Here is a 72,089-nt window from a genome sequence, read left to right on the forward strand (position 1 = left end):
CAAAATTGAATAGTTTGTTTAATGAGTACTACACTTCACAGTCGGTTTCATGCTCTCTGGAAATAGGATTAGGGACGGCTTCATCTACTACAACGTTTTATTTATAGAGAGATGAAAATCTTATTGTATTCTGTGCAAAGACCTGTTTAATTATTGGATAATGCGAATTTTTCTTTTTACCTCTGGAAGCAGACTCAGCCGGGCTTCCTTGTCTTACAGTTGCTCATTTTTCTTTTCGATTGTATATACATCTAGAGACTGCAGAAGTCTAACTACAATAGGCTCCAATATTTCAACGATATGATGGTGTGCACTGTCTCATTCCTTTAGATTAGACACGAGAAGGAATGTAACTCAGTACCACTTCTTACCATAAGACCTGATACTGAACTGGATTGCCGATAGAAACCGCATACCTCATTAGTCATGGTACCGCTGGTCTCGTGTGCTGCCATCATAGTGCTTGCAGATGAAAGCTAGATTATTCACAGGATCTCTGGCATACGCTATGTTCCGTGCACCATTCCGATACTTTGATACGTGGACAGAGCAAGTCACAACAATGATCATCATGTATATCATGAAAACACAGCCTGGAACTCCAGACAAGGGATATACACAGGATAAGAGTTGAGGCTATTTGTTCTCAAAAATGTGTAGTGAAAGTGATGTCTCGAAACCTGTTTCTATTTGAATAGCTCCTATCCGTTTCGAATATCTTTAAAACAGTGTCTCATCTCGTCTCGTGCTAAACTCTCCAGGCGACGTCACATCCGATGTGTGGACAATGGTCGTAGTACACACTCCGATCTTTACCGAAAGCATTTGTGAATGGGTATAGAATCCGATGTATGTAATGCACTAAATACATCGTTGGTTATGTAAAGAAGGCGTTGATGTTCTGATTGTCGGTGCGTAACTCTTTCGAGTTTTAGTTGTTCGTTTTACTTGTCTGCATTCTGTGCAACATGGCACGAACTTAGCAGAAGAATAGTCTGCGGTTTCAAGATGGTGCAATTTTCTCATGATCAAATCCATGCTGCTGATTGCTGCTCCATTATTTGTTAGTGTATATTTCAACTGTTGTGGCTCACTAATGTCAAGTAAACATAATTTCGCATAAGTAAATGTGATTTTCTATGCTCCTCACGCTTACTAATGCTCTATACATTGCACAATTGTCACATTATCTGGATGACTTCTTCCTGTCATTGTAATTTCAGTAGAGAAAAGCGTGTTCCTATTGTTGTGTACGCTGTCCGAGAATTAAGACATTTCAAGTAGGAATACTTGACATATGGAGGAACGTGCACAGCATACTACAAGAGTACCAAGGAGTGACAAAATGGGTCATGGGGCATCGGGTCATTTGGGTCGCTTTAATCACAACTTTTGTTCGGGTCATCCGGGTTTGAATCACGCTTATCAGACGTCCTGTGACCTGGGCAGATCAACGACCCAGACAGACCGGGTGGCTCTGACAGCTCAGGAGACTTAGGCAGATCTAGTAACAGGGACAGACTTGGAGACTCAAACTGAGTCAGTGATTCTGTCCCTGTTACAAGGACAGATCAGGAAACCTAGACATACCCGAAGGCCCGAATGAACCTAGTAACCCTGAAGCACCTGAAATATCATCTCTGCGGCATACTGTAGAATTTTATAGTTGATTAATGATGTTCACTACTCCAGCTCGAGTACTCATTTGTTTAATTCTCGATGTGATATTTCTTAATCAATATACCATGTTTTGAATATTTCGTGTTTTAACAAATATAGTTTCATATTTATTCGTTTTCCTATACGTAGTTTTTGAACACAACTTAAACAAAAACAATTAATAGTACAGCTCAGCCGTATATTTTATATTCCAACATTATAATCAACAAGATTTTACTGGTCGATTAATCTTTGATGTTCTTTCATAAGAGAAATATGAAGCTTAGCTTTTCTGTGATTGACACATATTTGTAGTCTGATAAATCTTGCAGTTATCTTTCAGTTCAGTGTCTGGCAAACGCAGACGAAAAGAAGCGAGAAAGGAAATGCAATGAGAGAGGAGAGAATCATGTTTGTTGGAATAGCATTACTAGTCTAACACACACTCCCCCATGTGTATGATGTTTCATCTCCGGATTGTATCGGGTCACTCCGGGTCATGAGTCTGTTGGGTCACCTGGTCTGGTAGGTCATGGATCTGGCTGCCTCTGAAGTAGTTATATATATATATATATATATATATATATATATATATATATATATATATATATATATATATATATGTGTGTGTGTGTGTGTGTGTGTGTGTGTGTGTGTAGTTTTGAGTGTAATTTTTGGCCACCACACTTTTTCAATAAAAACACATTTTCTCAATTGCTCAATCAAACTTCGCTCATCTTGTAATTCTCAGAATTCACCCATCACGTAATTCTCACGCCCATCTTAGTACTCTCACAAATTACCCATCCCGTAATTCTCAGAAATCAGATTACAAAAAAATCACATAAATCGGACTGTAAATAATTAAGTAATGCGCTTTTAAAAATCAAAGTAAAAAGCAGCAAAACCGCCAGCTGATCTGGGGTACATCCGCTTTATTTGTTATTTTCGCCGGCGGTTTCTCGATGTACCCAGGATATTTCTGAGATCTGAGGCTTTTCTTTCTACAGCTTCTACTGCTGCATGTGTTGTTTCTGTGTCTCAATTTGCTCTTTCTGCTGCTCCTGTTTCTCAATTTGTTCTTTCTGCTGCTTCCCGACAAGCGCTAGTCCTCGTTCACATCAACTCACTCTGACGTGCTGACTTGTAGAGGAAAGGATCAAAATCCTTCGTTGACTGGCAGTGGATTCGAACCGTCGACGATGAAGCCGATAACGATTTACAGCTGGCCAGTCGGCAAGCGAGCGAGTTCGACTCAAGGAAATCGGGTGAAAATCCGTCCTTATACATGGACAAACACTTTTACAAGTAAGGACATCTATAATGTGTGACATCGTTTTAATTCACCGCTTTGCTCATAGATTTCTTCACTTGTTCTTGAATAAGAAACAGTCTTGTGCTTACTTAAGTTGTGATCGATAGTAATTAGTATAAGGCCAGGCACTGTTACCTTGGAAACAAAACTTCTCAAACAGTGTTGCCAACTTTCATTTTTTATTCATACCATTCTTTTTTTTTATTTTTTTAAAGATATTGCTTTAAAAGTATGAGGAATATGTTCGGACCATCAGGGGGGATATATTCCTTTTAAATTCCGTTTTTTCAAAAGGTAAGTATACACTTTCAGTCAAGTGGGAAGAACATCATCCTTTTATTGTAGGATCATGGTTTATACCTCGTTTGTTTCAAAATAGAGCTACTTTTAAAATAGTATGATTTACATTTCACTAACATGTCCATGAAGCAGATTTTTTTCTGAATATATATATATATATATATATATATATATATATATATATATATATATATTAAATTTTGATCCCTCTGGATCCCCAAGTTTTAACGCAGATGCCTGAAAATCAACTGAAAAATACTAAGGCGTATACCAAATATGTGTACCAAATTTCAAGCTTCTATCTTGAATAGTTAGGGCGAGAAAAATATTTATCAATAATCCCCACAATGCTCCAGATTACCGCAAAAGACCCTGATTTCAGGTAAAAAAAAATTCCTGAGAGATCCATATTTAACCTAGGATCATAGTTAGTCCACAATTCTCTTCAAAATAGTACTGCCTTTCGAACGGTGCCATCCACATATCTCCATTATGTATCTGAGGAGGGAAAATCGTTAAGAAAATGATTATTTGGGTTAAAATATCTCTTTTTAAAAACTTTTTGCTCCTCTGGACCCTCTCTTTGTCAACGCTCAGATATTAAAAATCTGGTAAATACAATTCGGTGGACTGAATATTTGTGAAAAATTTCAATCTTCTAGATGCAGAAGTAAGTTTGCCATAAAATAATAAAAAAAATAGGACTAACCAATTTTTTTTTAAAGAGCTCAGATAAAATTTTCCTGAGATATCCATATTCATTCTAGGATAATGGCTCCATATTTTGCACAAAGGAAACCTGTATCCTTCAATCCCTGTTGCACGTTCCATCCACATGAGGGAAAGTTATTCAAGTGTGAAGCTGATGTTGGAGAAAATTAAATATGAGGAACATCAATGCGACGTATGTCGGGATTTCAAAATTGTTGGTTTTCTTCTTGGGTTGCAAGGTGGTTATACTAAATATTCCTGCTTTCTATGTCTGTGGGACAATCGGGCAAGTAACCAAGATTATGATCAAACCGTGTGGCCTAAAAGAACGGAGCTTATTCCAGGAACACATAATGTGATAAATGAAGCATTAGTGCCCAGAGAGAAGATTCTCTTGCCAACATTACATATTAAGCTGGGATTGGCAAAACAATTTGTGAAAGCTCTGGATCGCAATTCGCCTGCCCTACAATGTATCAGACAAATGTTTCCAGCTTTATCAGGGGCTAAAGTTCTGGCTGGCATTTTCACAAGGCCTCAGATAAGTGTCTTGCTTAATAGTGCTACACTTAAACAAAAAAAAAAAAAAAAAAAAGAAAAGAAAAAAAATTAAAGAGTTGGAAAGAGATGCTTGGGAGGCCTTTCATAAGTTGTTGACAGGGTTTCTTCTGCATAACCGAAGTGAAGCGTTTGATCACCACGTCAAGACACTCATTGATCAATATCGAGCATTGGCATGTAGAATGTATTTTTTTTTTAATTACATATACTTCATTCGGATTTCTTTAGGGAGAATTTAGGAGATGTTAGCAAAGAGCACAAGGAACGCTTTACTCCGATCTCAAGTACTTGTTGCATATTTTTAATAAGAAATGTTATATTCACATATTTTGGTATTTATGTATTGTTATGTAGATTTTTGTTACCCAGAAAGTTGATGTCCAAAATGTGTGTGTTATGTTTGTAGTTCAATGTTCCTATTAGATACAATTGTATAATATGTTACTGTTTAAATAAAATCAGATATGCTTATATCAACACAAATTTTGACATTACGGGAAAATAACCGCCATACTCGTGTTCAGTTGGTGCAAATCATTTAGAAACGGACGAAAAACCAACATAAGCACGACCTTGATCAAAATTTGTATACCAGTGTTATCTTTATTTTTGTTTAGTCGACTAATGATTTCCAAAAAGCTACATTTACCTGTAAACATCTTTAAAACAAAAATACATAAATGTCCACAGATTACCTCGTTAAAATGCTAAACTCGATCACTACTATATTCTTCATTATTATAGTAGTAGGGACCGACGTTGGCGCGAATGACTCATCCTCACTCTCTTTTATGACCGGGGTCAAAGTTCAATGACCTTGGCGCAGGGTCAATGACCTAGGGGTACATAGGACCACCCCCTCTAGATTTTGGCAGGGCTACCATGGCCCACCCCCTAAATTTTGGCAGGAATACATAGGACCACCCCCTTAAATTTTGGAAATGACCAAATCTAAAAATTTGGTGTGGTAGCGTAGGACCATAGTATGTACCTCTATCAGTATTGGGTGTCCATGTCGTTCCCTTTCTTGGGTAAAAAATTGCCAAAAATTCAAATTTCGGGGGTTTTTGACCTAATTTATCCCCTTTGATGAGGTATTATTACCCTATATAGTTATATGGGCGTATACAGGGGTTCATTACCTTTCATAACATATGGGTATATTAATGCACCCCTTGAAAAATTTGGGAGGGGTACCTTGGCCCACCCCTTAAATTTTGGAAATTGACCAATTTAAACATTGGGTATTATAGTACAGGACCCTAATATGTATTATGATAAATTTGGGTGGTCCACCTCGTTTCCTTCTAGGGGTACAAAATTGCCAAAATATAAACGTAAGCAATACGTTATACCACGTGTTTGGTTTTTGGTCGATTTTATCCCCTTTGATGAGGTGTTATTATCCTATATAGTTATATGGGCGTATACAGGGGTTCATTACCTTTCATAACATATGGGTATATTAATGCACCCCTTGAAAAATTTGGGAGGGGTACCTTGGCCCACCCCTTAAATTTTGGAAATTGACCAATTTAAACATGGGGTATTATAGTACAGGACCCTAATATGTATCATGATAAATTTGGGCGGTCCACCTCGTTTCCTTCTAGGGGTACAAAATTGCCAAAATATAAACGTAAGCAAAACGTTATACCACGTGTTTGGGTTTTGGTCGATTTTATCCCCTTTGATGAGGTGTTATTATCCTATATAGTTATATGGTCATGTATAGGGGTCCATTACCTTTCATAAGATATGGGTACATGTGTGCACTCCTTTAAAAATTTGTGAGGAGTACCTTGGCCCACCCCTTAAATTTTAGAAATTGCTCATTTTATATATTTGGTATTATAGTACTGGACCCTAACATGTATTATGATAAATTTGGGTAGTTCACCTCGTTCTTTTTAGGGGTACGAAATTGCCAAATTTTAGTACAACCACGTGTTTGTTTTGGCTCAATTTATTCCCCTTGGATGAGGTCCTATTACCTTATATGATTATATGGTTATGTATATTGGTTCATTCCCTATTATAAGACATGGGTATATTGATGCACCCTTTAAAAATTTGGGAGGGGTACCTTGGCCCACCTCTTTATTTTGGAAATTGCCCAATTTAAACATTTGGTATAATAGTATAAGACCCTAATATATATTACTATAAATTTGGGTGGTCCATCTCGTTCCCTTTCATGGGTACGAAATTGCCAAATTTTAGTACAACCACGTGTTTCGTTTTTGACCTAATTTATTCCCTTGGATGATGTCCTATTACCTAATATGATTATATGGTCTTGTATAGGGTCCATTTTCTATCATAAGACATAGGTACATTGATGCACCCCGGGATGGGTACCATAGCCAATCCCTTAAATTTTGGAAATTTTTCAATTTAAGCATTCGCTATCATAGTACATGACCTCAATATGTATCATGATAAATTTGGGTGGTCCACCTTGTTCCCTTTCATGACTAAAAAAATGCCAAACTATAAACATAAGCAATATGTTGTATCACGTGTTTGGTTTTTGGCCCAATTTATCCCGTTTGATGCGGTCTTATTACCGTATATGTTTATATGGTCATATATATAGGTTCATTTCATATCATAAGACCTGAGTACATTAATGCACCCTTTAAAATTTGGGAGGGGTATCTTGACTCATCCACTCAGTTTTAGAAATTGTTTAATATAAGCATTTGGTATCTTCGTACAGGTCTTCAATATGTACCACTACAAATTTGGATGGTCCACATCGTTCCCTTTCATGGGTAAAGAACTACCAAAAATCAAATTTCGGAGGTTATTGACTCCTATTTAGCACGTTATATGATTTATTACCTCTACATGTTTATGTTCTCTTTTAAATTTGGGAATTATAAAATAACATAATTTGGTAAACGTTTTCTAGGACCCATTGGTGTTTCTCTTATGGCCAAATATTCAAAATTTAAAGGTTATTAACCGGCTTTATTATTAAATGAGTACAGGATTTATTACTTTTTCATAAGACACAGGTGTATTTGTGTACCAATCTTAAATTTTGGGAGGGGTACATTTCTTATTGTCATATCAATAATTGGTAATTGTTCTTTGGGTAAATCATTGTGAAATATTAGTATGATCACGTGATCAGTTATTGACCTATGATGGGATTAGGAGTCCAGGACATTGGTACATTTAAACTTTGTAGGATAATTTGAGAATACGTCATTGGTATTGATTATTACAGCCAAATATAAACGTAAGCAATACGATGTACCACGTGATTGACCTTGATGAGGTAGTGTACAGGGATACATAGCTAACCTTATTGAATCTTATGACTTATAGTCTTAAGGGAATACATGCTACAACACTGGCAAAGTTATTGTTGATGTAATTTGATTGGTTGATCACTATCTTTCGTGCAATCTGATTGGCTGATCACTATCTTTCGTGCAATCTGATTGGTTGCTGATTTTCAAATCTTTGCTGCATTCAGTTTTAAGTTTTGTTTAACATTTAAAAATCTTGGTTTCGTTCAACATTTTGGACTCACTGATAAATATGATCAAAACCGTTTATTTGTTAATCGAATAGTTAAAAACCGGATAAAGTTTGACGGTTAACCGTGAAACGTAAAATTTTTTTAGTTTGAAAATTTTTTGTTTGACAGTTTTTGTTTGAAAACTCTTGTTTCAAATTTGTGTTTGAATTTTTTTGTTTCAGAATTTTGTTTGAAATTTGTTTCAAAATTTTTTGTTTGAAAATTTTTTGTTTGAAATTTTTTGTTGCAAAATTTTGTTTGATTTTTTTTTGTTTAAAATTTTTTGTTCGAAATTTTTGTTTTGAAATTTTTCGTTTCCAATTTTTTTTGTTTAAAATTTTTTTGTTTCGAATTTTTTTCGTTTCAAAATTTTGTTTGAATTTTTCGTTTCCAAATTTTTTCGTTTCAAAAATTTTATTTCAAAGTTTGGTTTGACATTTTTAAAAGTTTGTGCACTCATTAGTAAAGAACCTGAACTGTTTAGAACAAAAACCTCTGGCAACATTGTGGTGCTATAGTACACGTCAGAACATGGGGTTGTACTTGAAATGAAAAAACACAATTCATTAAAATGGATCATTTTATTACACTCCACATACATCCATACCCGATATATGATCTGGATATTGTCGATACAATGTATTTTGAACTTCTTGCACTAGTTTGTCTTTAGCATATAATTTTAATTCCAATTGAAGTCTTTTAAGGTCTATTGCAATATCAATTGGTGGAAACTCAATGTCCATTTGATCACAAATAAACTGTTTATCAATACAGGTATGCACCCACGAACGATGTTGACAACCATCACAATATCTAGATACATGTTGTACAATATGCATAACACATTTTTCAAAATAGTACATTTTCAGGAATATACTTGTTTTGTTGCACACTTCCATTGCATGTTTAACACACTGAAATACGCTGATGAATTTGTTCCATTCTGTTTCCGTTAGATACACCATGTTGCGAGGGACATGGAATGTACTCTTTTTAAGTAACAGCAGCATCTCCTCTTCGAGGACTGTACGCATCACCACTTCATGATTTGAGCCTAATGATTTGACTATGGTCACATTTAGCTCATCATGAAAATAATCGTTCATTTGGTCGGTTCGTGAACATAATATTTGCCATTCTTCACAGGTCAGTTGTACACCAAATTGTTCTGCTTTTCCCAATCGAATCACTGGTTCAAATGTTCTAGCACTGATACCAATCATCACATGTTTTGTTTGAAATATATTTATTGGATAATAGCTTGCGAAGATGAACTCTTTATCGTTAGAAGTACACATCTTTCCTCCTGAAAAGCACTTGCTCAAATGATTTTACGGTATTGGTTGATTTATAGAACTACGGCTGACGTCATTGGAAAGAAATGTGCTGACGATTGAATTCATGGTTTCATCACAGTCGCTGACGTCATGCTGACCAACCAAATTCATACAACTATGTCTGACGTCAAAGGAATGTGCTGACATTTGAATTCATGGTTTCATCACAGTTACTGACGTCATGCTGACCAACCAAATGCATACAACTGTCTGACGTCAAAGGAATGTGCTGACGTTTGAATTCATTATTTCATCACAATTGCTGACGAATCCGGCTGTGTACTAAATTCAAAATGATGACTTCGACCCAAGAGTCTTTTATAACATAAAGATACAGATCCAGTATTTAAGAAACGCAGCACTTCTTCTTGTTTTGATGCTTCCATGGGTAAATATCTTGCTGGTAAATTTATATTCTTATCATTTTCAAGCTTCACTACGATTCTTAATCCAAACTTTGTAGGGATCATTTGGCTAGCTAAGATTCTATAAGGTACATTCTGTTGTAAATCAGTAATCTTGGTAAATGATTTCATCACATCACGTGTGTTTAGAAACTGCAGACAAGTAGCCATGATGATGTTATCATGAATACTAACTCGAACGATACTTATATATGATGCAAAACTGATGACGTTGCAACATCATGTTCTGACGTGTACTATTGCACCACAATGTTGCCAGAGGTTTTTGTTCTAAACAGTTCAGGTTCTTTACTAATGAGTGCACAAACTTTTAAAAATGTCAAAACAAACTTTGAAACAAAATTTTTGAAACGAAAAATTTTGGAAACGAAAAATTCAAACAAAATTTTGAAACGAAAAAAAATACGAAACAAAAAAATTTTAAACAAAAAAAAATTTGGAAACGAAAAATTTCAAAACAAAAATTTCGAACAAAAAATTTTAAACAAAAAAATTTCAAACAAAATTTTGCAACAAAAAATTTCAAACAAAAAATTTTCAAACAAAAAATTTTGAAACAAATTTCAAACAAAATTCTGAAACAAAAAAATTCAAACACAAATTTGAAACAAGAGTTTTCAAACAAAAACTTTCAAACAAAAAATTTTCAAACTAAAAAAATTTTACGTTTCACGGTTAACCGTCAAACTTTATCCGGTTTTTAACTATTCGATTAACAAATAAACGGTTTTGATCATATTTATCAGTGAGTCCAAAATGTTGAACGAAACCAAGATTTTTAAATGTTAAACAAAACTTAAAACTGAATGCAGCAAAGATTTGAAAATCAGCAACCAATCAGATTGCACGAAAGATAGTGATCAGCAAATCAGATTGCACGAAAGATAGTGATCAACCAATCAAATTACATCAACAATAACTTTGCCAGTGTTGTAGCATGTATTCCCTTAAGACTATAAGTCATAAGATTCAATAAGGTTAGCTATGTATCCCTGTACACTACCTCATCAAGGTCAATCACGTGGTACATCGTATTGCTTACGTTTATATTTGGCTGTAATAATCAATACCAATGACGTATTCTCAAATTATCCTACAAAGTTTAAATGTACCAATGTCCTGGACTCCTAATCCCATCATAGGTCAATAACTGATCACGTGATCATACTAATATTTCACAATGATTTACCCAAAGAACAATTACCAATTATTGATATGACAATAAGAAATGTACCCCTCCCAAAATTTAAGATTGGTACACAAATACACCTGTGTCTTATGAAAAAGTAATAAATCCTGTACTCATTTAATAATAAAGCCGGTTAATAACCTTTAAATTTTGAATATTTGGCCATAAGAGAAACACCAATGGGTCCTAGAAAACGTTTACCAAATTATGTTATTTTATAATTCCCAAATTTAAAAGAGAACATAAACATGTAGAGGTAATAAATCATATAACGTGCTAAATAGGAGTCAATAACCTCCGAAATTTGATTTTTGGTAGTTCTTTACCCATGAAAGGGAACGATGTGGACCATCCAAATTTGTAGTGGTACATATTGAAGACCTGTACGAAGATACCAAATGCTTATATTAAACAATTTCTAAAACTGAGTGGATGAGTCAAGATACCCCTCCCAAATTTTAAAGGGTGCATCAATGTACTCATGTCTTATGATATGAAATGAACCTATATATATGACCATATAAACATATACGGTAATAAGACCGCATCAAACGGGATAAATTGGGCCAAAAACCAAACACGTGATACAACATATTGCTTATGTTTATATTTTGGCATTTTTTTAGTCATGAAAGGGAACAAGGTGGACCACCCAAATTTATCATGATACATATTGAGGTCATGTACTATGATAGCGAATGCTTAAATTGAAAAAAATCCAAAATTTAAGGGATTGGCTATGGTACCCATCCCGGGGTGCATCAATGTACCTATGTCTTATGATAGAAAATGGACCCTATACAAGACCATATAATCATATTAGGTAATAGGACATCATCCAAGGGAATAAATTAGGTCAAAAACGAAACACGTGGTTGTACTAAAATTTGGCAATTTCGTACCCCTAAAAAGAACGAGGTGAACTACCCAAATTTATCATAATACATGTTAGGGTCCAGTACTATAATACCAAATATATAAAATGAGCAATTTCTAAAATTTAAGGGGTGGGCCAAGGTACTCCTCACAAATTTTTAAAGGAGTGCACACATGTACCCATATCTTATGAAAGGTAATGAACCCCTGTATACGCCCATATAACTATATAGGATAATAACACCTCATCAAAGGGGATAAAATCGACCAAAAACCAAACACGTGGTATAACGTATTGCTTACGTTTATATTTTGGCAATTTTGTACCCCTAGAAGGAAACGAGGTGGACCACCCAAATTTATCATAATACATATTAGGGTCCTGTACTATAATACTCAATGTTTAAATTGGTCAATTTCCAAAATTTAAGGGGTGGGCCAAGGTACCCCTCCCAAATTTTTCAAGGGGTGCATTAATATACCCATATGTTATGAAAGGTAATGAACCCCTGTATACTCCCATATAACTATATAGGGTAATAATACCTCATCAAAGGGGATAAATTAGGTCAAAAACCCCCGAAATTTGAATTTTTGGCAATTTTTTACCCATGAAAGGGAACGACATGGACACCCAATACTGATAGAGGTACATACTATGGTCCTACGCTACCACACCAAATTTTTAGATTTGGCAATTTCCAAAATTTAAGGGGGTGGTCCTATGTACTCCTGCCAAAATTTAGGGGGTGGGCCATGGTACCCCTGCCAAAATCTAGAGGGGGTGGTCCTATGTACCCCTAGGTCATTGACCCTGGGCCAAGGTCATTGAACTTTGACCCCGGTCATAAAAGAGAGTGAGGATGAGTCATTCGCGCCAACGTCGGTCCCTACTACTATTATGACGTAGATATTTTATAAGAGCTTTTGGTGGACTACCTTTGAATTAATCAAACACATTCTTTCTATTTCCTTCTTTGCAATAACAAATACAATGCGGTCCTATATTTTTAGAGGAATGAAAATTAACAATTCCACATTCTCTAACTTTAGACTCTTTAGATAATTCATAAATCTTAAATACACCTCTAAAGTTTATAATCTTTAAATCTCTATGTCGAAATTGGTTAACGGTTTAAGTTTTCTTTAATTTCTACCTCTACCTGGCTTTTTTTTCCCATCGCTAAGTTATTTATTCTTTGTTCTTCTAGTTCTTTTGTTCCTCTTCAGAATATTTACAGCTTTAGCGATTGTTACAACGGCTCTAACAGCGGAACTTAAAGCATCTATTAACGTTAGAATTGTAGGAATAGTAAATATAAATACTCCATAATGAACTTATCGTTAATTAGTATAGGAAAATTAATTCGAAGTGCGGAGAAATAGTATAACAAGCTGAAAATTGATGGATGTGTTCTTTGGATACCCCTGATTAACATACTCAAAATCCCAAAAAATCTCACCTGGGCAACATGCCGCCATCTTGGAAAATGGCTGTCATTGAATTTTTTTTTTTACTTAGGTTCCTTTTGAAGGCCATAACATCGGACACAAGAGAGATATTGATGTGCGGTTTGCGCGAGGTTATCGCAGACACTCCAGACTATTCACTGAAAACAACATTTAAACCTTTAATTGGAAATCTATGTAAACAAAGTATATAACAATTACAACTGCGAAAATTTTTCGATACATATTTTCAATACAACTCGATTTTCGCTCTTTTCCGTCCGTTTTATCACAAAAGGAATGAAGCAAATGTTGTAGAGCACATAAAAATACACAAGAATATATCTAGTTTTGTCCATAAACTCAAGTCTGAATGGTTTAATACAGCGCGCAGTAAACGCGACACCATGTGTAGTGCGGTATTTTTTCTCCGGTTGTTATGTGCCTTTTTCATTTATATGAAAAGCAATCAAAATATTTGCACTTGAAAGTACAAAACTATATCTTCACAAATTATAAGTTCGTTAGTTTCTTACGTACGAGAAAACGAAGTATGTGAGTATATTTATTTTCCCAAATAGGGAAAAGAAAATTTGATAAGCTAGGTTCTTTAATAGTGCATACCTGGCAACGCGTAAATTTGGCAACAGCGTTAACACATGTTAGCGTTGTTGTATCTACAACGATTCGAAGTTTTTGTTTGTAACTCTGTCTTTATATGCAGTTTCGACAGCGTTAAAAAAAAAAAAAAACTTGACTAGTGAACAGTGTTTGGTGGGATCAATGGTTTTGGCTTGAAAATGAGTACCAAACTGTGCTAATTTTCGTGTTGAATAGGGCTTACAATGGATATGATGGAGAGTGTTGTATGTGTGATATGCAAGGACCCGATATCCGAAAATGAGGCTGTGATCCCCAACTACCCCTATGTCATTCTCTTCTGTAGTAAATGTAGAGCTAGTTCTAGTAAATAGTCACGTAGTTGAATGATCAATCCTTGTTTAGACCCCGCCCAATACTTCCCATCCTTTATAACTTCGGTATTATATGTGGGACACTTTAAGTGGATTATTCTATACATATAATCTAAGCTAATTCTACAGTAATTTACAGACTAGATGACACTTTGCACCGACAAAATATCAGAAGAAGGAAAAGGTTTGACATACTCGACAATATCAGCCAAGTAACTTCTTCAAGTTATTAAATATTTCAAATCTACATGTAAAATGAAACATTAAAATACCAGACTTTGTATTCAGCGTTATCAACTAAAAATGATACAGTATCACAAATATCTAAATTTCGGAGTGCTCTACAACAGTAATGAAACAACTGAGATGAACAAGGCGGTGACTATCCAAATTAATTTACCGTTGGATACTATGGCAATGATGTGTTGCATTATCGATAAATAAGAACAAAGTTACAAGAAATAGAAAATTTATTTTTCATGCAGGTTTCATTTCGAAAAAGTGCTAAGATATGTATCTTACCTAATCACGATCATAATGCAAATTGCAACAATTTGATGCCCCAAACTCTTTTCCAGAGATACAATTGTGCAGTCATCCCTTGTCAGTCTGAAAGCTCAGATAACGCGCTAACAGATAGTGTAATTGGGGATGTTAGAAGTGACAAGTTACGCCCAGGATTTTGTAAACATTGAATTTGGTAGAGTACAGGATCTGACCTGGATTGCATATAAATAAAATCAAACATATACAAAAGAAACAGATTGTGATGTCGAAGGGGTTCAAAAGGGTGAGAAGAGAGTAACTTTCAGGACTGGTTAATCTACTTGCACTTACTTTTAAATCTCGGCGTTTCCTTCTAGATGATTCTCTCAGTGGATTGTTGTCCGTCCATCCTTCTCTCTGGTCAGCTGGTCGTCCAAGTCGTTGTGAGTTAAGGGTTTACGGAATCCGGGCAGGAAAATTAATGTTGCGAATACAGTAAATCTAATCAAAGCCGAAATTGCTCTTTAACGGATTATTCATCGCAACTGATAGCTGCAACGTTAGCTAAGGCAAAGTGCACTCTAAATTAGAGCAAGGTAAACTTCACGTAAATTCGGAATCGTGGTTCGTACTCCTACATGTTGACTCGTTTCCCATACGATCCGGACTAACTTTTCCAATAGTCTCTCGATCATTTTGTTTAGCGTCCCTTCAGGGTTCATATCCTGGATCATTGACTGTTTCTTCTGTCTCGACTAAAAGTGCATACTCATAAATTAACCAAAGGTGAGGTGATGATAGGAATGCGGACGGGGAAGCAATCTGTTGTTTTTATTAATTAAGAAATTACAAGTGTAAGAAAGAAATGACAGACAGCAAGAAAGCTTTCTAGTAGGAAAAGCAAATGAACTTAGAAAAAAAGTCGAAAAGTGATTCAACATTGAATGAGCGATTATGCTTTTCACTGTATTAAATTTTAAATGAAATGTTTCATTATGTGTTCAAGTAGACATATCTTCACATGCCCCCCCCCCCCCCCTGAAATGGAAGTCCCCAATGAAAACATTTCGGAGACAAAAAAAAATCACTTTTTAGTTTTTCTGCTTAAAAAAAAAACATGAGCATCTTTGTAGTTCTATTCAATCTTCATAACAAAAGTCACAGCAGCAATAATCTGTAAAGAAATCATATGGTGAGAAATGATGAATAAAGCATAAATGTTCACAACACTAACGCAGTTGATAGTAGAACAGCCAAGGACGTAAACACTGCAACGTCGATATTGTAAACACAGGATCACTAAGCACAAGATGTAGGTCTGGAAATCACAGGTACAATGTCCTTACACATCACATAACTGGAAAGTTCATTCAGTACAAGTAGTTCATAGGAGTAGGGTAGATAGGTTTAACATAGTAACATCACAAAAATTAGGGATACAGTAAATGACTGCCTAAAACACGTAAGATATGAGAGTAGCGAAAATAATTAGATAAAATGATGGAATGAATAAAAATCGACGAAAATCAGGGGGGAAGCAAACTAACTAACTAGCCCTATGGCCTATGGAACCCTGAGGTTTAATGCCGCGTTCACAAAAGCTCTCCACTGACTTCTATCCTTAGTCAACTGGATCCAGTTTCTACTTTGTATTCCAATTTCTGCAAGATCCATCTTAATATTGTCCTTCCATCTATATTGTCCGACCTAGGCCTTCCTAATGGTCGTTTTCCGATTGGTCTTCCAGCCAAGACTTTGAAAGCGTTTCTACTTTCTTCCATTCTAGCTACATGACCTGCCCACCTAGCCTCCCAGACTTGACGACCCTAACAATGTTGAGTAAACCATATAAATTATGTAGTTCCTCGTTATGAAGATTCCACCATTCCCCATTCCCGTTCCTCTTGGGTACGAATATTCTTCTCAGGATCTTGTTCTCAGATACTTTCAGTCTATGTTCTTCCCTCAAAGTGACCATGTTTCGCAGCCATACAGAACAACAGGCATGATTATTGTTTTGTATATTTTAAGCTTCAAATTCCTCGACAGAATTCGCGACGACAAGAGATTTTGAACTGAATTGTAACACGAATTCCCTGCTTTTGGTCGACATTTAATTTCTCAGTGAATATGATTTTCCTCTGTTAATATTGATCCTATATATTTGAAACTATCCACTTTATCAAAAGTATTATTTACTATTTTAACGCATCCATAATTTGCTGTATTCCGGTCCCGACGCACTTCCATGTATTTAGTTTCCTTTGAATTTACTTCTAAACCCATGTCCCTACAAGTGTTTAATAAGATCTCTGCATTTCTTTCTATTTTTCTCCTATCATCCCCTATTAAATTTACATCAGCATATGCCATAACCTGGTGAATACCGTTCAACTGTAGGCCCTGGTAGCTATCTTTGATTTTCCTTATAGCGTATTCCAGAACGAAGTTAAATAATAATGGCGACAACGCGTCTCCTTGTTTCAGGCCATTTTCGACATGAAAGCTCGCGGACAAAAATTTTCCTACCCGGTCTTTACTTTGGGATTCATTTAAACATATCTTAATTAATCTAATTAGCTTTCTCGGTATTCCAAGTTCTGTAAGAACGTTGTATAATGTTTCTCTCCTAACCGAGGCGTACGTCTTTCGAAAATCAATAAATAGTTGATGTACCGGAGTATTGTATTCCCGCTTTTTTTCGAGTATTTGGCGAATGGTAAATATTTGGTCGATAGTTGATCGATTTCGTCTAAATCCGCACTGATAATCTCCAATAATTTCATCTGCGTATGGGGTCAGTCTTGCTAATAGAATGTTTGAAAGGATTTTATAGGATGTTGACACAAGAGAAATGCCTCGATAACTATTACAGTCAGTTTTGTCGCCTTTCTTGTGAATTGGAACAATGATTGATTCTTTCCACTCCTGTGGCAATTCTTCCTTGTTCCAGATAAGGAGAATGAGTTTGTGTATCTTCTTCCACAATTTTTCGCCTCCACCTAAAATTAACTCAGCCGAAATTTGATCTACACCCGCAGATTTGTGTTTCTTTAATTTCTTTATAGCGGTTTCTACTTCCATTCGGTTGGGTTCTGGAATATACGGTTCTGCGGTGTGTAAGTTTTTGGTTGCGTGTTACGCAAATCGTAAAAGAAATCTTTCCATCTATTCAAGATGCTATCCGTGTCAGTGAGAACTGTGCCGTCAGATTTCTTTAATATATAAGCACGAGGTTGATAGCCTTTCTTAAATTCGTTGATTCCCTTATAAATGTCCCGGATGATTTTATATTTACTATTATCTTCAAGTTCCTTAATTTTAGCTTTCAGAAAATCGCGTTTCTTTGTTCTAAAAGTTTTGGAAGTTTCCCGCCTGATATCTGCGAAATTTTGTGTAGTTATTTCATTCGGATTTTGTAGCCAGCGTAATTTTGCATGTTTTCTCTTCTCTGCTAGTTTTATGCATTTCTGGTTGAACCATGGTTTGTTCCTACGTATTTCCGCGTGTCCCAATTTTTCTTTTGCTGAAATTTTAATGCTATCTCTTATTTCAATCCAGATATCCTCAACACTCGTGCACTCCGAATCTTATAAAGCCGAGAATCTATTAGAAACTTCAATCCAGTATTTCTCTCTTACCTGGCTCTCTTCTAATTTCATTAAATTGATTCTCTCCGTTTTCGGACAACGAATATTACCTTTATTCAACGATAACCTCTTTCGTATTATCGCTGCTACCAGGTAGTGGTCAGTGACACAATCAGCCCCTCTAAACAACCGGGCATCAATTATGCTAGATTGCCTTCTTCTATCTACTAAAACGTGATCAATTTGATTATGTGTTTTCCCGTCTGGTGATGTCCAAGAGTATTTATGAACGTCGCGATGTGGAAATTTTGTACTGTTCACGATTAGGTTTTTGGATGTTGCAAAGTTCACGAGCCTAACACCGTTGTCATTACTTTCCTTATGCAGACTTTCGTTCCCTACAATAGGTTTGAAAATATCCTTTCGTCATACCTTCGCATTGCAACCCCCTAATAGAATTTTCATATGGTATCGCGGGAGTTGGTCAAATATCCGTTCCACTTCTTCGTAAAAACTGTCTTTTATATCGTCATCCTTATCTTCAGTTAGGGCATGTACATTTAAAACAATAATATCAGACCACCGTCCCTTAAGAGTAATAAAAAAAAGTCTGTCAGTAACAAATTCAACCCGTTTTATTGATGGTAATATAAGTTTATGAACGAAAAACCCTGTTCCTAACTGGTGATTTTTATTTCCTTCCCCGTGAAAGAACGTAAAATTTCCGGAATTCACAGATCCATTTCCTTACCACCTAACTACCTGAACTCCTACTACGTCCATCCTGTATTTCTCTAACTCACTCGTTACGGATTTTAACGCGCCTGCCCTATAAAGACTCCTAATATTCCATTTTCCAAATCTCATGTCCATTTTCTTTTGCTGAGGTCGTGCCAAGTTATCAGTCCTTGTCCGAGGCTTTTGTAAATATTTCTGAACAAGTGTTTTTTTTTTTTTTTTTTTTTTTTTTTTTTAATAGGATGAGGTCGTTAGCTCTACCCAAACTCCCAAGCTGGAGGACCACTCCTAGTCGGCTGTCCGCGACTGCTTATTCAGTATATTCGCAGCTAACCTCTATATCTAGAGGCCTTCTCCTCGATCCGCAACCTGAGGACGCGCCATGCCGTGGTGACAGGAACCCACGTTACACGGGGAGGAGGGGGGAAGCAAAAGTAATAACTAAACCGTAATCCATACGTATATATCTATATATAGTAAATAAAAACTCCAATGCCAATAAAATTTTAACTCTATAATCAAAATAATTATTACGCGGTAGAAGAAAAAAATAATCTAGCTACCCATAGAAAGAACAGACAAAACAACACAAAAGAATGTTGATTTTAGGTTTTAGAAAAAAGAATTGTGAAGAATTTGCTTCTACAATGACCGACGTATTGGCAGAGTTATAGCCCTCTGCACTGCCTATTAAAACCTTAATGAAATCAACATGACAGAATATAACCAAACAGATTCCTAAGTCCCTAACTAAAATATGCGATAAAAAAGAAAAATATATATATATATATATATAACTTCTTTCTTCTTGCTTGAAAGTAAAAGTACGTGGATCTACAGGAAAATGTGGAATCAAGTCCATTCTTCAAATATACAGAAATACATATCATATAAAGCACAAATCTTCGTCATACATAAATCCCAAGTCATCTTCATGATGAAATACGTAAGTTCGCTATATACACTGCAGGCAATGAAAAATTGACCATTCAAAAAATCACTAGAATCACACAAGAGGTTATAACAGTGTATATTCCTTTTAACAGAATGCATTGACTGAACATGTTTCCAATAACTAATAAAAAATCGTAGGATCAGATCAAAATAATCCAGGAAAAGAAAACTTCATTCTTCTCTACATCCACATGTGGGTTATAAAATGCATCTTGAAAATGCAAAAAAAAAAAAAAAAAAAAAAGTAGGAATTCCTTCTTCATTACTATCATAACATGCATAGCATACAAATATCAATTCACAGTCGCGTCCGTCTCCCTTGTTTTCTTCTGCTAAGCATAGTGTATCAATAACATGTTGATTTGGCGCCAAAATACTAATCATTCGGTATATAAGCTGTAAATAAAGTAACCAAGAGGAAGTGACGTGTTCTACAAAGCTGACCAACAGTTTTAAGTAACTGAGAAAACAATGATATCTATATGAGTACTACTTTTTCTCCTTCTCTTCGTTGTAACTCTTATTGCCGGCAAAACTTAGAAACACAAACAAACCAAAACAAATTCCATAACGACATGGCCAGTGTCAAAATAAAGCTCGTCACCAACTGCACAGATGTACCCAATTCATCAAATCTTCCTTTGAGAACCGTCTTCTTTTTTTAAGAAAAGAACTTCATTGCAGAGAAACAACTTCCGTTTCTTTTCCTTCCTCTAAGGGAAAATACACAGGCAAAAGACGCTGATAGAGATCCCAATTCTTCTTGTCGAAAATACACAATACAATACGGTTTGTGTTGTCCAAATTATCTTCTAAAAATTTTCGTGTATTTAACAATGCAATCCTCGCAGCAGGTTCTTTAGGGAAATGAAATGCACCAGCAGCGATGCAGGGAAAAGCCACAGTTGAAAACTGATTTTTCAACACAAAATCAAAACAATTATTATAACAATTTTCCAAAGTTTCTCTTCCTGTACTTAGGCATGGCAGGCATTCGTAGTAGCATCCTCAACTGCGTCTTGTATATCCAAGTCAACGTCATCTTCTTCAACCTCTTCCTCGTTTTCCTTCTGCTTCTCGTAGTACTTCTTCAACCTTTGTACTGCAATCGAATCAACCTTGAATCTTACTTGCGCAGTCTTGAATTTAACAAAATAGGAATTTGGCTGGTCAATATCCTGAATGATTCCTGAACCAAAATAACGTCCACTAAAAGCTCTGGTGGATCCTTTCTTCATGGTACTGTCCAATATCCACACCTTGTCTCCGACTTTAAAATTGAGTTTCGAATGACGTTTGTCATAAAATTTCGTTGCCGTCTTATGTCTCTGGAACCATTTATCATGGGCTTTGTCTCGTATTTCTCCAAGTTACCGTAAACGTTCAGCATTGTTCTGAAATTGACAGGGGGTGTCTATAAAATTGCATCGTGTAGCATTCTACACCTGAATCCATACAAAAGTTCAAGAGAGCTGTATCCAGAGGATAAATTGACAGTTAAATTGTGGGTCAACACGATAGATGGCAGCAGTTCGACAAATTTTCCTTGATCCTTACTACACAACGCATATTTCAGTATCTTGTTTAATGTTTCGGATAGCTATCTCAGCAGTCCCGTTAGCGTAATTAGCTTAAACATTTACAAATCGAATCTTATCTCCAATTATTGCTCACAACTCCTTGAATAAGTTACTAGTAAAGCATGGACCTTTGTCTGTGACTATTGCTTTAAAATACCTTATTTTAAAATTACGTTTTCATAAAGAAAACTACTTACAGAAGACGCTGTTATATCTGGTAGTGAACCACATATAGTATAACGGGTAGCAGTATCGACAACGACAATCAAATATTTATGTCTCAAAATATTACTCGGAGAGTACACCCCTCCGATATCTATGAAAATGCGATAGAAGGGCGGCACTTGGGGATACGTATGCAATGTACCATAAGCAGAACCAGGTTTGTTTTTGCTTGTCTGACAAATTACACATTCCTTGCATTTCTGATAGATGTATTGTTTCATATTATGGAAATACACAGATTTCACTAAAAGGTCATAGGTCTTAGAAAAACCTCCGTGACTGGAACCAATGGCAGAAGTATGAGACGCAACAAAAGCTTTATAGCGCAAAGAAACAGGTACAGCAACTAAAAATTTCATACCACTAGGTGTTTATATATATATATATATATATATATATATATATATATATATATATATATATATATATATATATATGTGTGTCCTTCTTTAACCGTGAAATAAAATGCTTGTCTTTCAGTTTTCGGATTTTTCTTTTCCTTGTTTCCTAACCAATCAAAAATATCCTCATAAAACGGATCCTTCATTTGTTCATCTCTGAGAGAAGCCTCATCACTTAGCATATTATTATACTCAGTAGCAGTGGAAGAAAATACTTCAGGATCTTCCTCATTCTGTTGCTCGTCAGAAATGTCCCTGGGGGCACGAGAAAAACGTGAAATAGCATCAGGCTCTACTTTAGACAACCCGGATACATGTGTCACAGTAAAATTATATTGTTCAATCAAAGTAATCCACCTCGCAAATTTACCTACATTTTTTGTCTGTTTCAGAAAGAATAAACTCTTACAATTTGTTTACAAGAAAAAGTGATGTCCTAGTAAAAAATAACGAAAGGATAGAAAGACATATATAATGCCCAAAAGTTCAAGTTCATAAGGATATCTAGATTTTTCACTTTTACTTAAGCTACGACTACAATAAGCAATGGGTGCTAACTCTGGGTCATCTGAATAACTTATAGGTTGTTTGAATACGGCAGCCGGACCGCGAGTTGATGCATCACAGAACAAATATACAGGGTACCTCGGATTATAATGCATTAAATATGGCGATTTTATGATAAGGTTTTTAATTTTCTCAAAAGCATATTCTTGTTTTTGTGTCCTCTCAAACGGAACACCTTTCCTGAGAAGCGAGTTAAAAGGCTCCGCGATTTCGGAAAAATTAGGAAAAATTGTTTTACAAAGCTAGCTCACTGATAACTGTGTGCCGGGCAACTATCTTGTTGCCCTGGCTGAGTCCGCTCACTGAGGCGACGACGAAAAAAAAAAGTTGCCAAGGTGTCACCAAGCACGGCAACAGTTCGGCAACGGAATAGTTGCGCAACAAATAAAGAAGCATTGAGTCTTATGGGAGTCTGCTGACTGCATGACGGCGACAGAAAAGTTGTCGAGGTACATTCAAGTAGGGAAATAATATTTTCTGCATTTTTTTTTCGCACAACAGTTTGTTTCGTTTGTACCTCGTGAAAAGAAGTGTTTTCAATGGAAGCTAACATGTCTTTAATTAGCGATGAAGACATCGAAAAATTGAGGAAATAGAGAAACGCTCGGCGTTCTATAAAAAAAGTTCGCAAGAATATTCTGATATAAATTTAAAGAAGAAATTGTGGAAGTGGACTGCGTTTCTCTGTTATAAGAAACTAGAATGAGCTTCGAGGGATAATTGCGTAAATCATTATATGGTGTGTAAAATTTTTCCATCAGCAATCTCTCATTGTATATGATGCACCTGTATTTTTTTCTTTTTTTTCCTTCTTAAATTCAACTTAGCACTCTTCGAAATCCATCGTACTGTGTCCAATCCCGCCAAATTCTGACATCAAATGCACGATAACTTATGTTGCCGTCGTCAGTGAACGAGGTTGTGGCAACAAAACTGTTTTGTCTCCTTGAAGCTGCTGACTCTAGGCGACAGCGACTAGATAGTTGCACAAGTGTTTTGTCGCCGGTGAGCTGTGAGCCTTAGTATTTGGAGTAACAGAATATAAAAACATCTCCATATACATTTGCAGTTACTGAAGAAGCAACGTTTCTTTTCTTTCTTTTTTTTTTCACAAAGTTAGAACACGAATTTGTATTCGATTAGAAGTAATTTTGATTAACACTATAAAACATCGTTTCCCAACCGGTGTGCCGCGGCACATTGGTGTGCCGCAAATGGGCCGCTGGTGTGCCGCGAGGAAATCGAAACAAAATTATTAATTCTATAGCAACCAAATTGCAAGAAATAGGAAAAATATATATTTGTGTTTCACATTACTATGATAATCTACAATGGAAAAAATACTGTAAGTAATATATTATTGTGCATATATTACTGTGTAGCAGGTAGTATTTCGAAAACAGAATTTTATTTGCCGCAGCCTCTTACACATTTCTACAGCTATTTCTACAAAGGCTGTGAAAGTAGTCATTCCCTTTTCTACAACCTACTTAAGTGAAGCAGGATTTTCTGCAATGAATACAATCAAGTGTAAGAACAGGTCACAACTGTTAACTCCGGAACACGATATGAGGGTGTGTTTATCAACTATCCATTCACAATTAAAGAAGATTATGAAAGAATATTGTACTCAAGTTGCACATTAATTTTGCTTCTTGCACTAACCAGTTTTCCTTATTTTTGAAATATTGTAATCTTCATATATTAGAAAATATTACTGAACAATTCTAACCTTTTGTGTGATATTTAAAAAATGTAACGTATATTAACCGTGTTAATAAATTATAAGTTCCATACTGTGTTAGTTTTCTGTACATTTTTAATGTCGAAAAAAGTACTTGTTATCATTGTTATAACCATTATTGCTTCTTTATTGTTTCAAGCTATTTCGTAACTTGAAATTTTAAAATATCATTCAATCCTTTCGACAAAGTAAACATGCATACAAATTACCTACATTTATACTTGTAAATTATGAGAGATTTGTTTGTTCTTTCGTTATTTAGTGATCCTCCTTCTTAGCGTAAGGTTGGATCTAGTTTTAGTAAAAGAAAGTGTATTTTAGAAAACCTGAGACCTATATTTCATAGCAATTATTTTCTATTTTTTAAATTAGAATAAAATAATAAACATAATGATTTATCACGAGGAAAGCTAGTCATCGAGCGTTCTTCTTTGTGAGAATGAGATCAGTAATCACAAAAAAACACGGTATTTTATATTTACAAATGAGTGTGCCGCAAGAATTAATATCACACCCGTAGTGTGCCGCGAGTTGAAAAAGGTTGGGAAACGATGCTATAAGATATCTTTGGCCCTTACCTATATCCGAAATTCCATGCAACCAGCCATTCGTTGATAGCTGGCAGGAGGATGGTTGATTATATCAGCTGTGACAAATGTGTTTGCGTCCTTGAGGGACGTGGCTGCAGGGCCGTGACCTGATAAGAGCTAGAAAGAAACTGATCAACTGATTTCAAACAACTAATTCGACGAAGCTAACGGAGTATTTTAAAAGGCAAAATGCGTTTATTATTTTCTCCTCTCGTTCATTATAATCTCAAGTAATCAATCCATTTTGCTATACATTCTTGCTATACGACCTGCACGCTCGAACTGCTTAGTTTTAATGGCCATAACAATGTTAAGTAAACAGTGTGAATTATGCAGTTCCTCATTATGAAGTTTCCGCCATTAGCGTCCCTCATGTACGTAGCATTTTCAGTCTCTCATTTCAAGAAACACACACACACACACACATACACAGACAAAAAACAATTGTTGTCTCACCACAAAACTGTCAGAACTTTGCATGCGGGAAGTGCAAAGCAAAATTTGATGACGGAGCAATATGTTCTCATTCTATCGAATTCTAAGTTGTTGTTATTTTTTCCTAAATTTAATATTTTACCATGATTTTACTGCCTGAAATATTGTAGTTGATTGTTATATATGTTTCCTCATTATAGGTTCAATAGAGGAACCAGAGTGGCATACTCGGTAAGATGTATGTCTAACATTTGGACGGCCCATATTCAATCCTTGAAAAAATGTAAGTAATTATCTCGTTCTACCTTTTAGACTATAATTTGTTTTGAGGATACCCTTACACCATCCATGTACCACATCCAATTATACACTAATGAAATCTATATCTAACAAGAATTTTAATAATTGAACCCATTGCGATCTTGGCCAAGAATTTTAGGAATGATCAAAAAAGCATTAAAAATGCGATCTTGCCCAAGAATTAGTTTTCGGATCAGGGGACACAAAAGTTTTGAACGGCCCCTAAATCAAGTTTTCGTATTTTCTACGGAATAAGCACATCATACCGAGTTAAGTGATACTTCGGGTTTGGCAACACTGTATGTAGTTCTCCAGATATAAGGCGTTCAAGAAAATTTTTGATTGAAATGTATTGGATCTTTTGATCCAAAAATAATGAATAATTTATATTTTGTTCGTTATGGTGTTTTTATGTTTTTCTGATAAGTTTTTGACTTGGTTATAGCGCAGAAAGAGCAATTTCTACATCCACCTATGTGATCTATTGCAGTCGTTTCTAAACTAATGAAGCTTCTGAGCTACGGTTTTAAATCCTACAGTGAGCTGTCAACTAAAAGAACTACCAACTTAAAAGAAATCTTACATTTGTTTATTGTCTCTCAGTGTAGGAATCAAGGTTAGCAAGCCAGAGCGTTAGCGCAATCTACCGAAAATGTCCTCAAGAACTACTTTCCAATTCTCCCTGAGTTTATGCAACCATGCTCAATGATCCTTGCTTTGACTCAGATTGTACATGTGCGTACAATCGTGCCATGGATAACAACTTCTTTTTGTATGGTTTCCATCTTTACTGTACCGTTTCATTGCTTCTGCCATACAGACATTCGCTGAATCCCTACATGCGTATGGAGAATCTGTGGCGCAGTTACATAACATGCGTGTAACAGGTCAAGCCGATATGATTTTTATGTATTTCTGAACACCTTTCTCAGCTTCTATCATTCTTCTGGTAGGGAGGTGTAAAGTTCCTTTCCTCCACTTTCGAAGCTGTCTAGCTCCGCCCCAGTCCATTTCCGAACTATATATCATATCAACTTTTTTGCATATTTTGGCGCCAGAAATCTGTGGTTTCATTTTTCACCATTACTTTTGGGACACCATGTAGAAATAAATTCAGTTTGTGCACAGAAAGGCACAATATTTTAGTTTATCTACTGATAAAATGATCTTTTTGCTATATTACTGTAATACCTAATGAAGTTAATAAAGCTTATTTTTCTTACATTTAGAAGCGCTGATGACCATATTATTTTCATACAAATATCTGGTTACCGCCTGGTACTCAATGGCATAAAGAACTAGGGGTCTTGCTAGAATGCTTTATTCGAAGTGTTTTATATATTGATGCAGTATATATGTACTGTATAATGATATAACTGATTGAGCGAAAGCCATGTATATTTTAGAGACTAAAGTCTATGTGCGAAAGGATGTGTAGCTTGGAGCGCATGTTTGTTTATGTACTTAAACTTTTCTCATCTTGCCTTGTACTCTGCTGCTGTGTGGGAGGTGCTATTTTGCACGAAACCTGTCCGTGAACGCATAACACAGAGGACATCTCTCCTCCTTGTCGGCTCTCTTAAAACTTTGCTTGGACTAATTACTAACTCAAGAAGTTTGTTCTAGCCTTGTAAAGCATAGCGCCCTTCATAACCCTAATTGACTAAAGTGCATTTCCTTGCCTCATCTTGGACGCGAGCGCACTTCCGTTCTTGAAGTGAGTCATGGGGTCGTCGTTGCACAGTGAAAACGAATTTCTAATTAGCAAGGAGACTGAAATTCTGTCCAGCTTCACTCTTGTAAGCAAACATTAGCTGTAAGTTGCTTCATTAATAAAGAAACAAAAAGGAAACAAAGAATAAAACAAAAGAAAAAATGAAATGAAATCTTTAAGTTTTACGTCCCACAGTTATGCCGGTTAGACTAAAAGAGACGGTGATTTGATAAATGAATGAAATAGTGGAATGAAGAAAGTGGGAGGAAGCGGGAGAACCCCGAGAAAACACACGAGCACGGTGTTTGTCTACCACAAAGTCCAAACGGCGCGAGCTGGGATCGAACCAGGGACTCCAAGCATCGGAGGTGAACGCTCTACCACGGAGTGAACGCGTACCCTAAAACAAAAGAAAAATATAAGCAAACAAGCATATAATTTCAAGATAACCTATTAGTGAGGTAACCAGAGGCAGAAAAACAACATAAATTACATTTTAATGTTCTTCGTTCTTGCATGTGGTTTCAAATTTGAGTTTTAACATGCAAGGTTAGCTTCTCAAAGAGGGTTGCCATTTAAGATGTTAAGGGAAGGAGATTGTCCCCCTTGAGTTTCAGAGAAACATGCTTTCTAATAAATTAGGGCGATTCTCAGCGTTACGCACGGGACATTTGTACACAAAAACTGCTTTTTTAAACAAAAATGAATTTTCAAATAAAATAAAAAGTATGTCAAAATTAGGGGGAAATTATTAGTGCATAGTTAAATAAAATGAAACACTCAAAACAATTGCAAATTTGAGTTTAAAGCCAAAATTAAGCGTTACGCACGGGACTCAGACAAAAAGCTCATTTGACAATCTCAATTTCATTGGATATTTTCTGCGATTTATGGCAGCATTTTCATTTTATATGCCATCACTTGTGTTCTACATTCATTCTCCTTACTGTCCAATCTTTAAATTGGAAAATAGAATTTAATTAGCTTCACATTATGTTTTCTTTTTCGACTCACCGTTACGCACGGGACAGAAAAGTAACCATGCATTTGTTTGGTTGTTCTAAGACTGTTATTATGCAATATCCTTACTAAAGAGATTGATATTTTAAGATTAACATTTGGACATTAACAAGCACAAAAAATTTGCATCTATAATTTAATTTAAATGAATTAAATTACATTCCAAAGCATCAAAGTCGAACTTTGCTAGGCAACTCGCTTAGTGTTATTACCATGTCTTTCGGGTATTTGTCTGAGTGCTGATTGATGGCGTTCAAACTACATAATGTTGTTTAACTGTTGTGCTGCTCGATCCTCTGTGGAACCTACCAAACGTTGAGTTGTTTGAACGCTGCCATTGTCATTTGAAATGCGGGAAAGTAAATTGAACGGAGACAGTTGGTTTTTGGTTATTTGGTATTATTGATTGTTACTGCACAGTGAAGATTTGCTTTAGTGTGAGTTTTTTAAGTAAGTAATATGGATTCACAGCCAAGTAACTCTGTTCCAAGTACTATTGTCAGAAATGAACAAAACCTATCAACAAAAGCAATGAGTGACGCTGAAAGGACTAGAAAATATAGACTTAAACATAGGAACGAAGTGAGACTGAAAAATAAAGTGGGGATGCAGCGTTATAGGCAAGTTAAAGGATTAAATCTTTTCATCTCGCGTTCCTTTTGCGAAACTCATTCCGCATTGTTTCGTTGTTGACCATTTAGAAGAAGAAAACACACTAAAATGTTAAGAACAAGGTTATACACTTTAGATTGGTTCAAGAAAAACGAAAAGAGTGCAGTGTACAGAATAATAGGCCTATATTTATCAAGTAATGAGAACGACATTAATTCAGAATACAACATTGAAGACGATGTTCATAATGATATTCGAACCCTCCAACTGTCGAGCTCAGAATGGGCAATATTAGAGCAGGTGCATTTCTCCTAGTGAAATTTGATTGTGGTTCTTCCAAAAATAGCATTAAACATTGGTATGTATGTGTGTCTGAAAGCGATGTAGAAGAAAATGGGGACATTATAGAGTAACAAATCTGAAATGCATGGACAACAGTTGTACAAAGTTTTGTTTTGATGAAAAGAACAGATCTTATGTCTTATTCGATCAAGTTTTAAATATACTTCAAGCACCTAATTTGCTGATAAAGGATGAAAGAATAGACTATAAAGTTTCAGAACCAATAGCCGTTTTTCTAAAGAACTAAGGAGTTTTGAAGAAAATCCATTTGAACCCTATAAGACTGTCAAACCAACTTAGATACCTACCTTTCTAATGAAAAGAAAAAAAAAAAATGTGATTTATCATGATAATTTGTTCTTAAGCCTCGTGGTAAATGTTTCTATGTAACTTAACGTAGACGTTTTTGTTAGTTACGATTGGTTTAGTTTCTCTCAGAAAATGTTTTCTTTTTTTTTGAGTTAATATAAGAGTTTATTGTTCATTGTTTAACCTCAATAACAATAAACAGGTATTAAAATCTTAATAACTTAATTTTATTCACTTCCTTGCATAAATCTGTAAATGTCTCGTGCGTAACGTTACGCACGGGACAAGATTTCTATACCTCATGAAATAAATAAGGAGGATAATAAACAAATTTAATAAGTGCCACTAACAAGCTAATAACAATTCTACTTTGGAGCAAAAGTGTCAATACTTTATCTTCTATAATTACAAAGGAAACACGAAAAATACATGTTTTCCGTTACGCACGGGACAGCAAAACATGACATGAGAAAACTACGATTTTTGCCTACCAGAATCAAACATTAATTAAAACAGTATTATCAAATTTTTGCCAAAGGTCCACTTCATTTTTTTTTTTTTTTTTTTGCTATTGTTCATATAATTACAGATTTAGAATTTAGTTTGAAAGTTATTTGAAAATTGGGATATGTGAACAGCATTGAGCATGGTGTAGAACAGATGAAGTTTATATGGTCAAAACCTAGTAAATATATTTTACAAAAATAAATAAATAAATAATAATAATAATAATAATAATAAATAAACAAATAAATATCTCAGTATATAGTTATACTATTTCTTAATAGAAAAACATAAACATCATAGTTTCAAATTAATTTTGAAAATTTACTGACAATCGACCACGTGCCAGAGAATCGCCCATTATGTACATATATAGCTAATAACTAAAACCGTGAAAGTCTTATGTTGATGAACAATCGCCCCCCTCACCTAAACAAAATCTAAAATGACATACTTACCATATTTAAATTAAAGCAGTGACGGATCTATAAGGTAAAAACGAGGTGGACAGCTAGAACCTAGTCTATGCTAGGTATAACATGAGTTTATTATACACCTTAAAAATTATACATATAATATCTTAAATGACTTTTGTCACTCAACAAACTGGGGACCTAAGCCCTCGGCCCTAGGCTAGATCCGCCACTAAAGAAAAGTAAGAAGTTATAAATAACTTGATCAAAAATTAAACTGCATTTTTTCTTACAAAGTTTTCGGAAGTAATGCCTATTTGCTTTAAAAAAAATCAATATTTCAGAAACATGGGTAGCACACTTGATTTTTTTAAAGGAAAGAAGTATTTCAATTGATATCATATATATTTTTTTTTTGTATCAACAAGTGCATGTCAAGTCCGTAATACTTAATTATAAAACTAGGGTCATAGGCCAATTGAATTAGGTATCGATCGTGATAAGAAGTTTGTTTTTTATAACATTACTTTAATTGTCTTCTTCATCAACATACTAAAACTATTTATTGATCTGACTTGTCCTTAAGCCACATCTTGTAAAAATGGCGGACGAAGGAGCATCTTTATTTGTTTATATGACTAATTTATATATTTAAAAAAAATCAATTTTACATTTAAAAAATAACCAGGCTAATTTGAGAAATGTAGCAAATTTCCTATCAATTAGATTTTTTTCCCAGACATCATTGTCCAGAAATGATTATACATTTTAGAAGCTTAAATTAAAAATTACCTAAATATTATCACTTTGGCCAGAATGTTCATATTTACTTTTAATTTAATTGCCGCTATTCAGCATCAAATGACGTGGTTAAAATGAAGGGTTAATTTTTGGATATTTATTGCTTTCTTGCCAACAGGAGAAATATTTACACCCCCTCCAAAACAAGCTGTACAAATAAAGCTATAGTGTTTTCAGTCGTTTTCTTTGTTTCTGTACTTTAAAGAAACACATAAATGTTATTTGTCTCGTTCTTCAAAACATTTGTACACTTCTGTCGTTAACGTTAGTTACCAACCCTAGAAGGACCCAACGGACCATGTTCCTCCCTCTCCCGAGCAAACGAAAAATTTTAAACAGAACGCATAGCCCAGATATGTCACCAAGATTTCCAGAGCACTGATTATTATACCCAAATTAATATTACATTTCTATCGTGTTAGTATATACAATTGAGGTATGGTTCTCTTGAAAATGCTCCGAGGACTGCGCTAGTTCCTCTCCCTCTAACAGAATTCTGGACACAACTATGATTTATACATTTTAATGATTATAAGTATTTAATTTTCCAAATAAATAAATAAATAAATAAATAACCATTATTTTTGGATAACACAGTATTATATTAAAAGTATGTTTTCAAGGAAGTTTGCTGCTCTTTCATATTGGTCTACTTCATTTCCGATGTAAAATAAACCATTTATTGAGAAATAAAACAAACATCAAATTAAGTTGTTTGATCACCCGCCATTACCTTCAACTTGTGGTTTAAGCAGAACTCAGGACAGTGAGTATTGTTAAAATGTTGATAATGACCATTACAATGCTGCTGTGAGGATAAATATTCATTACGGTTTCATACACGTTATAACCAAATTGTAGTTCGATAGTGTTATAATCTATCTATGGGTTTGTTTTCTTTATTGTCGTTAAGCAGGAGAACTTTGGACAGGGATTCACCTTTAAGAATTATGTCACGTGACACACATAAATTTCCATTCTGAGTTGAGTTGATTTTGGATTTAATGTCCGTTTCAGCAGCGAGGCTATATGAGACGGGACCTACTAATTAACATGGAATCCGAACCACATGAGATCCCGCCGGGAATCGAACCCGGGTCTTCCATGCCAAAACCACGTACGCTAACCACTTAGCCACGAAGGAGCTCCTTCCTTCTATTTTGACTTTGCATTAATCTTTGTAGTATATTTCTTTTGTGTGTATGTATGTGTGAATAAATAAATAGTGTATTTCAATGGCTGTTGAATTCATATTGGGTGCTGTAGAAATGATCAATATTGGCGTACTGTAATAGTGTTCCTTTATTGCTATTTCAAAGTTCATTAAAAGTATACGAATATTTCTAATGGAGTTCAAGCATTGAATTTGTTTTATGATTCTTAATTATAAGAATATGTTATTATGGTCATTATTATGATTAGGTACCGATTTCCACATCTCCAACTTATACTGTAAAAATGAAATTTGGGTACTGTAAAAATGACATATTTCCTCCCCTCTCCCTAGGAGTTGAATTTTTGAAGGGTGTCTTCCATTATTTTTATTTAGAAGTTTATATCCGGAATTTCTCATTGTCAGCTTTAGTGAGTTCTCACATTGGACACTTTCTCAATAAAGAAAATGAAAATTTAATAGACTATTACTAAAACGACCTCTTTCTCCGTTTCCCCCTTAGGAGCAATACTTTCGTAAAATCTAAAACACATGTCCTATTGTTTTTGATTAGGAGTTTATTTACCGAATTTCACACGTTTATCTTAAACAAATCCCTACATTCATCCCTTTGTGAATAAATAACGGAAAATTTCAAAATTCTTTAAATTGCAACATTTTCTTCTTTCGGAACTGAATTTTCGAAAACGCTCAAATACTTTATATAACGAATTTAACATATCTAAATTAAGCGAATTGTCCTATTCGACACTTTGTGTTTAGAAATGGGAAATTTGAGTATTTTTGATATGTTCTCCCTTTCCCCTTACAATCGAAAATTTCGAAAACACTTAAATGTACCTATTTGCCTTGTTTTTAATGAAATACATACGGCGATTTCGTCTCTCTTATAGCACAGATTCGTGAAATACACTATTATTGGCCGAAAATGAACCCCTTAAAATGCATATTTCAGAATGTCCTTCCTTATTCCTTGCTCTTTTTTAAACAAAAGTAGTATTATGTAATAATGTAACGTTTTCATCAGTAGCAATATTGCATGGGCGGTGATAAGTTATTCTGGACTCTTTCGTACTCTTTTGGACTCTTTTGTACTAGGATCGAGGAACACGTGACTGGGAAGTGTTCCTTCACCTGAGATTCAACTGTATTTTGATGACGCAAGTTCTTGCCAGTACTCTGATAACGTGCTCATTTATCGGGACACTTTGTAAGCATAATAACCAGCGGCGTAGCGAGCATTACAAGATTGGGGAAATGAAATTTGGAATTGCCAAGTCTTGATAAAAGAAATGCCAAGTCTTGATAAAAAAAATTGCCAAGTGTTTCCAAAATCTTAGTCCCACTTTTACCAACCCTGCGGACAACTATTACAGCAATCTTGTTTTCATATTCATGAGAAGTCAGTCAAAATTATGTATCTTTCCTTATTTCATCGAAAATTAATTGATACATTCAACAAATAGGTAACAATGAAAATAGTAGATACAGTGCAACTGAGGATAATTGCACAATAAAAGACTTGATTTTTTAAGTGTTTCTCCACACATTCTGAATTAAAAAGAATACACCATTCGACCTGCTTTGTTTTGGCTTTCTATTTTTTCATGTTGCATTTTAAAGATTCCATGCATTTTCACACGGTGCAATCTCGCACGGTGCTCATTATCGAGCAATTTCACACGGTCCTGGTTATCGCATTAATCAGTCAGCAGGTGTGGTGCATTTTCACACGGTCCATCTGCAATCACGTGATTCACCCTGAAACTCCTTTCACTACAAGGGGAGGGAGGACAGAACAAGTATGAACTAAGTATGAACAGAGAAAGAGCAAATACAAGTTAAATATGAACAATTGCAATTAATACTAGAGAAGCTAGAAAAAAGAAAAAAATAACAAACACACGTTATAATAAAGAAGAGGAAAATAATTACAAAAATAAAATAAAACTAATAACGAAAATAATAGCAAATTAAAGTACATGAAAATAAATTTCAGAAAAACAAATAATCTTGCGAAAACAGACTAAAATGTGTTACTGGTTTCCACTCCAAATTGATATCGTCTCTGCAGGTCGACTTTCAAGGCATTCTGCGGCTAAGTTGATCAAGATCTCTATATTCGGAAATAATGTATGGACAATAAAGTCATTCTCCACAGCAAAGAATAAAATAAGCACTTTGTTAATGAAGTCGGAACCCATTGTTTAAAAATAGAAAGATGAGTTAAATAAACTTTTATTTTGTGATTATTCCTTTCCTGTTACTGCTTAGTTATCTCTGCAGGTGCGTATGGCCATGGTACACCTGTGAATCATGTCATTGGAGGGTGGGGGATAAATAGGGTATAAAAGAATCGCCCTTGATGTCCAATTCCTTAATTTTAGTGTTTTCGTTGTTGGGTGAACATAGTGATTCAACGTAGAAATGGAGTTTATAACAACTAGCAGAGGTAATCGTCTCTTAGTTCATGCAGGGTTCCAGTACTACATGCAGAGAGAAAACAGGGATCATACAGTATGGGTAAGTATCGTATTAATAGAATTAGGATTTTCTGTAAAAATTCATGTTTCCTTTTTTTATGTTCTTAATTTCTTTTCTTTTTTTGGGGGGGGGGCGCGAAGGCTTCATATAATATGACTAGACATCGGATTTTTATGCAAATGCATTGTTTGCTCGTATGCATCTCTGTTAAATTTGGTAGGGGTTTCTGGAAATAATAATATAGTCCGAATTTGAAGCTTTGTAGTGCATATAAATGCATATTTCAAAGGTTAGAGCATATATTAGTACTCAAGAGCATATTCAGCACATTTTATAAGTTTTTATTTCAGATGTATGTTTACAACATGGAATAAATCCAGTTTTAGTTTATATTTTCAATACATTTACATGCCTATGCAACGGAAGGGCTTTTTGCATGAGAAGATGGAAGAATTCCTAATTTATAGACGACCAATAATGTTAGAAACCGATCACCAGAGCAGAAATGCCCACAATTACCAAAACGTTAAGAGAAATCTGATAATAATAATGACATTGTAATATCGTGTCGACATCAATTCAGAAACAAGAGATACGAGTATTGCTACTCAGTGAATGCTTAGCTCTAGTTGGTGAAGTTCGACACGAGCTCCGGTCATTTTCTGGTAAATTCGGGCACTCCTTGAAAAAAAAATGACGGATCTTATTGGGAGAAACTCCAACTAAAAATAATTGAAGCCATGGGAAAATATCTCCAAGGGTTAAATTTCAATTTGCCAGAATATATATATATACTACACTTGCTCCTCTGCGTAAATATTGTATAGTAACATCTATTGATGTTAATAGTTCATTTTCTGGCTACAAATGTCATAAACGGATACCAAAAAATGAAGAGAAGCATCTTGTGATACACTGTAAGGCTAATTGCGGGAAGAGTAAACCCTTGAAAACGATTATTATTATTATTATTATTATTATTATTATTATTATTATTATTATTATTATTATTATTATTATTATTTGTACAATGGAAACGTGTAGACTCGTATTATTTCGTACCGGCGGGAGCTCATGTGGTTCGGATTCCACGTTAATAAGTAGGCCCACGTCTCATATAGACTCGATGCTGAACGGAACGTTAAACTCAAAATCAACTCAACTCGTATTATTTCGTGTTAATTGAATCCACTGTAAAATACAAATGTCAAGAAAACCAGAGATCGTGTTCTCATATAACTTAATTCCATTATTTGTGTGTGTTTTAAAACGTTAAGAGTATGTAACCTATAACTATTATAAAAGTAAATTCTAAAAAGAAGTCCCTGAAGTTGTATGCATATTTCATAAATTTTAAGTGCATAAAAATCCGATGTCTAGACATGACATGTTCTCGTAATACATGTTAGTTTCTTTTAATGAAGTAGGTTGGCTTATATTGTGGATTTAATACATTCTTAGTTTTCTTGGTGGTTGTTTTCATAAACTGGGCACCGATCGTCTAAGGCACTCGAAAATATGCAATAATGTATGATATCTTACTTTATGATATCTTACATGTATGATGGTATTTTGAAAATTTCGTAACTTTTAATCTTTATCTGAATTACAAGAACAGTATCTGTATTACTTTTAATCTTTATCTGAGAGGACAGTATACTTGCTTCTCTAAAGCATAAATATTTTTTCACGTTGTTTTAGTACTTCTAATATAGTAAAGCCCCAATTATCCGCGGAATTTGGTAGCAAGGGCATTAGAGATGGCGAAAATCTCCGATAACCCAAAAATATTTCAGCATAAACACTGTTTTATTGTACGAACAAGACATAATAAAACTTTTAAAATATGTACAATACAGCAGAAAATTGGAAATATTGATTTTTACAATGCAATTTATTTTTATGTATTAGAACATACAGTACATATCTGCGTACGGATTGTCATCCCGCAGCGACTCGAGTACTTATGAAAAATAATAGTAGGCGGCTGCAGCAGGGCTTAAAAAAAAGTACTCGCGGATAATCGGAGCTTTACTGTGTTTAAAAGTTAACTTTCTTTCATGTGATATTTTGCCTAAACAAATATCTACACATATATAATTGCGTAAAAGGAAGTAATAACACAAATTCGCATGTTTTTATGTTTCATTTTTTAAATAAAAGATACTTATGAATAATAATTTATTTTGTATATTTGTAACCGAGCAAACGCTTTTTTATGTGTGTGTACGTATATGCGAAAACACATTTCAATTGTTTATTTCAGAAGCTGATGTTTTTTTTATTATTATTATTTTAGCTATGCATCAACAGACAGAAGGTAAATTGCCATGGCAGGCTCAATCTGCCCAAGACAGAAGATAAAATAGCAGTTGTGGAAAGAGATCATCAGTGTGTACCTGATGTTGCAGTTTGCGAGATACGAAAGCGACTTTCAAATTGCAAGAAGAGAGCAAGAGACGAGATCCTTACACCAGTGTCTGTTATCTTCAAAGAAGAAATGGTTGTTCCAATTAATCAAGGTCTGGACCTAGTAACCTCCATACCATCGTATGATCAGAAGAAAGGGGGTTTAAATGGTGTTAGAAGGAAATCACTCGGCATACATAAAGGTGCACCGACTCCTAGAAATATCTGCTTTCCCGATTATATGATTCGGTTTGAAGATGGTACCTCGTTTTTACAGTACGACGCACTGGAAGGAGACGGACGAATTCTGTGTTTTGGTTTCGAGGGTTTAAAACCAGCACTGAAGGAAAGCGAACAATGTTTATTTGACGGAACGTTCAAGAGTTCCTGTAAGTATTTTTCCCAGTTATACACCATACATGCAGACATAGGAAGCACACATGATAAGACACTGGTTGTACCGGTCTTGTATGCATTGTTGCCAGATAAAACAGAGCGAACATACGAACAACTGTTTACATTTCTTAAAACGTGGTCTGGCCAGAACGAACCTCGAGTGTTAAAAATAGATTTTGAACTTGCTGCAATCAATGCGTTGCGTGCAGTGTTTCCCAATTCACAGGTTTCCGGCTGCCATTACCATTTCAAGCAGAGTATCTGGCGGAAGATTCAGAGTATAGGTCTCGTCGAAGAATACCTCCAAAATGAAGATGTACGCCATCATGTTCGCATGTGTAGTGCATTGGCATTAATACCAACAAGCAGGATCGATGTAGGTTGGCTCACCGTCATGGAGGACTGTCCATCTGGCCAGAAAATCGAAATGTTCAACGATTATTTCATTGAACAATGGATGGATAATCCAAATGTTCCAAGAGAAATATGGAACTGCAACGGTCAAAGGCACAGAACAAACAACCCAGTGGAGGGTTGGCACAATAAGTTAAATCGCACCATATCTAAGAGTACACCACATATCTTTGAGCTTGTGAGTGTATTGAAAGCAGATGCGACAGCTAGTTTTCATGCTTTCGCGAGACAGGGCTTAGACTGCAATTCGGAGAAGCGTAGAAAATTCACTTACATCCGTCTTGACGAACGATTGCAATTAGTCCTGGAGAAGCTAGAAAATGGCACAGACCTTAAAAATTGCTTGAGAAGCTTGAGCTATATCCAAAAGCTAAGATAATGGGCTATGAACTGTAAAAATGGGTTGACGACGTACAAAAGTAGAAGGTTCCATCTCAACGACGTGCTGTTCGCTCGGAAAATAACAAGATGACAAGGTTCTTCTTAGAACCGCCTTGGAGTATGGAGCTAATATTGTGTGTTTTACAAATCACAACGTTTTTCTATGCTCTAGGGCGGGCACATTTTTCTTCGATTGTTGAACTACCAGTCTGAATTCTCTGATGTGCTGCTTATTTTATTCTTTATTTATTTTAATATGTGATTATTCTATCTTCTGTCCCTAATTATTTTAATTTTTGATTATTATTTATTTGTTCTTATTTTCATTTGCTGTTCTTTATGTATTAATATCAATTTCCGATAGTTTCTGTTATTTTTTTTCATTTATTTCAATTTCTTATTGTATACGCTATTTTTCTCTTCTTCTTTACTATTGTTTTTATTTGCTGATTTCTTTGTTCTATCTTGTTCTTTGTTATTTTAATTTCTGCTTACTTTCTTCATTATTCTTTTTGTGAAAGTGAAACATTTTCTAAGCTCTCCTTCTCTAATATTAATTGCAATTGTTCGTATTTAACTTGTATTTGCTCTTTCTCTGTTCTTACTTAGTTCATAGTTGTTCTGTCCGCCCCTCCCCTTGTAGTGAAAGAAGTTTCAGGGTGAATCACGTGATTGCAGATGGACCGTGTGAAAATGCACCACACCTGCTGACTGATTAATGCGATAACCAGGACCGTGTGAAATTGCTCGATAATGAACACCGTGCGAGATTGCACCGTGAGAAAATGCACGTCACCATTTTAAATACTTGACCTTTATTCCGTAGTCCGACTATCTCGGCAATTTTTTCAGGGAAGGGGGCAAATGACCTTGATGCTGACGTCCCCATTATACCCCAAACAATCAACCAACCAATCTGAACCCATGACGATATTGTGAGGAGGATCCTCAATTGAATTGTGAATGTAAAATATGAAAGTTCGATTGTGCATATATTTAATATTCACCGGGTATATTTCTGCACTTTCTGACATACTTTTACACTTTTATAACATGCTCCCTCCTTTGAATCGTCACCAACAAACAAACAATCTTGCCCTCCCCACTAGTCTAATGGCTAGAACGCAAGCCTTTGTTGTTTGGTGTCCCGGGTTCGATTTCCAGTGTGAGAGCGTTGAACGACCGAAGTGGTTCGGATTGCACCATAATAGGTGCACGTCTCCTTTAGCCTACCCGGCATAATCGTGGGATTTTAAACTAAATCAAACCAAAGAAAAAAAACTCTTATTGTCCCACCCTTTACTTAACAATGTCGTAAAGGCCAGTGCCGTTCCCAACGGATTAATATTACACGCAAATACCTCCTTAGCTCTTCTACTTATTATTTTAAGGACGTTTGGTAAAAGGTAGGAGCTGGTTGGGTAGGATGCGGAACAAGACTCTGGCAAAGGAGGGGGAGAAAGCCTGAGAGAATGTCTTTGTAGAATTATTTTCTACCAAAATGAGTAATGTCCGTGGTTAGAGAAGAGAAAAATGCACTATAATACATATTTTAATGTATGAGATTTGATTCTACATCACATTCATTACTTATTATCGAATTGAATAGTGGGATTTCTTATGAAAAGCAGGGTAAAAATTCCCCCACCTTTTAACAAAATTCCCCCACTAAAACCTTGCTGGGGGGATAATACAGTGAAAGAATGCCAGAAGTTTGCAAAACAATTACAGTAATTCATGTGCAATCAGCATGTATTTCATATTTAATTATTAGGTGAATTAGAGGTGAGCGGTATATTCGTAATACCTAATTTTGTTTTGTTTACTAGTTATGGATACCCAAATATTGAATTTTCTATATCGAAACTTTGAAGTGCAAAAGTGCGCAGAGCTTTAAAAAACTCTCCAGCCTCATCCCACTTCGATTTCGTGAGTTCGCACTCTGATGAAAAATATTAAATACTGGTAGGAAAAAAAAATAAATGAAATGAAATCTTTGAGTTTTACGTCCCACATATATGCCGGTTAGGCTAAAGGAGACAGTGATAATGATAAATGAATGAAATGGTGGAATGAAGAAAGTGGAAGGAAAAGGGAGAACGCCGAGGAAACACACGAGCACGGCGTTTGTCCACCACAAAGTCCACATGGCGCAAGCTGGGATCGAATCAGGGACCCCAAAGCATCATAGGTGAAGCTCTTCCACTGAGCTACTGCTACTGGCAGGAACAATATTAAATATAACCTCCCTTTTAGGCCTACCGCTCACTGGCGACAAAACAGTTGCGCAACTATCTCGTCGCTGTCGCCTGCAGTCAGCAACTTCACGGAGACAAAAGAGTTTTGTTGCCATACCCTCGCTCACTGGCGACGGCAACAGAAAAGTTGCCGAGCATTTGATATCACAATTTATATAATCGGCAACCGCAAGAGTTCACATAATCGCTGGTTTCGGACATTAAAAAAAAGAAAAAAACTACCGCCCATTCCAATGGTTAAATAAATAAATTTAAATAAACTTTCGAAGGTAGCGTCAACAGGTGCGTTATTTCAGACTTCACTTGAGGGGGCAAGAGCACCACCGACATATGACTTTCACGTTTTGTACTAGTATATTAGTAGACACTTGATTAAAGTATATATATTCCTCAAACTCTTGTGGAGCAATTGCACCTCCTGCCCCCCCTAAATGACGTCCCTGAACGTCAATGAGTGACAAAAGTAACATCATTGTGTAAGATAATACGAACGGGAACAATTATTCGAATTAAAGGATAACAAGAATAACGAAAATATAAAACGACTGGAAATAACTAACAGAACGAAACTAACAAAACGGCAATCCGACAACTCTCTACCGTAACTGTACTCTTAGTGTTCTACGTATAGCCATAACATAAAAATTGGCTTTCTTCGTTCTTCCCGCGTATTCTTCACGCTTTAAAATCGGCCACTTTTATACAGTACAGTTTTTTCTTTTTTTATATTTGAAATGTAAAGAAACTTGAAAATGATAATTTTATCTGTATTTTTTTCTAGTTGTGGGAAATTAATGAAAGTAGTAGTGTGTAGTATGACAGCGATGTGTCATTATCGAAAAATGTACCTACCTGTGTTGTTTTTTCTTGGCTGGAAAGCTCATTCTAGTTTCTTATAACAGCGAAACACACTTCCTTCCATAATTTCTTCTTTATATATATTTCTTCTTTAACGCTGAACGTTTCTCTATATCCTCAATTAATTTTTCATAGTCTTTATCACTAAAGACATGCTAGTCACTAATCAAAGAATGTATTAGTTTCCATTGCGAACACTTCTTTTCACGCGCTACACACGGAGTGAACTGTTACGTGAAAAAAAAATGTAGAAAACATTTATTTTTTTACCTTTTTATTTGGAGGTACCTCGGCAACTTTTCTGTCGCCGTCGCCTCAGTGAGCGGACTCCCATAAGACTCAATGCATTTTTAAATGTTGCGCAACTGTTCCGTCGCCGAGCTGTTGCCCTGCTGTCGCCCTGCTTGGCGACACCTCGGCAACTTTTCTGTCGCTGTCGCCTCAGTGAGCGGACTCCCATAAGACTCAATGCATTTAGCCAGAGCAACAAGATAGTTGCCCGACAAAATGTTGCCAGTGAGCTGTAGGCCTTAGGCGCTCCTTCATCCACGTGTCCGAGGCACGTGCTCCCTCACAGTTGCGGCCCTGTGAGCGGCCCCATAGCTACCGGCCCTGTGACACGGTTACACAATACATTCACTCTGGTATCAAAATCTACTTCCCTTTGAGAGTTTTCCGTGGCTAAGCGGTTAGCGTACGCGCTTCAATTCCCGGCGAAAGCTCGTGTGGTTTGGATTCCACGTTAATCCGTAGCTCCCGTTTCATATAGCCTAGCTGCTGAAAGTGATGTTAAACTAAAACTCAACTAAACTACTCCCCTTTGACATTTTACTATTAGGAAAAAAACTTTTAAATTTGTCAAATTTACATAGCATACATATTTAAAAATTTATACTAACCGGTTACTGCTTTGTTCTTGTTTTATTAATATTAATTTTTAATGTTCCCTTATTAATCCCCACAATCTGCCTCTTGTCTTGTATACGCTCTTGTATCAAATGCTTTTGCGTCTAATGCTCTACTTGCACTGGAACAATTCTTGTGTTTATCTTTGTTTTAATTTTGTACGCCACCTCTATTTTGCATTTGTCAGTGGTACAATTTTCCGATTTTTCATTAAAGGTTATTCAAAATGTTTAGGAATATCAAATGAACAAAAGTGAAGTGTGAACACTTCAAGAAGTAAAGAAACTTTAAACGAACATATCAATTTATTTCAAGATAGGAAACTACACAATATTTATGCCAAGTCTATGAAAGAACTGATAACCATTTACAGCAACTGTGTACCTAAGAAAATGTTAAACCAGATAAGTCAATTGAACTAGACGGCATTCTTCAAATTGCCAACTAGGTACTTTAATTTAGCCGACTTGTTAAGAAATTGGTAAATTTTGGGGGGAGGCTTCCCCCCTTACCTTACCATAACGACGCTCCTGAATTTAGCTTAGGCAACGAAATCAAATCTTATTAATAGATTATGAATTTCTAAGAAGTAATATGAAACGTTATTTGTTCATTGGAAAGCAGTAATAAAGGAAAAAAAAACTTATTCAATGTCAATCAATCGTTTAAGCTGAGATATTGGTAAATTATTTGCAGATATTACCTCGTAAGCTCAAAGAGTACGAAGTACAGACATTTCTTATGCAAGTTTTGACATATTATTTTACAAAAGAACATAATAAACAATCACAGTTAGGATTGTAAAGTTATGAAGGTGTATTACAGTTAACGAAATTGAGCTTAAGAGCACACGTATAATATGTTGCCCTATTCTCTTTCGATTAAAATTCCCAGCAAATCACGGAAATCATTCAATATATTTCTTGTGGAATCATCTTAACTTTGTCTTGAATCAATGTGGCTTATTGTGCTTGTTCTTTTGTCGCAGGTGACTAAGCACATGTGATCTTGCTTCCCGCTCTTTCAATGTGGATGGTATATTACATCACAGTGAAGTACTCCGTCTAGGTCCTGATAGTTTCAGTCTTTGTTAACGAAGTACGAATTCTGAACATGAAGGTAACGCATGACGATTGAGTGTGGCTGTTCCTTCTAACATGTTAACCGTCAACAACTAAGACCTCAGTCAATGTGCAGCAACCATCAATTTTTCCAAATGGAAAAGAGTCATGACGTCGATGTGCTCATTAGTTTTTCTGAATTGAATAGATTGTAGTTGTATCATGCAAACCAATTAGGCAACACTGTATTCATCTATTCATTTTCAAAGTTGAACTTGCGATCAGGTTGATATACTGTAATTGTAGTTCTGCGGGCAGTTTTTAGAGATAGAGATCGGGTGGAGATTCCAAATATAAATATTCTCTCATTCGTCAGCTGAGTGCAACCGATGTCTGTTGTTATGCTCAGAACCTAAATGTTTATTTATTTATTTATTTATTGAACAAATTCCCAGATACAGCATAATTGTTCCATTTTACACAGGAAAATGTCAACAAGCGGGAAAAAAAGAAAAATAGAAAAATAATAAAAAATAAACAACAACAGTAACATCGATAGTATTAACAAAAAGTGCACAAGTAATATTATTTGGCCAGCACGCGTTTTATTGCTCTTTCAAACACCGGGTAGCTCGAAAAAATGTCCACCTCACTAGTTAGATTATTATAATAGGTCAGTACTTGGTGAAAAAGAGACCTCTGTATAATTGTCAACCTAGGGCGTGTAAGATGGAATAGGTGGGTGTTCCGGATTTTGCCGGAAGGCACATGTAAGGATAGTTGTTGAATTAGGGTTTCTGATCTTAGTTTCCCATTAACAATCTTATGAAGAAACTTCAAATCAGAGTTATTTCTGCGTACTTCCGGCGTCTGGATATTAAGATATCGCAAAATTTCCTCCTTAGGTAATATTCAAAGTGCGGGAACACGAAAACGTACTATTGCAATAAAGAAATTGAGAACAGACTTAAGTCTAGAGAAATGTGTAGGTGCAGCCATGGCCCACATGGGAGAGCAGTATTCGATCTTGGGTGCTATTAAAGTTTTATAGAATGTTGTTAATTATGCCACAGTACGTTGTTCAGTGAATCGGTAAAGAAGCCTCAGCATACGCATTGATTTCTTAACTATTGAGGAGATGTGGTCAGAGAACGAGAGTTTCGAATCAAAGATGACACCAAGATCATTATGACAGGCAGAATATGTTATAGGGGAATCGTTAATATGGTATTTGGAGAGAACAGTAGACTTTTTCAGAGTAATTGTAATACTGTCACATTTCTTACTGTTAAGTTTCAATTGCCACATTTCATACTTGTCTACAAAGTAATTTATGTCTTCCTGCAGGGCAATTGTGTCATGGAAACATTATATTTATCTATATAATTTGCAATCGTCAGCAAAAAGCAAAAGGCGACTAGGATTAACTGATAGGTGAGAGTAGAGGTCGTCCATATACAGAACAAATAGCAGGGGCCCTGGTACGCTTCCCTGAGGATCCCCGAGATCACAGGTTGGAAGTTAGAAGTCGCTTCTGAAAGAACAACTTTCTGTTTACGGCCCTTTAGATAGCTGGTGATTAAAGAGAGAAATTTACCATGTACATTAAACCTATTGGAAAGCTTGTGGAGAAGAAGAATGTGACTGACAGAATCAAAGGCCTTGGAGAGATCAAAATAAATGACATCTAATTGAGTATTGTTATTTATACATTGTTCTGCACAGGAAAGAAGTGTACTTAAGTTTGTGAGACTTGAGCTTTTCGGTAGAAAGCCATGCTAAGAAGTGTGAATGTAAGGCGATGTGAATTTGAGAAGCCTGTCTTTGATTATTTTTTCGCAGATAATAGATACTACAGAAACAAGAGATATTGGCCTATAGGAGGATACTTGATCGTTAAGTCCTGATTTATATATTGGGGTCACATGAGCTAGTTTCCAGCTGGTGGGATAATATCCTTCTCTGAAGGATCTATTGAATAGGATGGATAAAGGAACTGAAATATCTGAAGCAGTTTTCTTAAGATTGAGAGAGCCAATGCTGTGGGGCCCAAGAGATCTATGTGGAGAAAGCGACTGAAAGAGAACCAAAACCTCACCCGGGGTGGTAGAGAGGTCTGATAAGGTGTTAGTACAAATGGAGCGGAGAGGGGGAATATGGGTTGTGGGGGGAAAGGTGGTAAATGTTTTACAGAAGTAGTTATTAAAAAGGTCGGGTCTCTGACCATTACTAGCTTCAAAATTCTCGTCATGAACTGTTGCTGGTATGCCGGGAGATTTCGAGCGAGATTTAATTACAGTCCAAAATAGTTTAGGGTTGCTAACAGTAAAATCGCCAATTGAGTCCATGTATTCAAAGTACTTACGTCGCTGTACCTTCTTCGTAAAGCTTCTAATTTTAGCGAATTGTTTGTATTTGTAGTCACTCGGATGTGACTTCCTTATATTCCAGGCAACCTTTTTGTTTTTAAGAAGATCACGCAGCTCATTGTCAAACCAGACCGGAAACTTCTTCGATTTTGTTGTTTTTACAGGGACAAAATCCTTAATAGTTGAGTGGAGAACAGATGTGAATAGGTCCACCGCCTCGTCGACAGATCCTGCCTCCAACAAACACCAAGAAAAGAGTTCAATAGCCCGACAGATGTCACCCCAGGGGGCTTTCTTCCAAAGAAGTTGTGACCTACTTTTAAGGGGCTGGTTTGTAGTACTGGAGGGGAAGAAATTGAATGAAGCATCCAAGGAATCGTGGTCCGAGGGAAAGAGATTTCTGCATGGAACCATACGACGAGGTTCTAAGTTAGAGAGAACATAATCCAGATTGCTATTTTTGCGATTATTATGCATATTGTGCTGACCCAGTCCAAGTCCATGAATAAAATTGTCCATGAAATTATTGTCATTTCCGTCTTTAGCGATGCCATGCTTACTGTCCTGCCACGTGATGGAGAGGTTGAAATCACCCAATAGGATGACGCCACCGTGATAATGCTTGTAACAGTGAGTCATGGCAAGCTTCTAAGATGTACTGAGGAGTGTTCTTGTGCGGTCTATAGAAGCACCCAATAAACACAGAGCTACCTTTTGGAATAAACACTTCGACCCAAATAAGTTAACAATTCCGTTCAAGATCCAATCTTCTCTTGCTCTTCCACTTATTAATTATACAAATCATGACTCCACCTCCACGAGTTATGCGGTCTTTACGAAAGATGGAGAAATTATTTGAGAAATTAAGTTCACTGTCGTTCACTGATTCATTGAGCCATGATTCAGTCACTGCAAGGCAATCCCGTTCCATTATCTCGCCTAGGTTGATTAAGCATTCGAGTAATTAACTTTCTGATACATTGTCTGCCTCTTAAACTAATGCCTTTTCTCAGCATCTCCTAGTAGTACTGATGTTTCTAGCTAGGTTACAACACTACTTGAGCCAAATGCTCAAATACACGATCCTGCTTCGCTACCTATCGTACCTCACTCTCCCATACAACTCTTGTCTTCATAGAGGGAGCTGCTGGAAAGTTCATAACCCAACTAAGAAGCAGTGCACATGGAATGATGAAATTCTACATTTTCCACGAAGCTCAATACACTTCCTTGCACGGTGCTCCAATTTTTGTAGACTAGTGTCTTTGTATTTATTTATTTTTAAAAAAATATCTGGAGGCTGTTTCTCGCATCATCGTAGCTCTAATCACCTCCTTAGCAAATCCAGAATTGCGTCCTTTCAAGTACTGTTTGAGTTTGGGGAATAAGTAATAGTCTGTCAGAGGAATAAAGAGGATATGTGGATTAAAGAGTATGATATAGACATAAAGCCCTAAATCATTAAATGTCAGTTGTGTTTGAACGCGTTCATTATCCTAAAGAACATATTTATTTATTTGTTTTTAATTTCTGCGGCGTTGCAGTTTCAATTTGTCTTTCAGTTTTATGAATAATGTGGAGTATTAGTCTGTATTAAATGTTTGACCATTGGGCAGGTAATCTGAGTACGACTCCGTCCTTAAACCGGAAGAGTGTTTGTTGCAAAAACTTTCCCAACCGACTTTTGTCTCTTGAATATTTTGGGGCAAAAGGAACCTGATGCTGTTTTGTTTCAGGATCATAACGGTGCAACTATGTTTTGTCCTTGTTTACTATTTGTGACAGAAACTGGTCGGTATTGCGGTCAAACTGGGAAATATCTTCTCTTCATTTTCTAGCTCTTTTACGGTTTTGATCTGCTGACAGATTTTTCGGACAGATTTTTCCGAGAGCCTGCGCATACCTAAGTCATCCTGGATTATGCTACCGACGCGTTATGAGAAACACCCACAATGTCTGCCAAATGTTTTGTTGAGATTCAGTGACTTTCAAGAATAATGTCATGAATTTTATCCACGTTATTTATTTTGGGGACAGTCAGTTTTTTTTTCTTTTCCTACACGTGGAGCATCATCGGTTGAGAAATCGCCACACTTATACTGTACCACCCATTTCTTCACCACTGGATGTGACAAGTGTTGTAAATTTTGGGTAAGAAAACAGTTTTCAACGGTTTCTTTCCCGAGTATGAAAAAAACTGAAGTTTGTAAAAAATGAAATTTTCGAATATTTTACTGAATTATGCTTTTACAATGAAATTTTTTTATATTTATTAGTTTAGAGTTAAGATAATTGAGTACTTATATTTCTTGAATTAGAATATTGAAATTTTGTGGCAACAAATGTATATGCACAACTCATCCAAACACCTTAAAATTAGCACCATGATAAAATGGAGCTATGACAACTAAAGAAATCCAAATATATATATTCTTTGTTAACTTAATTAATATAGACGTATTAAAATTACCTTAAACATTCTTATGAATTACCCGCTTGATGACAGGGAAGTGTTAAAATAACAGGACTAAAATCATTTTAGTTAATATGTTAAATCAAACATATATTTTACAGAAATATTTTCCTTGTGTTATGTGAAATTTCCGATAATTTTGAACCCATTAGGAAAGAAAAATTATTTGTTTGGAAACACTGGAAAAAACAGGAAAATATAATTTAAAAATATTTCTACGCCTGATGCTAGCTAATCTTACTTGCTGTAACATGTCTGAAGCATATATACAATGTATTTCGCTAACAGGAAAAATACTTAAAGCAACAGATTTTAATTTGCCTTTTTAGATTTCTGATTTCTGGTAAAATCCCTCTTTCTTATTTGCATATTTTTCGAATAACTCAAAAAGAGACACGTTTTTTTTATTTTAACATATACATTGCACAAGTGAGTAAATTTGAGCAGCTAGAAATACGTGAATCTTCCCTTCGTTATTATTACAGACTAGCAGAATACTCGTTCTTCTTATGGACAGAATATGTATCATTTTGGATATAAAAGGCATCAAAAGTGTCACCAATAAACTTACGGACTCCAAAAACTACGAATTCGACACTAATATCGATCATTTTCAATTATCTTTGCATATCATCATCCCTCCTTCGGAGAACTAATGAGGCTGAATTTGGATTTAAACGGCATCTGCTGTTCATTTCAGAGACCACAAAAATTATAGATTCGACACTAATAACGGCCATTTTTGATCATATATATATATATATATATATATATATATATATATATATATATATATATATATATATATCTTCCAGCCCCCTCCTCTAAGTTCTGGGGCTGAATTTGCATTTTAAACGTCCGAAGAAGTCACTGTTCATCTCAGCGACCCCGAAAACTATGGATTGGACAACAATATCGGCCATTTTAAATAATGTTTATATATATATATATATATATATATATATATATATATATATATATATATATATATATATATATATATATATATATCCCCTCCTCCAAGTTGTGGGGTTGAATTTGTATTTAAAGGGCATCAAAGGTGTCACTGTTCATCTCAGCAACCCCGGAAATTATGGATTCGACACTTATATCGGTTATTTTCGATATATCTCCTTCTCCGTTTCCCCAAAGTTGGACCTTCAAACTGAAATGGTAAAAATCATTCCGAGCCTCATCTATGTTGAAAATTTTAGTGAGATCAGTCGAGTGGTTCAAGAATTATTAAGTTACAAAATATGGTTACTTTCATTTTAGTACATATAGATAATTGAAATGAAATGAAATCTTTGAGTTTTAAGCCCCACGGTTATGCCGATTAGGCTAAAGGAGACGCTGATGATGACTAACGAATGAAATGATGGAATCAAGAAAGTGGGAAGAAACGGGAGAGCCCCGAGGAAAACGACGCAAACGGTTTTTGTCCACCACAAAGTTTACTTGGTGGAGGCTGGGATCGAACCCGGGACCGCAAGCACCAGAGGTGAACGCTCTACCACCGAGGCACCGCGTCCCCCTCATATAGATAATTGTTCGCACTATAAAACAGGTATTTGTTTACATACAGGATTTTGTACATAAAGATTATATAAAGGTCTATATTGAGATATTAAATAATAGTAATTATATGTTTTAGCGTATGAGTATTACTGAAATTTGCCTATTGCTCTTTCTTTTAAGAAGTAATTTGCTTAAAAATTATGAAAATTTCACCAGATCAAATAGCATATTAGGAACTCAGTTTCATTCAAGACACTTATTTGTTGCAACAGAAACACTTCATGATGGTAGGCTTGTATGTAACAGTAAAAGTTCTTTAATTAATGCACATCCACGAATAAACGACAAAAAGCACACAACAGAAATAAGTGCAGACTATTAATTTTCAAGAATAATTGTAACAGTTTTCTTTTCGGGTGTTTTTCTTTTTTTAAGAAAAATATTCGCAATACTGAAATTTCTGAACTTACATCTTTCTCGCGTTTGAAAAAAAAAAGTTCCATTACTAGTAAAAGTAACGTAATACAAAGACTTTTATTTTTCCCATTTTCCCGGAAAACACGATTTTTTACCAACAGGTTCAAAATTTCCGGAAATTTTCCAACACTAGATGTGACGAAAGATAGAGTCCCGTAGGATTTCACTAATTTTCTCATAAACTTGCGTCGGTGACTTTCGTTGATGGAACAAAAATTTAATGATATCTGTAATTTCGATATTCGTGAAATTCGCTGGTTGGGCACATGCGATCCCTTCAGAGGTCTGAAAAGCACAATAAGAATTTCGTTATTAATACGAAAATTTGTATTTATACATGCACGTGTATGCTCTTTAAAACTGTACGATTCTGCCTGCTCTAGGGGTGGACAGTTCCTGAAAACGTAAACCGCGGTTTCGGTTTGCCACTTAAACTGGTTTGGAACGGTTAACCGAAACCGAACCGAACCGATCCCAAACCGAACCGAACCGAACTGATCCCAAACCGAACCGAACCGTTCTCAAACCGAACCGAATCGTTCCGTTCAGAACTGTCGGTAAAACTTTGACAAACTAAACTGTCCAAAGGGCTAACCAAAACTTAAGCGAACTCCGTCAAAGCGAATTCAGGTGTGTCCACATGGAGCTGAATTTAATCTTTAACTCACTCGTAACATACGACCAGTTAGCAGATTTGTGTATAATAAAAGAATAAAATAGCAAAGAGCCTGAAAGTACTCATTCCAGTATATATATATATATATATAGTAATACATAAACCTTTCATTCCCATTGCATAACTACATATAAAACCACAATTTTGGGAAAATTATAAAAACTTTCCCAGAGTGTCACTTAAGATACGATATTACCGGAGTGTAAATTTTGGCGCTTTTACCAGATAGTGTACAATACGTTGAAATATCCTAACTACTCTGCCTTTCTATTAATAAACAATCACTAATTTGAGCAAGCCTTGACATTTCGAAAGATGCTACCTTTTAATACTAATGCAGTCTGTCAGATCAATCAAGTACTGAGCCTAAACAACGAGAGGTGAAGTATTTCTTTTGCAAAGAAACTGCTGGTCGTGCACTTATTCATGAAGCTGCGACAATCCAACTGGACTCGCGTGTCAGGTCGTATGGACGATATGGACCTACAGGCGAAGCTCAGCGCTGGGGACATGATTGCAAAGATTGCACAGGATGCGAAGTACCACCGCAATCGTCTTGAATATCGTGAATGTGTACAATAACGTTCTGAAGAGTAAGCGAATGTCTTGTAAAAGTTCAAATGATGAACAAGCAATAGAAGGACTTGCCTTTGCACAACTGGTCGTGTTTATTGAAGAAGGTTTAGCGGGAGGAGAGACGGCTCCAGTTTTTAAATTTGCAGACTTGGTGCAGTTATATGCTTCGCTGATGGAACAAATGGGTGTCAAGTATGAAGTAAGAGTGCACACGACCTTTCTTAAACAGAGACTGCTTGCTTACTTTTCTAACATGTGTGTACAACATAAGTTGCGCGATGTCCTGCTTGCATTTAATGAATACCTCTGTGATACCTTGGCAAAGATTTGTTAATTGGATACAGATACTTATGCTGTCCATCTGGCGCGCGCTGCTCAAATTGTGCGATGCCACATCTTCGGAGATGACAATGAATTCAACAGATTTCCTCCAGAATTTCAACAGGATTCCGTACCATCCGTGTTGCTTACCCTAGTCACTATGATCTTGGAAGGATCAAGTATCAAAGACCTTAGAGAAAGCACTACACAAGCGGCACTATCAGCTAACTCCTCAAATTCAACTGTTGAAGCACCGAAGAGCCGACACGGGCAGTACGTCTCGACCAGTCCGGCATGCCACCACGCAGGAACGCCTTTTCAAATTTATATCGGACTCATGCTTCATGCATACACTCGTGAAAGGCAGCTAGTCGATAAGCTGTCACGCATGAGAATTTCTATTTCCTAGATTGAGTCCTGTCCTCTCCTCACAATTGGGAATCAGTGCCTGCCACCTCTACCATCAGAATCAAGTGGTTTTTCCTCCCAAGATGAGAGGTAAAGTCTTCACTACCGCCACTGTAGACAAAATTGACCATAATCCAAGTTCTACGACCTGAAAACTGTCATTTCATGGGACTGCTATTTTGCTGGTGCAATATCCTGCGTTCCAAGGAGCCGGGATTGCCAGAAGGATTGATCAAACGAGAAAGGCCTCAAATCAGCTGACCGTTTGCCACAATTCTATACAGATGTTCCATCTGTCAACAGCTGCATCAGGAACACACAGGTACCGGTTACCAACTTAACATCCCTGAGAGGCAACAGCGGCCTCAAGAAAAAATATTGAAACAGATTATCTTTGGGTACAACACAACCAATTAGCCGTAAAGGAAAGTTCTCCATTAGAAACCACTTCATGGGTTGTATACCACGCTAATATGCGGTCCAGAAACACAAGTTTGGCTATCTGCCCACCGCACTACTCCCACCGTCGCTATTTTTAAGCACTCCATAGATGTCGTCAGGAACGCAGTGGAACATCTTAACCCTGGCCAGATTCCAGAGCTCACATTCGATCAACCGCTTTTTGGACTGGCGAAGCAAATCCAATGGAAGTGGACACAAGGGTACGATGTAGAGAAGTTCGCCATCCTCTTCGGAGGTCTTCATATCGAGATGACAGTGCTGAAGATCATTGGTAACTTGTTGCGAGAGAGCGGATGGGTGCAAGCACTGGTTAAGGCAGAGATCACCAGTGCCGGGACTGCGCATTCCTTCCTGTGGGCATCACATCTTACTCGAACCAAGAGAACGCATCAAGTAACAGCAGCAGCTCTTTTCTTCCTGCAGCAGAACGCATACAACCACTACATTGACCAGTTACGTGACGCCGGTACCGAGCAGCTAGGGTTTGCAGAGTGGTGCCAGCAAAAGGCGGAGACTTGGTCCCCAGTTCCACTAGTAGGCAACTGCACTGAAATTGGAATTGACGACATTGGTATAGTGCGCTCTCCGCGCCAAGCGTCGTTTGCGATGAGCGTCGATGCTCTCAAAGAACTAGCAGTGTGGTTCCATGCCCTGGATATCTCAACTACGCGCGCTGGATTCCTGTGCATCTGCGAGACATGGTGGTGGAACTGCCAACTAAATACTCTGAAATCGCCGATGAATTCTTCGCAGGGGATTTCACAGTCCACAAAACGACTAGGACGTTTTCCGCCGTCCCTATTGATGAAGCCCACGAAGAGAACATTGCGGTCATAAAAGGAGACGGAGGTGCAGTAGGTCTGACTGACAATCCCAACGCACTGAGATGGTGGATGGTGGTAGGATGAGGTTGCCAGGCTCATCGAAGAGTTTCAGGACTCTAAGCAAGAACGATTACAAAACACAAAGCATCGTGACCATACATCGAGTGTGCAAACTACTTTCGAAAAATGTACAGTCAATGATAAAAATGACGGAAGACTTTGGGAATTCATTTGAAGAGGATAGTCAAGAGCTGTTAGTACTCGACACCAAGGAGATCGCGCCATCTTAAGCTGTAGACGACCTCCGTCGTACATATAAAGTGGGACATGCACAGTTTGACAAATTTGTCAGAGAAAGCCTGGTGGAGAAAACGAAACCCATACAAGATCCTATTAAACGAAACAATCTCAAAATATTTGGTCAACCTACTACAAAACCTTAAGCAAAGGGCAAGCAGCAAATGAGATCCCTTAGAAACAACGTGAATCTCTTCTCTTGTCTGTATATCGGAAGCCATAACCGGGATGGAAATCTAGACGAATTTTTCAAACATAAAAACCAAGCGTTCCCTCCAGAACTATCAGACGGCGGTGGCATCCGGTTTGGTGCAAAGAGTGATTTTCTCAGTTGTCTAGAAAACTTCAGTCAGCCTAGGTCTGAAGTTCCTCCAACAAGCTGCATTCTACTTTATGGAGCAGTTATTGTCAGGTTGTTGAGGCCTGCTACAGCAAAAACCTTCAAAGGATATGTTTAGCAAGTTTTTGTCCCTCATATACTCTCAAAATTCCATCAAGCCACGCGACAGGACCTGGTGTGGGACCGCTACATAAGAAACTCGTTGAAAGGTGCAGCAAGAGCCAAGCTGGAAAAGGGATGAAAAAATGAGTGGTGGGTAATTCAACTATACCCGGAAACTCTGCCAGCTTCATCAGAGTCGAAGAAAATAAGACAGAGCTGTTCGTCTTCCTATCTGATATCCCGTACGACTTATTCCAGCTTGCAGACAAGGAGCTGCTCTTTACTAAAGGCAATGATGTCGTGAGAAAGCCACCTCTTCTGGATTCTTCAGCCCTGGCACCTTGCAGCCACGAGGAGGCCGATACCCGTATTATGTTGCACGTCGCCCACGCTGCTCACAATGGCCACAAGAAGATCCACATCTGCACACTAGACACTGATGGTGTTGTCCTGGCGGTTGCTCTGGTACACACCTTGAATGAGAATATTGAAGTGTGGGTATCCTTGCCTCGCAGAAGACGTTCCGTTGTTTGGTAGCCCATGAAATTGCTCGCCCTGCGACACGGTCTTCTGCTTGCCAGACCTGGAAAAGAGTACAGCATGGGCAGTGTGGACAGTGTTACCTAAGCTCACGCAGACGCTCACTCTTCTCTCCACTGCACCAGATCGTATTAATGAAGACGCCATGCATATAATTAAAAGGTTCATCATACTGCTTTATGACAGAACAAGCACAGAAATGGACATTGACAAGGCACGTCGCAAACTGCTTCCAAAGAAAAGCAACGTCCAACTGGTCCCACCGACAAGAGCAGCCCTGGAGCAGCACTTCCGAAGAGCAATATAGCAGGGCGGACATGTCTGGGTTCAGGCCCTGGTTCCTGCACCAACACTGCCATCACCAACCGAATGAAGTTGGATCAAAACCAGCGGCCTGTATGAACATCTATGGATAACGCTACCCCAAGCATCAAAATCTGCTGGGAACTCATCTCTTTCAAATGAAAAGACTGTATGAAAAACTGCAAGAACAGGAAGACCAGTCTGGAATGCACACCACTGTGTGTTTCCTACGGGAAATGCTCTGAATTGTAAAGTTATTAACTAAATATATATAACTTACAAATTATCTGCCATACATCTCTTCAAAGCATTCACTAAAACCTTCAGTAACAAAATTTATCTAACTTCTGTTCTCTTTCGGTTGTCCACTGGCGGCCATTTTGGAAAATGGCCACCACGGTCGCCAGGAGTCAGTTGGCCGATGGCTCCACAACCAAATTTGTACATCTTACATCTGTATACCTCTGTGCCAAATTTGGTGCTTTTATCAAAAAGTGCACAATATGTTAAAATATTCTAGCTAAACTGCCGCACTATAAAGACTTTGTATTACTTAAACTCTTTTATACGTTTACTTCGTCTGTCCTTCCGTCTATCCATCCATTCGTCCGGGAGACAGAAATTTCAAGAACTACTCAATCAATAATCACCAATTTGTTGAGAATATAAAGACCAAAAGTTACGTACAGAGATTTTTTCAACCCGATACGCAAACCGGATGTGGTAGAAATTAATCATTTCCATTTTTAACGTTGATCGCTATAGAGCAAGACCAATGATATATAGAATGATGTGGGTTATCAGGCAATTAACCGTCCCGAGTAAATATTACACATCCACTCTGATCCGTCTAAAACCATATATATATATATATATATATATATATATATATATATATATATATATATATATATATATATATATAATTGACACCATGCAAACATCGATAGTGGGACGTTGTTTGGTATAGTACATATAAAGGTTATACAGTGTGGAGAACAAAACATATAGTTGTATTTTTTAAAGCAATATGTCCATTATCACATATTAAAAATTTAAAATCTACATGTAAAGTGGAAACATACGATAACACGTTTCTTGTGCAATGTTACAAACTAAGGACGCTTTTGTACCATACATATTGAAAAGGAATTAAAGTTTGAATGGTTCTACAGCAGTGATAATGCAAGTGAGACCGACAGGGTATTCCAAGTCTAAAGTAGCTTAACGCCTGATATTATGGCCAACAAGTTGCTGTAAATGCCATTGCGATCTTTACATCTATTGAAAATCGTATATGCAATTATATTAGGTATTTATGTAAGCAGATAGGGGCCGCAGTGGCTTACTGGTAGAGCGTTCACCTCTGGTGCTTGGGGTCCCTGGTACGATCCCAGCTCCTTCTGTGTGGACTTTGTGATGGACAAACACCGTGTTCATGGGTTTTCTCGGGGTTTTTCCGTTTCTACTTGCATTTTTCATTCCACCATTTCATTCATTTCTCATAACCACCGTCTCCTTTATCATAATCGGCATAACCGTGGAACGTAAAACTCAAAAAGATTTCATTTCATTTTTTTATCTAAGCAGTTTATTTTTTCAAACACAGGATTTTAAAATAAAAATAAATTTTCAATTCATTGTAACTATGTCCGTATTCATTGGAAATCGGTTTCATCATGATCATAGTAATGGACACTAAAGTAATTTGAGTGTGAATTGTCCCGTCTGTCCCACTTGCATTATTACGTTATTACTTTTTAGAGGCTATCAAGCTTTGATTGTTTGTGACATTGTAGCGCCAATAGTTTGAAACAGTGAATAAAATTGTAAGATTGTAAGTTTTCGTTTACCATGTAAATTTGAAATATGAACTAACCTAGGGTTGCCAGATTTTGTAAGCGAAAAACCGGGACATCTATCTCAGGCTACCCCATCAGGATCCTGTCGCCTACATTCGGACAATTTGACAATGCCGACCAGATGCCGCTGTCGGATTGTCGGAGCCGCACACCGGCGTCTTTTGCGCGATATTCGACCGCGACGAGCAAAAACAGAGTCGTTCACCAAAAGAAAACAAAGAGAGAATGTAATTTGTTGCTTTAAAATACGAATTAGGTCTTATATTTCCCTCATAAAGCTTTCTCGAAACAATCGGCAGAGTCGCATGACGTATTAAAAAAAACGCCGTGGTCACGACGTCGGCGAAAGTTTCAATATCGCGTACCAGCGGCAACGAGTCGAATGTTGGAAAATGAGTAGAGCCTATGTCTTCTTTAAGATGAAGTAAAAATTGAAACTGTCCGAAGGTTTTTCTTGTGGGTGGACACTAATTCCATTAAATATGTCTTGGGAAAACGGAGTCGGCAGAAAGTCGGCATACTGCAGAGGGAACGACCGCGTCAAATGTTGTCGAAAGATGCCGGAACGGCCGACAAGTAAAAGAGCCGATAGAGAAGCATCTCGGAAAGGATCTCGGGAAAGATGCTCCGACAGACGCCGAAACGCTGGCGGTTCGCCGACTAATAGGATAATTTTGTACTATAGGAACGGCAAGCGGAACAGTACATGGAAAGTAAGATTCACAGCTAATACAGTAAGCTGATGATCCTTTTAAAACGATTTGGAAAAGGATCGGCAGACAGTGGACGAAACGACTGCGGCAGATAATGCTCGTATATGCTTCCCACATTGACAATTTGCCGCCGTGGATGGCTGACCGTCTCCTACTTCAGCGACCAGGCCGCCAACACAGGCAGTGTCAAGGCGGGATGTGGGCATTTTCCGCTTATGTCGTTTTGCAGCTCTTTCCCGATGGCGCCCCGCCAGCGACGATAACACCTTTTCCGCTGAAGAGAGCCTGATTGGAGAAATTGTCGTCTGGTCGCGCTGCCTGTATGTTCGCTTCGCGTTCTTCATTTGTCACATGGTGATGCACTGTGGCTGGACTGTTTCAAACAAACAGTGATGATTCTTATAGGCAGTGACTTCAAACGTTTACAAAACGATGTGGATGAAACAGACTATGTCTGCACTCTGACAGTTACAACACCTATCAATAGGTGAAAGTGAAGGTGAGTTTACAAGTGGGAAAAGCGTTTTCTGTGATAAAAAAGTTCATTCGTTATACTTTAGTTCTTTTCAAAGTGAAGAATAGTCTGGCAACTGTACTAAGTTGCTGGTTAAGCAAATATGACGGAAACAAGATGTGTAAGTGGCCCCTGGTTGGGAAGACGACGAATAAACTAAATATTAACCGGCTAATAGTATCCAATGTGAAACCTGAGGAATCGTGGCCTGAGTACATAGTGTAAGAGCTATATACTTGTGGTGAGTTAATTTAATATTAAGCATATACATTTAAAATTGTCATAAATTTTAAATGTTGTGTTACACATGTTAATTGTTCCTGCGCATGAAAAAGTTTTGGCTGTAGTGTCTTCCCGCACAATAGAATGTTAGATTACTATTGCATAATCGCTCTCAGCTGCGCCCGAACAAGACACGCAATAAAAATAAGTGGGTAAGACTAAGGCTCAAGGTACAAAATTTGGATTAATTGCTGTATCGCCTGACCAATTTTAGAAAAGTTACCGGGTCAATTGGAGAATTTGTTTAAGTTTATGAGGAAGAATGAGTGAAAGTCAGGTAATGGGAATAGTAAAAGTTAAGAAAGTGGTTGCTTTCGATGTTAGCTTCACTGTATGTGCAGGCGAATAGACTATTTCGCGGAAAAGTACACTTGTTACGATATAGTGGCTCGAAAGGTAGTGTGGAATTGGTGCATGTATATCAAGGTAATGACATATGATGTGTGAGTTATATTGAGCTATTAAAACATAACGAGCGACAGTTAAGAAACTGTAGTACATGATATTCTTCTTGAAATTGCGAAAGTTTACAAGCCGTAGTTTTGAAGGTAAGTGGTTTCTAACTTAACGGAAATGTATTTCTGCACAGTGTATGAAAGCTGTATTTTATGTGTACAACTGAAGCGTTACTAGTACGAAACCATAACAAGTGATATTGAAATATGTATGATTACCAAAGCCCACATGTTTTCACTGCCCTCGCTTACGCGTATACCCACCGTCGCTGACGCACGTGCTCCCTTCGTACACCCCGGTTGGTTTGTGTTTCTTGCACTGGATTTTTTATGCCCCTAACCTAATGTAACGTAATTGATCGTAACTGAATCTAATCCAACCAAATATAACCAATTTGAGAACGATTTAGTACTTCTTCTTTTGGTTTTGTAATTGGTCCTGCGAAACAGCTGTAATTCCCTAAATTTAGGTTAGGTTAGTTTGGATAATTTTTAGATTAGGAGCTCTGGCTTACTGCTAGAGGCGATAACTTGATTTTGTATTTTTGTGAATAGCTGTTGCATAATAGAGTGAAAAGAGTGACACGCATCGTTTTATTATGGCAAAAAATACTTAACCCTTAGTCGGTAATATCCGTCTCCCAGGCGGATGTAAGATATTTTTTTCTTCAGAGTTGGTACACATATTTCCGCTATGAATTGATATTTCACCTATGCTTCAGTTGCGGGTTGACTGTGCTGTTTTATGCAGATGGTAGCGTATCTAGCTCATTGTTGCAAACTTCGAAGTGCATAAAGTTATTCCACGCCGTCTCGCAAGCGGATATTACTGTAAAGGAAATATATTTTGTTTGTCTAAGGGACGGATATTACTTTACACTGACAAATATTAATATTTGGGTGTTTCTTTCATTTCGAAATTCTCAATATATTAAGATGTCAAGTAGCAAAGGTATACCACAAAGGAGTAGGGCTATACTACAAATGGCTATAGAACAGTTAGAGGAAACTGATTATGGTTACGGATCCGATGGTTCCTCTTCGTCAAGTTGTAAGAATACTGATAAGACTGAAATTGAAGCGCTCATTGGTTTGGTGACTTTGTGTCCAATTTTCAAGTCGGGGCGTGAGAGCTTGGTTTTATCAAATAACTGCACTGGAGTTCATGCTTTTCGTGCAACCATGTCTCTCAAAAGGTGAGAAGTTTTGCTGGCAGCTCTTGGGTTTGATGATTCATCTACTCGTGAACGAAGGAAAAGAAAGAATCCTCCAGAAGCAGTGTCTAATGTTTTCAGTAAATTCATTTCTAATTGCCAGAAGGCATATTCTATTGAATGTGTTGATAAAACTCTACAAGTTACGTGTATAGGAATGGATTCTCAGCGGTGAAGCACGTTGTGTTGAACTCATGGGTACATCCACAAGTGAATTATGACATGCTTCACTATTCAGTTTATAAATTTTGTTACGTAGAATCAATTCTCTGGGTGTAACTAAACCTTATTGAAAACTGGCTTACACCACTTCGCCTTCAAGCGTCTCAATTATGCGTGTCCGTCTCTCAGGCGGATGTTACTGTTATAGCTTATTTTTTGGATGTTACTAACTAAGGGTTAATAAAGTGAGGCGGAATACGGGCTGCACCCCTAAAATACAATCAAAAGGAAGCTATATCGAAGTAGAAATCCATACTCCAGGGGAAAATACATTTTATTACAATATTTTTATTTATAATTTCTACTTCATTAATTTTTATTTAAATCTCATTTTCCAAGGGGAGTGTGACCCTTGTACTTAAAAAAATAGAAAATCACTTTTCAACACATTTTTCCTTCCTTCAATTTACACGCTAGAGCGCGCGGAAAATGTGCGTGTTCTATGACCAGATTGTAAAGTTAACAATTACAAAAAGATCTTTGGAAAATAATGCCTTTCCCAACATTTTAGTACAAGTTTGCAGAAACTCTTTCCATCAAATATCAATAAATGTGCAGGTTTGGTTATGTAAATAATCAAACAGTTGTGTATTTTCTTATTTGGTTATTTAGATAAAGTTCATTAAATTTATTTTATTTCTTCTCCTTCTTTCAACCTAATGTTCAGAAGGTAACCAAGTTATATATTTTTTTTTAACTCTTTAAGGCCTCTTGTACTTCGTCAATTGCTGTTGGGATCTTCCTACGATCTCAGACCTACAGAGATACATTTACTTCTTTATATTGTTTCCCTTTACTGATTTCTTCCCAATGACTATAGTTACCGTAACACATCTGTTGCTGTGTATTAAGGGGTCTCATAAACCAAATTAAAGTACCATTAATTTTATTATTTTTGTGTAATCAAACTGAAAAATATTTGTAAAATTGCCTTGTAGGAACAGTAGTGTGCATGAGATAAGAGTTATCACGAGCCTGCTAACTGCTTTCGCTACACTCTGAAAACGGTATTCTTATATTCAACCATATTTATGGTTGAATGTAACTATACAGTATTACTAATATAGCACCAGCAAAAATTATAACTCGGAGTACAATATTATGTTGTTAAAGAACTCTAGCTGAGTCAACAAAGATTATGGTTGTCCTAGACATATTTATGATATTAACAACTATGCCAATTACTGTACTTCCAACTACACAGCTGCTATATAATTGGAAATACCATAGAGAATGGTTATCGAGCCCATCACAAGATTTATTATCTCCGTCTCAACAATGTTGCTTTAACCATACTTAAAATGTCAAAATGACTACTGTAACGTATGCACTTGTTATTATAACAATCTATTTGGTGCTGCACATTCCATAACTCTTCGAACGGTATTATCTCTTTAAACACACTATAATGATGCAAGAGCAAGAAAAAAGATAATGCGACAACACTTCTAACGTTATTATTATATATGAATCGATTTTTTTTTTGTAATAGTAAAGGGTTAGGGATTTAGGGAATTATTTATTCATCATTTGTTGTCACGGGGATAATATTCCTAACCCTAGTCATTAGAGGGTTACGTCCTCTGTTTGGTACAGGTGTTATTACACATTAGTTTTATTTCATTGGTTGATGGACTATGTGCAATTGTGAAATGAAAAAGTTGAAAAAAATATCTGAACATGAAATCGTATAGAAAATCATTAAATATAAGTGTAGAATATATATATATATATATATATATATATATATATATATATATATATATATATATATATATATATGTGTGTGTGTGTGTGTGTGTGTGTGTGTGTGTGTGTATGCGTAAGTGGTGCAAGTAAAACACTTTTTTGTTCTTAGTATGACTATTTACAGAGAAGAGTGTATAAATATAGAGTTATGTGTTTAGGAATAAATATAATGCGGATGAAAGGTGAAGTGCAGTGCAGTGCATGCACACTACAATCGTAGATACAGTGTTAAGAAGGCAAATGCAAATTAGTTCTTCTGTCTCGGGGCGGCTCGAGACTGATGGTGACATGGGGAAAGCCCAGTATTAGTGATGAAATTATACATGGTGAAAAGATGGGAACAAACGAGGAAGATGATCTGGTATATGATAAATTTGGAAGATATTGAGCTCGTCGGAGGTAGGAAGCTCAGTATTGAGATACAACGTAAGGAGGACTTTAATGAGGTGTGCAAGTACCTATACGGGGCGTCAGTTTCAGCATCAGCCTGTAAAGTATCAAGAAAAAAAGTGTGAGACTGTCAGACGAGAGAGTATGTATTTCAAACGGATATCGGTAAGATGTTGAGGCAGTTGAGGAAAATCGGTATGCTCATTTGTGAGAAAGTTGGGATATGGCAGCCTTATGCGATGCGCAAATCGAACGGCTTGACGTTCGAGTATTGACAACCGGTCATAGAATGTAGTGGGAGCGTTGCACCAAGCTACGTGTCCAAAAGTTAAGATGAGCCGAAGGAACATTTTATATGTATTTAGTAGCAATGAAGGGTTAGGCCCCATGTAGTTCCAGTTAGGCGACGTAGGAGCCGGATAGTAGCCTTTTGGGATATTTTCTCAAGATGTGCCTTCCAATTTAGTTTGGAGTGGAATACAACCCCATGATATGTAGCCATTGACGTAGGTTGAAGAGGATGGTGTAATTTTGAGCTTTCGCGGATTGCGATGTACCTTGGAGCAGCGTTTCGGGGGTACGAAGACCAATGCTTGTGTTTTCTCGCTATTGAAAGTAAGCTTCCAAGTTTTGCACCACTGCACAAATTCGTTGAGAATGGATTGTAATATTGTGTTGATCTGATGCATAGTCTTCCCGAGAGCTAGAAAAGCCGTGCCATCGGCATATTTAAATTAAAGCACGTTTTGTATTTGTTTAGGTATATCAGAGGCATACAGTATATATAAGAGCGGACTGAGGGCGGTACCCTGTGGAACGCCACAATATGGAAATATAGGGTGTGAAATAACAGATCCTATGTAAACATATCGTATACGATTAGTTAAAAAGGAATATATATAAACCGTAAGTAGCAAATCGGGAGGTTAAGCTTCTGTAACTTTTGAATAAGACCATAATTTCATACTTTATCGAAAGCCTTTTCAAGATCCATTAAGATGAAGCAAGATGGAAAAGACTTGTTATATTGAGTTGTGATTATTGTAGAGAGCCGAAGTAACTGATCGTTAATGGAAAAGGCTGGTCGAAAACCTGCTTGGTGTATAGGTAGTAAGTTATGCTCTTGGATATGTAAATGGAGTTGCTGGACAGGAATTTTCCCAAACAGCTTACTGAAGACTGATCTCAGTTGTATTGGGCGGTAAGACGCCACTGCGTGTGCAGGCTTATGAGGCTTAACAAACATGCAGATTTTGGATACTTTCCAATCCACAGGGTAAAAGACTGTACGGAGGATAAAGTTGTAGAGTGCAACAAGTACTGTAAATAAAGAAAGAGGAGCTTCTTTAATTAGCCGGTGCGAAATATAATCGATGTCGGGTGCAGTATTTCGTTTCTTATGAAGTGCACGTTGAAGTTCATCGGTAGTGATAGGTGCTGTAAGAGGATGGTCGATAACTATGACGTGTGAGAGTGATGGTTGTAAAGCTGGAATAGAAGACAAGTCTGTGCGCTGACGAGAATAATATGATATTGCAGGCGTAATGACTGACTGTAATTGTTTCGCAAAAACATTAGCCTTATCTTGGTCTGTAAATAAAGGAACAGCATTGTCCAAAAGAGGGTACGATATTTTAGTGCTCTTGCCCGTTAGGCTATGGAAGGTTTTCCAATAACGGCTTTGTGAGGCTTCATCGTTGAGTTTATTACAGGCACTGATCCAAGTGCGACGTTTGCATGCTGCGAGATAATTTGTAACAGTGCGTTGCCATTTTCTGTGTGTATGAAGACATTCTTCGTTGCAGGTTTGTTTATATTTTCGAAACTGTTGTCGTGATTTCTGTATTAGAGAGAGGTAATGTGGAGGCAATTTTGGCTTAGACGGGTAAATTTTCTCCACAGGTATAGCTTGTTGAGCACTGCTACGTTAGGCGTCTGTGATATGGTTGACAACATCATACATTTCAGTTTCTGAAGTTGGTGGTTGAGAAGTGGAGACACGGATATTGACGGTGTGTCGAAATTGAGGCCAATGAGTTTTATCATATCGGTGGATAATATGAGGTTCTAATTTCTGTAGAGATGGACGAATCATTTGATGGGACAGTGATCGCTCCCGATCGTGTCAAGAACCTTCACCTCACAGTCGTTCATAAGCGTGAGGAATGTGATTACTACACCCGGGTTTGTTTGGCTACCTGGTCGAAATGGGACCAGGAAGATTATGAATGTGAAGTTGTAATGCATTTGAAACGAAGTCCGTAAAACGTTGTTTTTCTCTAGAGCTTCTGTGAGGAACATTTATGTCAGCCATGATGATTGTATTTTTAAAATTATGGGCTATATAATCGAAAAATGTAAATGGTATTAGATGTCCAGAGTGTATATATATAGTAGCTACATTAACTGTAAGAGAATAATAATATATGGAGAATAAGAGGTGTTCAGGAAGGTGTGCAAATACGGTAGGATTGTACTGTCGATAATGACGTTTGGAAGAAAAAAACAATTAACACTCCTCCTCGAGCACGTACGTGTATATCGTGGTAATCACATCATTGAAGTTAGTAACCAGAAAGTCGTGCTCAAAAGCTTGGCTTTAAAGCTGTTTTGTTAAGAGCTACGATATCGATTTTGTTCTTCTAACAGAAGAGGCTCTAGAAGTGCTTTATGTTGATGGAAAGATCTGATGTTATGAAAAAGTAAAGCCAGAGCCATAGTATGTACTGCCATATTGGTTTTATACAGCTGTTTCTAGAGGTGGGATGTGGAAGTGAACGAAAGGTCCTTAATATGTTGCAGTAAAGTTAAGGGTAAAGAGAGATTTGGCTGATGAAATGGCAACAGGAAGTATGTGCTAACGCTGAAAAGCAAAAACATTTTGTGACACAATTGTGATGTAACGAAGAAGATCTTCGACAGAGAGAGGTTTGCGAGAGACTGTGAGGGTGGAGCTGCTTTGTCAAAACTTTGTACTGGCACTGTTAGTTCTGGTCGTTCTGTTTCTGCGCGAGGTTTTCACTTACATCGGTAGATGTATGTTGGGTGATTTTCGTTAAAGGGGGAAAAGTTTGGTGGTTGTTGATTTTTATATGATTTTGTGTCATGAGGTTGACCGCAATAGCCACATTTGGATGGATTAGGGCATAGGTTTGTAAAATGAGCGTTATAAGTTTGACATTTCTCACACCGAAGTGGCAGCGACCCTGGTGTCTTCGAAGGCTCAACACGATGAAGTTTCTTATAAATAGGAGCATCATTAGCTAACAGGTAGTCAAGAAACGTCTGATTTTCCGTCAATACGCGTACCATATAAGTAGGGCCAGTGCTATTTCTAATGCGAATGCATTTATTAACCTCAATTCCTTCTTGTTTGAATTTTCCAAGAACTTCTTCATCGCTGATTTCAGGTATCACTCCCCAGATACTCGCTGAAAACATGGGTGGTTTTCGACGAGGAGGTGGTTGTTTTGTCTTCTCGTATTGTCTGCTTATTTCGTTAATCTAGCTGTTTTACCAAAGATTTCCAAGGACGCTTTGTTTAGGAGTGTTATACCGAAATTTGGGTCTTTAGAGCTAATTATGACTTCATTTCTAGTTTTAACAATGTTTTCCATCTAGCTCAAGGCAGATACTTGATTATTTGTAAGAACACCATTTAGGGTGAGTATACTTGATATCGAAATCGGTGATCAGAAAAGAATGTATTGGTTCTTTGGTTGTATAAAAAGATGAAGTGCCATAACCAGTGTTCGTAGTAGATTCCAGGTTAGTAGGCAGAACAAGAGACCTAGATCTATCACGAGGTCGTTTGCTTGATTGAACAGATTCACCAGAATAATTACGATCAGTGGGTCTAGTTGTTCGTAAATAGTGTTGACTGCCCCATGAAAGATGCCTAGTACGACCGAAGCGAGATACATTTTCACGGTCTACTGCAGAAGAGCTAGGAGCCGGTGGCCCCACGAACTGGGGTAGGTTATTGTTCATAGGTCCAAAGACCAGCACAACCTATCCTGTGATTTGACAAGAGTATTGATGAAAATAATAATGAATATGATGATGATAGTCCAAAAATACAAGCGATCCTCCGAAAGTATCAATTTTCGTCAATCCCCTAAATAGCGGATGTCTGTGATGCTCACAAGTGCGTATGCTACACCTGATCCTCGCTAACAGATTAATAGCTATAAGAAAGGCTGGGTTCTGCTCAAAGGTAAAGATCCGTTGTATGAATTGATTTTTTAGGCTAGCCGGAGGCTAGCATCCTTTAAGAGGGCTACTCCCTCTTTTAGGGAAGGGAGTTGAGAGGAGCACAGTAGTAGGCCCCCCCGTATATTGAGCCGAGTCAGCAAAAATTTTCTCGATTCTGATTGGCTGATAGAGGTCACGTGACTTTAGGCCCCGCCCACACGGGAAATTCAAATTTCCAGGTGACGTGGTATGACGTCATGAGTCACCCTGCGGGGAAATCCCTCATTCTCTTTTATGACCGGGATTTTTGAAATTCGTTCCCTTTTACGGGTAAGATGAGTGCTTTGATACTTGATTCTGATTGGTTGACAAATGTCACGTGATCTTAGACCCCGGGATATTTGAAATTCGTTCCCTTTTATGGGTAACATGAATGCTTTGGTACCACGATGATGATTGGCTGACAGAGGTGACGTGATCTTAGGCTCTGGGATTTTTTTAAAATTTGTTCCCTTTTACGGGTAAGATGAGTACTTTGATACCTCATTCTGATTGGTTGACGGCTGTCACGTGATCTTAGACCCTGGGATATTTGAAATTCGTCCCCTTTTACGAGTAAGATGAATGCTTTGGTACCACGATGCTGATGGGTTGATAGAGGTCATGTGATCTTAGGCTCTGGGATTTTTGAAATTCGTTCCCTTTTACGGGTAAGATGAATGTTTTGGTACCTCAATTTTGATTGGTTGATAGAGGCCACATGATCTTAGCTGCAGCCCATGCGAGAAATTCAGAGTGATATGACGGCGATCCACCCTAGACCGGGATTTTGGAATTTTGTTCCCTTTTATTGATATGTACTGAAGTTCACCTTAAATATTATCATTTCCTTTTATGGGTAAGATGGTTCTTACCTTATATGTTTACGTGTGGAGATCTTGTCCTTGTGTTAGTAGCCTATGTCTCTGAAAGGAACAATGGTGAAAAAGGGGGTCCATCCTTGTCGCTTGTAGATTTCTTATAACACATTGTTGTGAGTTTAAGCGATTTATTGCTCAGTAAGCGCTTCATTTATGAAAACAGTGTTGCCAGATTCTTCTTACCTAAACTGCTCCGATTCTTTTCGAAACGGTTCCGTAGAGTGCAAGAAATTTTAAAATAAAATTTTTTTGAACTAAAAAAAATTGTAACTAAAAAATTTTAAACAAAAATTTTCAAACAAAAAATTTTCGAACTAAAAATTTTGAAACAAAAATTTCAAAAAAATTTCGAACTAAAAACTTTAAACAAATTTTTCGAACAAAAAATTTTAAACTAAAAACATTCGATCTAAATTTTCAACTCAAAAAAAATTTTGAACTAAAAAAATTTCGAACCCCAAAAAAATTCGAACTAAAAAAATTAAACAAAAATTTTTCGAACGAAAAAATATTTTAAACTAAAAACCTTCGAACTAAATTTTCAAATCAAAAAATTTTCGAACTAAAAAATTTTAAATTTTCGAACCCAAAAAAATTTCGAACTAAAAAAAATTTAAAATTTTTCGAACGAAAAAATATTTAAACTAAAAACTTTCGAACTAAATTTTCAAATGAAAATTTTTCGACCTAAAAGATTGAAACAACAAAATTTTGAACTAAACCAATTTTTAAAAAAACAAGTTTCGAACTAAAGATGTAAATCACATCTAAAAATTTTCAAATCAAACTTTTTATCGAATTAAACTTTTAAAATTTTTGAACTAAACTTTTAAAATTTTCGAACTAGAAATATAAACCAAGTTTTAGAAAACTAAAAGAAAAATCCTAAGAAATGTTTCTCCAGGAATCGAACTCAGGTCTTTCAAACCAAAGACATGTATCCTAACCGCTTAAATGAATTCGGTTTTAATCGTGCTTGGTGGGTTTCGAACCATGGTCCTTGAAAATGATACACTTATACTTTAAGAAAATAAATCTGGCAGTGTAACGCTTCCGTTCGTGGATTAAATAAAATGCTGATAGACTTCTTTGTGTGTTGACATAGAAGCACATATGATTGAAAATGCAAACGTCAGCGGATGTTGTATCGTATTACTTTTGTTTTACTACGAACGCGTCAGCATGATTCATGAAAGAAAAAAAGGAAACATTGACATTTTCGTATGGAATATGAGGAAAATGAAATGTTGTCACAATTTACGACAGGTAGTGACATGATCCTGACAGAAAGCATTTGGGATGATGTCATGATCGGAACTGCGATACTAGATGTTGTAACTATTGAGAAACGTGAATGACGTCACGATCGATTGTTACACATCGTTTTGGTTCGTGATTCATGAAAAAAGCAGCGTTTTGATTGGTTCGTTGTGACATCATTTTATGAATTTTCTTGTTTCTGATTGGCTGACGGTGACGTCGTTTTCACAGCGACCTAAATAAGAATCTAAATTTCAGTTTTCAATTTCTACACTGCTCTCAACTGTCAAGTGAGAAGGTCTGTTCTTTAAAAGTGCCTTCATTGCGCCGACTTTTTGTTCATCGAATTTGAGGTAAGTTCAGTGAGATTTTATTTTTCACACAAGATTCGAAAATCATTTTTATTTCATATTTGTGGGCGGATTATGAATACATTGTTTTACTTTTAGTACGAAATATTTAGGCTATGAAGGAATTAGTGGAATGGGAAAGTGGGAGTACGAATCAGGAACCCCCACACATTAAAACTAAGCACGAGAAATGATATGGTTTAGCGTCCCTTCAGCTTAGTGTTGAATCTGAGCGCCCGTCGGGAATTGAACCATGGCCAGAGATGTGTGCGCTTAGTTTTGAAAATAATGCATTACAAAATTTTAAAAACTATGACTGAAAATAATATGTTTCGATTCCCTTTGAAAGCATTATTTTAGTTTAGCGTCCCCTTCAGCTTAACGTGATATTCGAGCAATCACCAGGGATTGAACCAGGGCCAGATTTGTGTACGTCAACCACTTAGCTTAGTTTTGAAAAGAATGTATGATAACGCATGAGAATATTAAATTTCAGAAATAACGCATGAGAATATTAAATTTCAGAAAAGGCTTGACAGCGCTCCGACGTGGAAAGCAAACCCACCGAGGATTGAACCAGTGCCTTTCACGTTAGAAGCATGTACGCTAACCACTTAGCCACGAGTGCATGAATATTTGGTTAAAAGTTTACATTATACAGATTTTGTTTTGACAATTACATATGCGTAACGTTAATGTTTGATGAATCTCTTCAACTTGCAAACGCTTTGTTTTAGTGTAGCGTCCCTTTAACTTAACGTGATATTCGAGCAACCACCCGGGATTGAACCAAGGCCAGAAGTGTGTACGTCAACCACTTAGCTTAGTTTTGAAAATAATGTATGATAACGCATGAGAATATTAAATTTCAGAAAAGGCTTGACAGCGCCCCCGACGTGGAAAGGAAATCTACCGAGGATTGAATTTGGGCCTTACACGCTAGAAGCATGTACGCTAACCACTTAGGCACTATGAAAAAAAAAGAGTGCATGAATATTTGGTTAAAAGTTTTACGCTATTCAGATTTTGTTTTGGCAATTACGTATGCGTAACGTTAATGTTTGATGAATCTCTTCAACTTGCAAACGCATCATTTTAAAGGTCGTTGTGAGTGGAAAAATCTTTACGCGTACTTTGTCACGTCTCAGCAATGTTGAAACATTCATTCATTTCATGCATTCTCTTTATCACTATAGGACGGTAGGTCAGTTAAATGCTGATGTAATGGTCTCGAGTTTGACAGCAATAAAACACTCATTTCAGTAACATAATTATTTTTTTAAAAAAACTTTGATTTCGAGTACGTGTGTTTTAATAATGAGATTCTAAACGCCACCGCCAGAGAATCAAACTCAGGGCCTTTACATGAATTGCTTAGTTAAGAATTTATCATGAAAGTTATGATTTCCTGTTTATCAGGTGATTAAGATTTTTCTTTCTTCTTTTCTTTTGTTGTAAATTCACACTGCACAATTCCTTTTTTCCCCACATTACATATTTGTTTTACCGTAATTGTACCTGTTTGTTTGTTATCTCCTTTTATTAACCATGGCCGAATCGGGTTTTACTGTTCGTAACGAAATCACTCGTCATTATAGACGATTTAACATTGAGGGCAGAATGCTCGAAATTCAATTTAACGCACCACCCGTAGGAACCGATATTATCCAATACGTGCATAATAGTTTTCAAGCGATGCTGGACCATTTATTAGCCAATGTCGACGATGAGGCGATGGTTGGTTTATCGGTAATATCGCCACGCAACACGAATAAGCCATTTTGGGTGAGTTTTCGCCAAGCCCGAAACCTGACATTGGAAACGATGTGGGCCTCCTTTGAAAGAGTTTTACAAAGTAACAATTCATTTCTCCTGCACGAGCCATTCACCGTTCATTTCCATCGTGTGGATATTCCACGTGGCTATGGCGGTTTGCGGCAAGGAATACTTCAAAATGAAGAATTGTTACGTTGCAAGCGTGGGATTGTACGTGTAAAAAATCAAGATTCAAGGTGTCTGGCGTACTCCCTTGTTATTGCTATTGGCCTGAAAAAATACAAGAATGTAGATGTGAAACGACATAGACAATATCAAGATCAATCAAAATGTATTGTGGACCAAGAAGTCGATGCGTTATGTGCAAATGCAGGAGTGAATTTGGATTATGGTGCCAGTGTAAATGAAATTCGGCAATTCCAGTCATACCTCAAAGAATATAAAATTACAGTGTATACTAGTTTCACAGGTCGTGACATCATGTACGAGGGGTCCAACGATG

This window comes from Thermobia domestica, chromosome 6 (assembly GCF_964235325.1).
Source record: "Thermobia domestica chromosome 6, izTheDome1.hap1.1, whole genome shotgun sequence".
In the NCBI taxonomy this organism is placed as follows: domain Eukaryota; kingdom Metazoa; phylum Arthropoda; class Insecta; order Zygentoma; family Lepismatidae; genus Thermobia; species Thermobia domestica.